General features: G+C 40.9%; 3 protein-coding genes across 6 annotated transcripts in view; 1 reads left to right on the top strand and 2 right to left on the bottom strand.

Moving 5' to 3' along the window:
• LOC141471219 (elastase-1-like) overlaps positions 1–7088 on the bottom strand; it is a 15982-nt gene extending 8894 nt beyond the window's left edge. The window contains exons 1-3 of the mRNA XM_074157639.1: positions 7001–7088; positions 690–793; positions 439–548 (exon numbers count right to left, since the gene is read on the bottom strand). Of these exons, the coding sequence (XP_074013740.1) occupies positions 439–548; positions 690–793; positions 7001–7088 (302 nt within the window). The remainder of the gene's footprint in view (positions 1–438; positions 549–689; positions 794–7000) is intronic.
• Positions 7089–23207: 16119 nt separating this feature from the next.
• On the top strand, positions 23208–34530 carry GORASP1 (golgi reassembly stacking protein 1). The gene is made up of 9 exons (XM_074157312.1): positions 23208–23362; positions 26568–26648; positions 27735–27938; positions 28618–28704; positions 29045–29175; positions 29710–29851; positions 30363–30507; positions 31493–31642; positions 32367–34530. The coding sequence occupies exons 1-9, from the start codon at positions 23300–23302 to the stop codon at positions 32648–32650; spliced, it is 1287 nt and encodes a 428-aa protein (XP_074013413.1). The 5' UTR covers positions 23208–23299; the 3' UTR covers positions 32651–34530.
• A 4947-nt stretch (positions 34531–39477) lies between these two features.
• WDR48 (WD repeat domain 48) lies at positions 39478–68767 on the bottom strand. Of its 4 annotated transcripts, none has more exons than XM_074156933.1 (19): positions 68690–68767; positions 59771–59911; positions 57925–58003; positions 57555–57637; positions 57307–57436; positions 52702–52790; positions 51693–51794; positions 51098–51322; positions 49882–49956; positions 49423–49525; positions 49060–49157; positions 47130–47237; positions 46639–46735; positions 46031–46126; positions 43503–43608; positions 42826–42913; positions 42169–42245; positions 41173–41365; positions 39478–40543 (listed from the first exon to the last, which is right to left on the bottom strand). In XM_074156933.1, the coding sequence occupies exons 1-19, from the start codon at positions 68735–68737 to the stop codon at positions 40448–40450; spliced, it is 2034 nt and encodes a 677-aa protein (XP_074013034.1). In that variant the 5' UTR covers positions 68738–68767; the 3' UTR covers positions 39478–40447. The 4 variants fall into 4 exon arrangements, with proteins under 4 accessions (XP_074013034.1, XP_074013035.1, XP_074013036.1 ...); XM_074156934.1 differs by having other exon boundaries at positions 57555–57612; positions 57927–58003; positions 68690–68737; XM_074156935.1 differs by lacking the exon at positions 68690–68767 and having other exon boundaries at positions 57925–57999; positions 59771–59792.
• Between the last annotated feature and the right edge of the window lie 2796 nt (positions 68768–71563).

Here is a 71563-nt window from a genome sequence, read left to right as displayed (position 1 = left end):
GTAATCAAAGAGGAGTGTTCGCTCCTGGGTGTCACGCTGTATCGTTCAGGCGGTGCGTGTTGGACACACCGCAGAGCAGATGGTACTACACGGCCTGTGAGCTACCAAACACGCCTCTCGTTCCATCTCTCCATCTCTGCGCAGCTTTCCCAGGATGCAAACCCACCCGAAATGCTCACATTCATGCAAATGCACCTCCTCTTATGCAAATCGGCAATCAGCTTGATTTCCATTCCCAGGAAGTCAGCAATTAATGCACAAAATCAAGGCTAAAGCGAACAGAGCTTTCCGGTTCCCCTGACTAAGTGCACCGCGAGATGTCCAGCTGGGCAAGGAAGGGCACCGGTGGGGAGCTCGGAGGGTGAGAAGGGTCCGGCTCCCATCTGCAGCAAGAATGAGGAGCAGAAGAAGAGTTTTAACGCTTTTTATCCTACTCACGTGCTGAGGCAATGGGCTGCAGTCATGACCCATTTGCTGCTGATAAGGGTTCCACCGCAGATGTGGGAGTAGTAGCCCGGGTAGTCAGCGTAGGCAATCTGAAGCGATACCTGCATCAAACGGCAACATATTTTACACCCAAGCCTTGCCGTGCCTCCGCAGAAACGCTGTGTGTGGCTTTGGACAGTGGAAGCTGCCCTCTTCTCACCGTTTTTTCAAGCCTAAGGCTTTTTTCATTACATCAGCATTACCTGCCACTTCCAGCTGTTCGGTTGGGCCTCGTGGCCTCCAATTACTCGCCCTGTCGGGCCATCCGTCTGGAGATCATCCCTGAGGGGACTTCCAGAGATTGCCCCTGACCACACACACAAGAAAAAAATAAAGGAGTGCAATTTGTGATGTGGATTCCTAACGAGCATCACTCATCGCGGGTTACTGCCGGGGACAAACTTGTGCTGCGCAGGGCAGGCAGCCAAGGAAGTCTGAAAGATCAAGGGATTGAGACTTGCACATGGGGACACTGCGATCGTTCTCCATCCTGGAGGCTGTCTTTAAAGCCTCGCTGGTTGAAAAATGCCATAAACAGGTATTCAAGGTGCAAAGCTCTCACATAAATTGATTTCTGTTTCCCTACAGCCCCACCGTAACTGCCAGGTGGTTGTGCACCAACCTAAATCCCCTTTTTTTCAGGGTGTAGGTTTCCCCTCCCCTCCCTCGGAAGCACCACCAGGTCTTTCTCATGGACATCTTGTTCCCTCAATACAGAAAAATCCTCCCAGCCAGAATAGTTGTGTCCACATTAGGCTTTGCCCTAACGCAGTCACTGCAGCAAAAAAAAGTATATCCTCTAATCTGCACCATTTAGAGGTTGAGAAGTTCACCCTTTCCCAGCTCAAATACTTCAGTTGCAACTTACTCAGGCAACTAAGAAGAACCAGATACTGGAGCATCTTTAATGAAGTGGTAGCTTTTTTCCAAGAAAAATTCTTTTTATACTGAAATACCTGATAAGAAGCCGTGTCACAGTTTGTGATTAATACAGTTTATCTCTACTCATAACTCATTAAACTGATGGAAAAAAGATATCAGGGTGGAAAAAAAAAGGGGGAACAGCGGCCTGTTCAAGGTAGAGCCCAAGGTTACACAAACACCTCTGCGCTGCAGAGTTCCCACAGGGCCCTGAAGCAGAAAAAAAACCCCAAAACGATTAATTTGGAGCGCTCTCAGATCAAGTCAAACACAAAACAGCTCAAACCCAGGCTGAAGAAGCCAACACTTCAGAGTAGTAATTGCTGAAGCACACGTTGTATTCCCTTGCAAGGAATTTATCCGTCAGGGCAGCTCTCTGCTACTCCATGTAACGGGAACTGCTTTTTGTCAACTAGATAAAAAGAACAACAGCAAACAGGAAGAAGTGTAACCACTGAGAGTGGTTCAACCTCGGCTGGACATGTCAAACTGACCTTGGTTGGACACACTGGTCCTTTTTTAGGATCATTTTCTATGCCCTCCTCCCTGCTGAGTGAGTTTTCCTCTGCCTGCCCCAAAATGCTGGCTCTCAGCAGCAGGAGAGGAGGAAGGGAGCTGGGCTGTGTCCAAGTGGGATGCTGCAGCTGGAAGAGACCTGGGCTGTCTCTGGGGGATGGAAAAGGTCCCACAGTCACAGAATGGTTGAGGTTGGAGATCTGGAGGTCATCTGGTCCAGCACCCCTGCTCAAGCAGGGCCACTGATAGCTGGTTGCCCAAGACCATTTCCAGACAGCTTTTGAATATCTCCGAGGATGGAGACTCCACAACCTCCCTGGGCAACCTGTGCCACCACTTTGCCACCCCCACAGTGGAAAAGTGTTTCCTGATGTTCAGACGGAACCTCCTGTGTTTCAGTTTGTGCCCATGGCCTCTAGTCCTGTCACTGGGCACCACTGATGAGAAACTGGCTCCATCCTCTGTGCACCCTCCCTTCAGGTATTTATATAGATTGACAAGATCCCCCTGAGCCTTCTCTTCTCCAGACTGAACAGTCCCAGCTCTCTCAGCCTTTCCTCACGGGAGAGGTGCTCCACTTCCTTCATCACCTTTGTGGCCTTTTGCTGGACTCTCTCCAGTATGTCCATGTGTCTCTTGTACTGGTGAGCCCAGAACTGGACCCAGTGTTCCAGATGTGGCCCCACCAGCGCTGAGTAGAGGGGAAGGATCACCTCCCTTGACCTGCTGGTAATACTTTGCCTGATGCAGCCCCGGATACTATTTGCCTTCTTTGCAGCAAGGGCACACTGCTGGCCCATGTTCAACTTGGTGTCCACCAGGACTCCCAGGTCCCAACCACCTCCCATAAGTGCGGTGAAACACTGGCCCAGGTTGCCCAGAGAGCTGGTAGATGCCCCATCCCTGGAAACATTCAAGGTCAAGTTGGACTGGGATCTGAGCAACCTGATCTAGTTGAAGATGTTCCTGCTCATTGCAGGGGAGTTTGGACTAAATGGCCTTTAAAGGTCCCTTCCATCCCAAACCACTCCATGATTCTCTTCTGCCACGTTCTTTCCAGAGGCTTGGGACAGGCAATAGGTAGGGGAGGCACCAGGCAATATTGCCAAGACCCACATCCCATCTTTGACGGTGGCCTTGATATAGCACTTCAGAAGAAAATGTAGAAGCTTTTGTAATGGATAACTTTCTTCGACGGGAAAGAGTATCCCCATCCACCACAGTCCCCTAACTATTTTATGCTTGTGGAGCATGATGATTTATATCCATTTAATGGTTTAAGGCATCTCTCTGGGAGCATAGCAGATGCACAGGTTCTTCAGTTAAATGTAAAATACAGCCCTGCTCTGCATATCTAGTGACAAAGAAAACAAGAAATGCCTATGGCTGGTGGAAACCCAGAGACTTGTTTCCATGATCAGGGGAAATCCCCTTGGGACACACAGGCCATCAACGGGTGGGCAGCAATACTCTCAGCTTCAACTGCAGCCGGAGACCACCTGTCAAGTGAAAAAGGAAGAGTTAAGGAAACATACTGGAGAAGATAGCAAGGCTTATCCACCCAGGTGTGCTAATGGGGTCCACTGTCCATGGCATGGATACAGTAGGACCAGGACCTTTTCCATATCATCCCATTAGTCCTCTTTAACAAATCCTTTCTATTTTACTGGAATCCATAAAAAGTTCAGTGTGATATTTCAGCACTGAGACCTTCTTTAAAGTCATTGAACACTTTTTCCCTCTTACATCATAGATCATTTTTAGCTTCCAGTTAGTTTTGGCTAGGAGGTCAGAAAGTGGCCTCCTGGCCAAACAGTCTCTTCATTCACTTTCACTACATTCATCATCCTTGTTAGACCTGGCAAACTCACTCATTTTTCTATTGCTAATTTATTTTGCCAAAGTCTTTATGTGCTCCTTACATGCAATTCTGTTGAAGAACATTGTTGTTTGTTTACTCTCCTTTTGGACGTCGTGCCATTTAACTTGAGTAATTGTTTGTCCATAATCTGTACTCTACAGCAACGTGCATGGTATCATTCTCGCTTTGCAGCTGAGTGGCTTTGATGTTGGGCTGTGTTGTAATGCCTCAAAGGAGAAATAAGTAACACTGAGGATGATGAATTACAGCTGTTTTCAGAATTCCTCCACTTCAGACATTGTTTAGGCATAAAGCTCCTGAGGGACTGTCTGTGCTTTGCTCTGGGCTCTATGTATGTGGTTTGTGGAAGAGGTGAACCTATGGGACATGAGTGAATGGAGAGAGGGGAGTTCAGCCACTGGGGCTGGGAAGCTGTTCCATGTACCAGCACTTGCCAGGGTGAAAAAAACTTGAATTTATGAATAAGAACTTAAATTGTAAGGAAAGGACATGGAAAACGTGGAGATTGGCATTAATGGCAATAAGAAAGCTGATTAGTTTTTGGTATTGCAGCATTACCACTGAGGTCCCAGTATGAAGCTTGGCTTGAGAAGTCTAGAGCTGCCATCCAAAACACAACAACTCACCCACTGCTAAATGTCAGAGGCCCATAATCCTCCAGGGGCTATGAAAGCTGTTTCAGAACATGCACAGTCCAGGAACTGGAGTCCAGGACTCCTCCTCTCTGAAGGACCATCTCAAGCCAGAGCCATCTCAGCATTTCTCACAAGTGTAGGCAAAAAAGAACTTCTGGGCTCCAAGTCTTTATCAGTAAACAAAACGGGACACCTTTCCCACCACAAAGCCACCTCAAGTGGCCCTGCCTGTGTCCATATGGCAAAACTCATTTATACTCTAAACCAGAGAGGTCTCATCCTCGATGGCTACGGAGCACGGACTCTTGTCCACATTAACTTTCTAGCCTGTGCTATGGGGAGCATGGGCTGGAGCAAACCAGTAATATGCTGGACTGTGCTAACATTTAACTGTACAGAAAAAGAAAGATAATGTCTGAGTTGGTGCTTTAGCACCGTTTAGTTAATTGGTGCTCTAGTATTGTTAATTAGTGATCTAGCACTGTTTAGTTAATTAGTATATAGTCTTTTTGTCCTTGTTCTCAGACCATCAGAATTAAATATTTTGATGACAGCAGCATTTTCTGGGTGAGCAGATTATTTTAGGAGCGATGGAACGATAAAGGAAGGTTGTGAGGGATAGGATGGATGGTGGGGAAAGATTCCAGGACTGCAAAAGCAAGTAAGGAGATTTAGGTGAACTTGATGAGATCCATTAGGAGCTACCGAGCACGAAGTTGAGGATATAGTCATCTTTCAGGGAGGTCCCACAGCACAAAGTCACTTCCACGCACTGGGAGGGTTTACTGTGCATGTTTATTGTGCAGCTCTGTGCCTGCTCTGCTCTCACACGCTTTCCCTAAGCATCTGCTGTCACCCATTGTCACTAGGATATTGGCTAGACAGATTTTGGCATGACACAGTTCAGTCCTACGTATATCTTTACTTATTGACTACATCTCTAGAAACAAAAGCCTCAGATTTATTTTTGCAGTGCAAATGCCAAGGTTTCCTTTCTTCTTTATAGCAGCCATTCAACATAACGTGTCTATTCAGGATAGTATTAAGCACATTGTTAACTTAAGTATGTGCTAATGTAAAGCACATGCTCCTCTTCTCAACAGAGATGGTTCTAAATGTAATAAGTAGAGAAGATTCCTTCCAGTGCACACAGAGTATTCAATTTTTCATTATTTCTTGTCTATATTTCTCCTCTTCCATACCTGAGTTTGAGTTGATCATTACACTAATAAATCCATAAATATTCCCAGCTTATCATCATTTGGCACCAAGTTAGGACAACATGAGCAGAAATTCTTTTGTTACATAAGTAAAAAAGTCTATGGATACACTATCCCGAAAACACTGTCAGAACCTTGATATAATGTACAGTTCTTAATAAATATACTACAATGGCCTTAATCATCAATACATGAGGATAAAGGGGCAAATGACTTTGCTTTTTCTTCTTCTTTCTGTTGTTTCGGGATGAAGCCTCGAGCTGATAAGGAGGGGATCATCGAGCAGGTACGAGGGCCCGGTGAGAATCTCCTGGGCAGGAGAAATCCCAGGTCCCAGAGGCTGCTGGAGACGGCAGGTCTTATAACATCCTTAAGAGAGACTACTGCACATGATGGTCTTACTGGTTTTATTTAAAAACTTTCTGCACCATCCGGGGCAGGTAAAGGATGTTTAAAATTGATAAATCCAATTTACTGCCACATTAGGGTTCTTTCAGTCTGAGGAAATAATATAACTGGCTTCAAGACAGAGGGTCTGATATTTACTGTCTTTTAAATTGAATCATCTTCAGAATACAGCAATGATAAATGCGATGTCCCTTGTTGGTGAATCTAAAGCCCTCCCTTGCTGAACACACACAGACTTTATTGTTCATGCCTGAGGCATCTTATTCTTTTCTGAAACAGTTGTCTTTGCATGCGATTCTTCTAAAAAATTGAAAACCTTAACTTTATGTTAATTAGAAAGTCTAAAATACATATTTATTTGACTTTTTTTTATTTCTAGTGTTTACTGACATCTCTAATAGCTAAACATTTTGTATTAAGACCTTATTTCTAGCGTTTAATTGCTGCTTGTGTCTTTTCTCAAGTCTTTGGGAATCCGTGGATAACTTTTGAGAGAGTGTCAAAATCTGGTTTAAAAAAAACCCAACAGTTAATAAGAAAATTAAAACTCTTTTTGTCATGGTGTAATTCAAAGTTTTGTGAATGAGTTACATCATCAAAAACTTCTATCACCTCCACATATCTCCTACCATTTAGGTAACTGAAAGCAAGTCTGAAACCTTCAAGACATGCAGAAAAAATAGTCGACTGCTGCCAGTATAGCTTCTTGAGGTTAATCTGAGGTTAAAACAGCGCTTCAGAGCTGATATCACAACAGGTATAGAGTTAAAACAGGATATCCTAGAAAACATGAAGATAATGTTCATGTGACCTTTGGTAAAATTTTTTCTATCTGGACATTTTAATTGGATTAATGTGTACGTTGTATTAGGAAACCCCCAAAAAGAGAGCTTCAAGGACAAGAATTTGCTAGGTAATAAGGTCTTACGTACCTTGGATCCTGGTGCAGTTTGCAGGTGACACTTGGTAGGATCCCTCTGGCCAGGGTTGGGAAACAAGGGCTAACAAGTTCGCAGCCATCGCACTCATGGAAAAGGAGTCCTTCACGTCGCCGTGCTTTTCAGAGCCCCGATGCCGGCACGGGTCCTGGGCACTGCAGGGTACGGCTTCAGTACACCTTCTATTTGGAGACTAAACCAGTACATCAGGATCAATGAACTGGGAGATGAGTAACAACAAATAACACCCATAATAAACAAATAAATAAAATAAAGAAATAATAAAATAAATAATTTTTAAAAAAATAACAAATAAATAAAATAAATATTTTTTTTTTTGACTCTTCAGCATCTGACAACGTCCAGTTTACTTTTGCTAATTGTTTTAGTTTAATTCTGGCCTTGGCAGTCTGTTTTAAGTAGCACATGCACTTGGATCACTGTCAAAATAATTTGAACACCTTCCTTCTAGGAAAATATAAATTACATGAATTACAGCAATCTCCCTTCCTATGTTGGTGATCGTATCGTATCCTGCACTGTCGCATTACAAAAGGCTAACGCAAAACCAGACAGGTTCTTAGCAGATTGGGAAATAAACCTCAGCACTTCCATTTATAGTAAACACCCAATACAGCACAAAAAAACCCACTGAACATTTTCCCGCACTTTTATCTTATTTCTTGCGGCTGAATTCCTATAGGCAGATTTTTAGGATTTCATAATTCAGAGGAATTTATATGTGAAATCTTTATATTAGAGCAACACACTATTGACCAACTAGATAGAATGTATGGATCAAAAGTTCTTATAATTAAAACACCTGTAAAAGCTTTTCAGATTGTCTGAACACAGCACAGACGATACAAAAGGAAAACCATCTCCCATGTGACAGGCAAAGATACGACTTCCAGGAATAATCTCGTACAGCTGGATGCTGTCAACGTGACAACATGTTTCCTCAGTGCAGTACGAGGAATTTGGATGATTCAACTCTTAATTATTCAAAACACTGCTAGTCAAATCAAGGTCAAAGGGCTCTTGTAAGTAGCAAAACGAGTTACCCACTGAAATATGTTTGACGATTGATGATTAGTTTTGAGCATTGACACAGCTCTATTAAAATCATTAAGTATACATAATCATGCAAGGAAACATGTAATTAAAGACTTTGCTGGATCAGGACCAGAGCGTTCAGCTAGTTGTAGTTTCACACTGCTTCACACTGCTATTTCATAGAATCATAGAGTCACAGTATCATTTAGGTTGGAAAAGACCCTTAATATCATCAAATCCAACCATTAACCTAACAACGCCAAACCCACCACTAAACCATGTCCCTCAGCACCACATCTACCTGTCTTTTAAATACCTCCAGGGATGGTGACTCCACCACTTCCATGGGCAGCCTGTTCCAATGTTGACAACCCTTTTGGTGAATTTTTTTTTCCTAATATCCAATCTAAACCTCCCCTGGCGCAACTCGAGGCCATTTCCTCTTGTCCTATCACTTGTCACTTAGGAGAAGAGACTGACCCCCACTTCTCTACATGCTCCTTTCAGGTAGTTGTGTAGAGCAATAAGGTCTCCCCTCAGCCTCCTTTTCTCCAGGCTGAACAACCCTAGCTCCCTCAGAAGCTCCTCATCAGGCTTGTTCTCCAGACCCCTCACCAGCTTCTCTGGACACACTCCATAACCTCAATGTCTTTCTTGGAGTGAGGGGCCCAAAACTGGACACAGTACTTGAGGCGCGGTCTCAATATTTCCCAATATTGATTTGACTATATTGAAAGTCTTGGGAAAGGAGCAAAATGTCACTAATTCAAATTCCTTATGCACATCACAGAACTGAAAGAGTAAGTCTTGAGGAATAATGTCCTATTTATTTACTATTAACAGTGTAGTAGCTTGATCTTGCCTCCAAATTTTGCAGAACATTCAGTACATAATTCAATCTCGTTTCAGTTTTTTAAGTAACTGTTGTGCTAGTAAGCAGTTCACTGAAATCCATAGTTTTCGTAACTCTTCAGAGTTATGGGTGTGATTTTCTACGAGCAAATAAACTGTATGCTTTAGAAAAATTAGTCTATGAAGCCTTATAACTACTAGTACTCCTAACTCCACTGAAATCAATGGAAAAGTTTAGTACTAATGACATCAGAAGTTAATCCAGTGTGTTTACTGGAAAAGTTCACTTTGACCTTAAGTAAAGAGGAAAAAGTACAAAATAAATAGCCCATATTCTGTCTCTTTCAGTCCTTACTCAACATGGAAAAAAGTAGTAAATGCATTCACGTATAAGTATTTGAATATGCTTAGTAATTTAATTTCAAAGCTTTTAGTTTAAAGTTAAGAAGAAAATGTTATTCATTGTGGAGAAAAAGCAGGCAAAAAAGCAAATCAAGAGTCTATTAGCAATTTATAACAGAAAGAAATGTGTATGAAAAGATCTTCTTACCTCATTTCTTGCCATCTCTACAAAAACATTGAGAGCTTTTTCTACATTGCATGTGCCTGTGGTAGCCATTAAACAGTAGTTCTGTAACGTCCTTAGCTGATTTTGGCCCTCTTGTGAAGGAAAAAACTCCTTTAATAATTTTTCTGCTGTTCCTACACCATGTTGTGCCACTTCCTTCTTCTCTTCTAAACTACCATAACATTAAATTCTATATGGCATTTCCTCGTTTATCAAATAGTGACTGATATAAAGCAATATGCATTTTTGTCTATAAATTCTAACTACCCCATATGTAAACACAGCGGTTATGTATTTGTTTTTCTAAGTATCTCATAAATCATGCTGTTTCTCAGACTAAAAATGAGTCACTTTAAAGTGCTGTTATTTGCATACCTGCTGTACAGCTAATTTCACCCTGCTCTGGGTCTTCCATGCACAGAAATTTTCAGAAGTGTTACTTTTTTCTTTATTTGTAAAACGAAAAGATATTTTAAAAGAATGGTTAGATATTAATATTCTATTTCTAGGTCTGTTGCCAATATGTACATTTGTGCTTTCACTGTATATAAATTCACACGCTCAAGACTGAAATTTTTTTATCTCAGTAGTATGCACCAGTGATATATATAAGGTACCCTGTTTTCCCTCATGTCTTCTTATGTCATTTAAGCTGGTGTAAAAAGAAAGGCACACGCCCTACAAGATCTGTTTCTCTCGACATCAGTATTTTTGGAAAAATACTTATGGCCTCAAAGCAAGAGATTTAGGGATATACATAGGAAAACATATCTCAAAGAGCAGAATTTCAGCTAATTTCAGGAAACTCAGCATAAAGAGCAGAAAAAGGCTGAGTGCCTCCCCTTGTGGATGGTAAGTATTCATGACTGGTTGGTGGAGATGCCCATCTAGTTTAGCTTCGGTTAACTGTGTTTGCAGTGCAGAGCATTTCAGCCAAAGTGACAAAAGCATCTGAGATGGCAGCAGTTACCAAACATTGTGTATTCAGACGCACGGTAGGGTAATTTTTAACTGAAGATCAGAATTCCCCATGCTAAGAAGGTGTGCTCTCACCCAGAAGGACACCCAACACAAGCACTGTTGAACAGGGACAGCAGAGCCTGAGATGGTGACTCTGGCCTGAAACATCTACACGAAGACATGGAAGGAAGGGCTGAGCTCTTGGACTCACCAGGTACCCTCAAAACAGAAGAAGGTCCTTGGCCAAGAGCAGGATCGGCTGAAACTCTGCTGGCAAACCCCACTTGGCATGGGTCTTGAGTGCACAAGCAGGTGCTGCAACCCTTTCCTACACCCCCTGGGTGCTCAGCTGCCTGCATTCAGGGTCAGCTCTGATATAGTGGAGCTTCAACCTTGGATCAGACTTCTGCGGGAACTGCTACATCGTGAGAAAACGATGAATGAGAAAAAACAATCCTGAGACGGCTCATCTGGGGCCATACCCATTAGGCCTGCTGCTCTGGCCCCTGCTAGTGGCTCGTGCTTGAGCTACGTTGCTTAGGACACAATTGCCCATCCCTTCTTCCCCCACTCCCCAGTTCATGGTCATCAGCTTTAAACAGATTAGCACTTTCACTGGTATGTCTGAAGATCTTGGCAAGTCACTCGCTGATGAACTTGATGCCAAACGCTGCTTGCTGGTAAAGAAGATGGGAACCTTGCAGAACCTTATTTTTGGTATTATAGAAGTGATATTGCCTGTTTCTATGTGTGATTGACGGATCTTCCTCATGTAGGGCTTTGGGATATTCCCAAGATGACAAACTTCGAGCTTTCAGATCACTGGGATGAACCTTCCAACCAGGCAAGGAGGCAACTGTGACTATTAACTAGGGTAGCAAAGATAATTTGAAAGGCTTTCTGGTACATCCCTACTCCATATTTCCATTGATAAAGAAAAACCTGGACTTTCTACAGAAGTGACTTATTCACGCCGATCAACTGATGAAGTGATGAGGAGAGTTGGTGCACTGACCAACTCCGTGCTCTGCATCTTCAGTACCACCCAGCCCAGGTCAAAGCCGGAACTCCAGAGGTTGAGTTGGGTCAAAAGGAACTTTTCTACATTTATCTTGAGACCCAGAGCTCCTCCTACACCAAGAACTAAGCTGCACCAGAGCTAAGGGCTCGGTGTTTCCTCCTGCTCTCTACATTGTGAAACTGGAAGCACAGCTCCTGGGGTGGTTTTGCCCCACATCAGCCACCACAGTCTCAGACAACTCGGGGTCATATTTTAGTCCATAATATGGGCCGTCAGGAACAATCCCAATAGGCAATTGGGATGCACACACCGACTTAGGGATGAAAGAGTTTCATCACAGGGACGTGAGCTGTGTCTTGACAGTAAGACTCAGGAACAAAGAATAGGTCCCACCCATTTGATTTACTAATAGAATGTGGTTTTTTGTCACCTGAAACTCCATCCAGTCGCCTCCTTTTCAAGCCTGCTGCTGAGGCAAAGTAAAGCTATTACTCTTTTCACTTTTCAAGTATGTGACAAGGAGTATCACCTTTTTGAAAAGTCCGGACGCCGCAAAGAAATTGGGCCATAGAGCTCAGTCCTGGCCGTGGTTCTGACCCATGGTAAACAAATATAATTCAACCTGACTGAGACAAGAAGACAGTGAGCGAGTCTTCCTAATGAGGATTAACAATGACACACTCCGATAACAGTTTCTGTAGAACTGTGTACAAGTTCTTTAAATCCTCAGTGGTTTCTCAGCTTCCCCTATTCTTCAATACTAGCAAATAGTTATTAGAAACTGTGGCTTTGAACTATTTTCAGGTGGCTTTTGGTATTTCCAGGGAAGATGTTAACCTGCAGCAGAAGCAAGTTCTAATTGGAATCTCCTTTCTGCCCTGAGAAATTAAAGAAAAAGGACTGCAAGAGAACAGAGGCTCAAACTGAATTTTGCAGCTTCAGGATACGATGCCGAGTATCTACTCGTCTGGAGTAACAGACCTGAGAGCTTTTCACTGAACATGTGCTGATGCAGAGAGATGGGAATGAAAAGGAAAGAGAAGAGGGCTTTCACATCTTCTACAAGAACTCAAAATGCTTGTTTTGGTGCTAAAGGCTGTAACAAGGTCCTCAAGCACAAAGCACGGTGCTGCTGTCAGTACTCCCAGCTTCTAATAGGTTCATGCAGTTCTTGAAGAGCTTGCGGTGACTGAAGGTACGAGCACATCGTGAGCTGTGAAGGAGCTGAGCACACGGAGGTACGTTGTTGTCTCCCTGCGGGATAATGGGATAACTCATTGAAAGTGATGAATCAAATGAGACTTTTGCAGAGTGTGAGAACTTGGATTAGGCATTGAAAAGGTCTCTACAAAAGGTGCTGTACTTGACAATTCAATGAAAAAGCACAGGAAAACCTTAAGACAGCAGCCAACCTACCTTACAGACACTCCTACAGGTAGAAGTCTTGGATTTGATGGAGACAAAGCATTGCTCAGGGATGTGGTCTTAACCCAAACAATGGAAGGAATGGCTAAGTTCACTGGAGCAGAAAAATAATTTCCATAAGTTATAAAAAGTTTGTCAGAAAAGTTGTGGTCATGTGGCACATGGAGAGCCAAAGTCCAAGAGGATTTAGACAAATCTGAATTGTATTGTTGATAGCTCTCTGGCCCCTGTCACTGCTCTTCCCATCTTTGTTAAAGTATCTAAGAGCTTACTTAGATTGTCCCGTTCACCTACCTGAAAAGAATATCTCATTCTCAATATGAAGTTTCTATGTTTATCTATGTAAAACACCATGAAAAAGAAAAGTTACTTTAGAAAAAGAGAATTTTGAAATATTTACAGTAAACATACATCTGCATACAAACTCATAAAAATAAGTGTATGTTTTTTTTTCAGATAGACGTTTTTTATAACATGTTGATGGATGTACAGGTTTTCTCATACATATGCCATCCTTTCATTTATAGCTTCACAGTTCTTACAGTTTTACAGATCATGTGCTTGCCAGTTCTGATGCACAGATTAATGCAAAATCAATCATTTAAAAAAGAGACAAATCAGGCACCAACCATGTAAACTCTGCCAAGGAAGGAGGAAGTCAGCCCTGGAGGAGAATGAGTTTGTTTGCTTTTCCCCAAGTACCACAACTCTTGCGCTGAATCGTGACTGCTTAACTACCAAGTTTCTGTTTCTGTGCTTAGACAAAGAGTCTTCTGCAATTAATGAACTACTTTTGTTTAGGTGCTGAATACATTTTAACTCTGTGAATGGTACGTGTGCCTGAAAACCTGCCAATCCAAATCTCTCTCTGGCACACAGACGCCTACATTTCTCCAAATGTAATGTCAAAGTTGATGCTCTCACTCTCACCCTGAAATCCTAGCAAAACCACGAGCTCTACTAAACACACAATGGTCCCTTTACGAAGCAGGGAGCAAGAGAATAGATGGGTCGTGGCAGGTGTTGACTGTGCTGTTTAACACAATTCACAAAGATACGCCTGCGCGACGGTGACAAATAAAATAGTGAAGAGTAATCTTGGTAAAGAATAGAATTTCCTTTAACAACCGAGATCTAGAAAGAACCTCTTTGAGCAACTGGCAAGGCTGATTTATAATTAGAGTAGCTTATAGCATTAGGGTATTGACTCGTGCTCTCCAGTTACTTACACGGCTCAAAACTGACCTGGGGCAAGCTCCGTCAGCTGTGCCAAGGGTACTGTTACGTATACGGTTGAGCTGCTCTAACAGCTTGTTGCTACAAAAAAACCCGACTTGTTATCACTCCGCTCCTGGCAACGAGGTTCCTCACTTGCCTTGAGTTCTGGAACTTTTCCTCTCACGTGGTAAATTGATTTGATTCACTAAGTCGGGGAAAATACATTTAAGTTTTTGCTGGTTATTTCTCTGTCATTTTAGAAAGCTGAATCAGGCAGGTACAGAATTGGATGATTTTCAGAGCCTGTGCAAAGAATCAGGGGAGACCAAGTAGCAAGAAGCAAGGCAGGAGGAAGAGCAGGACCACTACTTCACTCCTTTTTTATGTCTTTTTCAGAAAAAATTTAGTGATGCCAACCTATCATGTCAGTAATTTTGTTATTAGTACTTTCATGTAAAAATAGCGTGCTGGCGTGTAGGCCGGGAAAACAGTTATTGGATCTTGACAATCAATCATCCAAATTAAACTAAGCCAACTTCAGTATTATCTGAGAAGATGAGAAGTAATTAGAAATGAAGTATTTAGATAAAAATTTTAATAAGTATCAAGAGCCTGTTATTTCCCTCTATTGAGTTCTATCATAGAAGACAGAAACAGAGTAGATCAATTTTTTCCAATGCAATTCAATCTACTTTTGTAATTACACCAAAGATAGATTTCCCCATTAGCACAACTATTGCAGTACCCAAGTAATTATGAATAATCAGCAAAGGATATTCTTTACTGATTTTTCTTGTGCATCATTAATTATCTGAAGTGACGGGGCTAACATTATTTCTATTATGAACAAACAACTAGAGGAAACGTGGAGGAAATCAAATACAAGTAATAATAATAATAAGATGGCCACTCTTTAAAAATCGGTGTAATCCTGGAAAATGTTAAAAGCAGTTCTATTTAAATGAAGCTGCAAGTGTTCGCTAGACATTAAAGCTTGTAATATGTTGCATATCATTAGTTCTCAGTAAAAGCGTAGATGGAATTCATAGCTAATTCAATGCTATTTTCTGCCAGTTAATGGCCCCGAGTATCAAGCATTCACAAATGTAAATGGGAGTTTTTCCAAACCAGTATTTTATGGGCTTTAAGAACTAGCTTTTACTGCGAGTAGAGAACCAAACCTGAGCAATTTTCTTTGTTGTAAGTGTGACCTGATTTTTACATTTGTAATATGATACTCTCTTCTGATAATTTACTATATTACACATGAATTTTTAAATATATTTCAATGTGATACATTTTATTGAATAGATAAATAAGTACAAAAATGGCTAACGTGGCTGAATTGCCTTTTCGTGTTTGTGCTCCTTTTTGGCTCTTATTCCATTCAATGTCAGAAATATGATTTAAGACTTCACCCATGGCAATTCTATGCTTTTGAAAAAATCAATAAATATTTCCTTTTCTGTATTTTTCAAGACACCACACTGACGCAACAATTTCTGTCTCTTTCCTTGCATATACATACTATGAATGAGATGTTGATTGAGATTTTAAAAAATATTTTCTGCACTCTCTGCTGGAGTATATGTTAATGAATTTTTATAGCTCTCAGTAGCTTGTACATAGTCCTTCTGACTCAGGTAGCGCTCAGCAAACTGGGCATTAGTCAGTGGTGCCAGCTTCTTCCCAGAAGAAATTGATCCTGGCTGTTCCAAAGGGACAGGTTTCAGTGTTCTCTGTTGTATTTCAAAAGCCTCCAGCAATGATGAACGATATGAGAGATTCAGGAAAATGAAATAACACTTGCAACAATTTCTGACAATTTTTTAGAGCAGTTTCTTTTGTGTCTCTGTGTTGTTTGGGCATCCACCCGAGGAGCGGGCATCTGATTTTAAAACAGTGTTTCTTGATCTGAAACACTGAACTCAATTAAGTCTCCTACCACCAGATTTGTGTCCTAAAAGCCAGACTGGTATTAAAAGATAAATCTATTCTATTCAGTCACTGCCCACTGAAGCTCTTCCGTTTTGCATAAATAACATATTAACTGGACTTGTGCAACCTCACCTGTGCCTGTGGGGAGAGAATTGGACTACAACGTCAATGCTTTTTTCTTCCAAGCACATTTAATACATAAGTGCAGATGACTGAGAATACGGATAAATAACTAACCATCCATTGAAATACCATGAATTGTCCTCATGGAGAGATGGTTCTCCCCAACTCCTGGCTTGACTCTTGCCTTTCTTACGTTCATGTCAATGAACTCTTTTCTTAAAACGCTTAACTCTTCCAGTGCAGTATGTGAGAGACCGGTTGGGGTAGATGTAGCTATGAATTCCACCCCTGCACTGATTTTTAGCACTGCTTTTTATCAAGGGATAATTCTCAATATATGAAATATACCCCTTTTCAGTATCATAGAATGGCTTGGGTTGGAAGGCACCTTAAAGATCATCGAGTTCCAACCCTTCTGCCATGGACAGGGACACCTCCCACTAGACCAGGTTGCTCAAAGCCCCATCCAGCCTGGCCTTGAACACCTCCAGGGATGGGGCATCCACAGCTTCTCTGGGCAACCTGTTCCAGTGTCTCACCACCCTCACAGTGAAGAATTTCTTCCTGATATCTAATCTAAATGTCCCCTCTTTCAGTTTAAAACTATTACCCGTTGTCCTACCACTACACTCCCTGATAAAAAGTCCCTCCCCAGCTTTCCTGTAGCCCCTTGAGGTACTGGACGGGGCTATAAGGTCTCCCTAGAGCCTTGTCTTCTTCAGACTGAACAACCCCATGTATGTCACAGTAAAGTCAGCATGGACTTCACATGGTGTTTGGGACAGGGCTATCTCTGCAGGCAGGTAACTGCAGTAAAAGAACTATGTTTATATTATAATTCCTGCTCTATTTTTGAGCAGCTTGTCCTATAGTATAAACCTATACTTTATCAGCAGAATACGACTTTAGACCCCCTTGGGAGTGATTCAGTCACTTAAACATAGGGTTATACATCTGTTTTAAGTGCCCCAGAATATCTGACACATCCTCGCTCGGCTGGCAGTCTGACATAGGACCTATGTCTGCACATGATCCTGGGCAACTGGCTCCTGGCAGCCCTGCTAGAGCACTGGGGTTGGACGAGATGACCTCCAGAAGTCCTTTCCAGCCTCGACCATTCTGTGATTCCACGGGAGACCCAGTCACTTCTGAAGCTTTGAGGTAACTTCATCCAAACGCTCTTCAAAGTTACCTCGCTTTGCTGAAGACTGCATTACTGCCCGACTGCTGTCACCACAGTCAGCCTGCTCCTCCATCAGGCTCAAATGCTGGAACGTCTCCAGGAGCTCTGTTTGTTCAGGAAATACCTTCGCCCGCCCACCCGAGCAGTTGTGACAGCAGGGGCACACTGGAACAGGAACAGAGACAGAAGAATAAATTGCTTGGTCTCTGCAAGTCTCACTAATAAGAAAAATAAGACTATGAAACACAAGCCATGCTATACAGCTATACTAAATTTAGTTGCACTCTAGAGCTCTGGAACCACCAAAATTTTCTTTACCAATGAACATCAATAAGTTATTTATATGAAATGAAAATTCTCTCTTGTGAATACAAGAGGGAGCCTGGAACACACTAGTACAACGAAATCCACAAAACTGGATACAACTGAGCCCTTGTCTCTGCCTGACAATTTTTATGTATAGAAATACCTTTCTTTATGCTTCTGCAGGGTTGCAAGATTCAGTTCTTTACAAGTTCTGAAGAGGTGATACTGTTAACAAGGTGATGGTCATTTATATTTTTTATGTTTGATGTACATGTGAAAACACTGTTTTATCATTGTTATGGAGACAACTGCTTTCAGAACTCCTGTTCATGAGCTTCCTGTCCATGTCTGCAAAGAGATATAAACAAATACAACTGAAGATCTTGACAGATTTATTAATAGTTGCCAGTGAAGTGGATAATCTTGTCAGATATATAATCATTCATTCAGGACTGAATTAAATTGCACATACATTGGCATCTAGTGTCCCTGGAGATCTCTCAAAGAATGCGAAGTGAGGACTTGCCTCCCTCTGCCCTCGGGAGCTGCTTTTAAGCTGAGGCTTTATCACCAGCCCCAGCCTGTGCCACACCCCAGCAGCTGTGTCTGCTCCCGGGGTTGGGACCCTGATGGCTGGTCCCAACTCGTTAGCTTGGCCAGTGAGAGGAGGAAAGTGCTCAGGCCCTACCACCCTGCCGATTTCCAACACACCAGGCTGCCCCAAACTGCAGCAGCTGTCCAGTGTAGCGAGGGGAACCAACATCTGGCCAGTATGATCAATGGAGTCTACGATACTGTTGAACTTACATACTGCAGATGCCTGCTACGGTAGGTGTTTGCTTTACAGAATCACAGAATCACAGAATCTTAGTGGTTGGAAGGGACCTTTGAGATCATCGAGTCCAACCACATTAAAAAAAAAAAAACAAAAAAACCCACACAAACAAACAAAAAAAACCACAACACACAAAACCAAACAAACAACAACCCCCCCCCCCAAAAAAGAAAAAAAAAAAAAAGCACCCACCAACTAAACCCCACACCCACAACCTCACACACAACACCCCACCACAAACCAACAATCCCAGGCACTAGAGCATGCCCTGAAGAGCCATGTCTACACGTTTCTTAAATACCTCCAGGGATGGTGACTCCACCACCTCCCTGGGCAGGCTGTTCCAGTGCTTGACCACTCTTTCAGTAAAGTAATTCTTCCTAATATCTAATCTAAACCTCCCTTGCCGCAGCTTCATACCATTTCCTCTGGTCCTGTCGTTATTCCCTTGGGAGAAGAGGCCAATCCCCGCCTCTCTACAGTTTCCTTTCAGGTAGTTGTAGAGGGCAATGAGGTCTCCCCTCAGCCTCCTCTTCTCCAAACTAAACATGCCCAGTTCCCTCAGCCTCTCCTCATAGGACTTGTTCTCCAGACCCCTCACCAGCTTGGTGGCTCTCCTCTGGACACGCTCCAGCACTTCAATGTCTTTCCTGTAGTGAGGGGCCCAAAACTGAACACAGCACTCGAGGTGAGGCCTCACCAGTGCCAAGTACAGAGGCACGATGACTTCCCTGCTCCTGCTGGCCACGCTATTCCTGATACAAGCCAGGATGCCGTTGGCCTTCTTGGCTGCCTGGGCACACTGCTGGCTCATGTTAAGCCGGCTGTCCACTAACACTCCCAGGTCCTTTTCTGCTGGGCAGCTTTCCAGCCACTCTTCCCCAAGCCTGTAGCATTGCTTGGGGTAGCAATTTAGTGAGCTGGATTTGATCATCTTAAAATTTATTATACACATATTATTATACAAATATTTTGTATTTATAACGAGCAAAGAACTAATCTTCCATTAATATTTTTCGGTTTTTTTAACAAATTAAACTCATTCACAGAATTTCCTCTGAACTGCAAGCTCACTTCTGAAGCTTACTGAGTTCAGATGTTAATATTTGAAAACATTCACTCCTTTGAAATTTTGAATTTTAATGTTTACTCCTTTATAATTTCTGATGAGTTCAATAGAAAACAGTTCTGAAAGAGGCCAAAGAGATCTTTATTCACATTACGCAATCCTTCTGCCATACCGAACAATTACTTGTACAATGGGGATGAGAAATCCTTAATTATAAGAGCTACAGCCAGGAAGTGCCTGTTTTTCTCCACTGATTGAAAAAAAGGAACCTATGACTAACTCAGCTGCAGCTTTTTATACTACATCTACACATCTAAATGTATTTTAGAAGGGTCAGCACACCTTTCACATACCAGCTTTCATTTACATATGAATCTTTAGAAAAGACTGATACTGCATGCAAGCTGTAATTGCTAAGCACACAAAGAGCTTTAAAAAATAAGCATTTAAATTTTACAGTACTCTGCAGAATCTGTCACTTCCATATTACGTTTAGTTCCATTACCATGAATGATAAATGATATTTCTTTCAAAATTCAGTATCTGCAAAAGCAAAGACCTCATATAGATATCATTGTGCGAAAATGCCATAACACTGCATTATTTCTAGTGGCTTAAAGCCTCATAACAATCAGAATATATTTCTAATGACCTGCCAATTGCCATGTTTTTAACCCTGCATTACTAATTAGCTGGTTTTTATTATGTACTGACTTCTTTATTATAAAAGGAAAATCCTCTGTTAACAACGTATTTTGGAGAATGCCTAAAATCTACTCCTTAGCCATTTACTAACAATAAAACAATCCTCTTCTTACTATCTAATGCACAATTAACAGAATAAAATTTAAAAAATAAAATTTCAAAAATGTTTACTAAGAAACTTGACAACAATTTTCATCCATCAGTTAAGGACTGGCCAGTTTTAACACCACCAATATGCAGGTAGGTAACCTTTGCACGGTGTCACAGATGGGACTGGACAATCCTCTTTGCATATTTTGAGAAACTCTTTTAAATGCAGAGTGTTTCCTGTATAACAGAATTCACGAGGGAAGAATAATCACAGAAAGAAATACAGGAAGAAGCAGCTTGAAACTCTTCTTAAACTCCTTGTACCTCTTTCTCAGTAGGTCAGGATTTGCCTTTTAGTGGAGCAGTCTGTAAGACCTGTTCAGAAAGCCTTTAAATTCCAGACTCCCTGCCTCTGGCATATAATTACCTCAAAGTAATTCCAAAGTTGCAACCAAATGTACATAGGCCTGATGAAACAGTTTTACCCCCAACCATCATTTTATTTTCGCACTGCAGAAAAAAAAAAAAATCTTCCTCATCAGAAGAGTTTTGGATTAATGTAGGAAAATCCACTAAAAAAAATAATCAATTAATTTTCCCAGATTTTATAGTAAACAAAAAATGTAATCTAGATAATTACAATCCTAGGTAAAGTACACATTAGGTTTTGCATATTTATATTTTCTTGTATTTGGCTAAATGTCTGATGATCTCATTTTACTTTTTAAGTAGTGAGTACTTCTGTCTTGTTACGGATGAAATACCACTTACACCCTACCTCTCTAGATCCAGGCAACACTTTAAGCATTCTGTCAAGTCCTTAATCTTTTTTATCCATTAGCCATAAAAACATTCCTGCACAATATAATTCATTAGTTCCTGTATTTTTCCAGTTTATTTTGTTTTCCAGTTCTAAATAAGCTTCATTATCTAAAAACAAAAATGTGCGAAATGTGTTAAATTTTGAAAAGTCATGTAATGACAAAACCAGTCAAATCAAACAAGCCTCCTAACAAACAGGTCAGTAGCTTATCAGATTGTGTTACTGAAATCAAAATTGTTCAGCATTTGCCGGATCGGAAAGTAAATTAGTAAGCTTTTCTCCTTTAGAAATTATATCTTAAAAAAATTAATTAATTTTGCACAAAGACACATGGAAAAATTCTCCACTGATATCAAATGTAAATGTCCTATTACCTTGTACAGGATTTCAGCTCAGTCCCAACTGCTGCTGAACCTTGTATCACTCCTGTGTGAGCTGGAAGTGTTCTGTGTCTTTCGGGACCTAAAATTTATTACCTTGATAGAAGAAATAGCTACTAGTTACTGTTCTTCTCTAGTGTCTGAAATACTCTTGTGCCAATGTTCTAGAAACACTCATGCAACTAGTCGAAACGAATCTTTAGTGCAGCAGAGAATCGTCTCCAAGGTGAGATGAAAATAAAACTTGATTTCTCTTCCTGAGAATACCATAATGTGATCGCTACGAATTCTGCTATGCAATGGTGTTTAATAATTTATTGTCATCTCTGAGCTTCGTGTAAGTTGACAAATTGAATATGCGAGCACTGAGCACCCAGATTAGGTTCAGGGTTGACTTGCTGGAAAGCAGCTCTGCAGGGAGAGACCTGGGAGTCCTGGTGGACCACAAGTTGACCAGCAGCCAGCAATGTGCCCTTGTGGCCAATGATCTCCTGAGGTCCTTTAAAAAGAGCGTGGCCAGCAGGTGGAGGGAGGTCATCCTTCCCCTCTACTTTGCCCTGGTGAGGCCACATCCGGGGCACTGTGTCCGGTTCTGGGCTCCCTGGTTCAAGGACAGGGAACTACTGGAGAGAGTCCAGTGGATGCTACAAAGATGATGAAGGGAATGGAGCATCTCTCTGATGAGGAAAGGCTGAGAGACCTGGGTCTGTTTAGTCTGGAGAAGACTGAGAGGGGACCTCATCAACGCTTATCAATATCTAAAGGGCAGGTATCAAGAGGATGGGGCCAAACTCTTCTCAGTGGTGCCCAGTGACAGGACAAGGGGCAATGGACACAAACTGGAACACGGGAAATTCTCTGAACGTGAGGAAAAACTTCTTTACTTTGAGGGTGCCAGAGCACTGAAACATGCTGCCCAGAGAGGGTGTGGAGTCCTCTAGAGATATTCAAAACCTGCCTGAATGCATTCCTGTCCAACCTGCTCTGGGTGACCCTGCTTTGGCAGGGGGGTTGGACTTGGATGATCTCTGAAGGCGCCTTCCAACCCCTACCATTCTGTGATTTGTGATCACTCCTTTCTGTGTGTTTGTTAATGCCTTTAGGAACTCCCAAAAGACGTGTGAGACAGGACACCCCGTTATCACAGCCACGCTGACTCTTCCCAAGAATATAACGCTCAGGTACAAACCCCTCAGCCCTTCGTCAGCCGTTCGGCCGTTTCTCCTCAGGGCTCCCCCTCGGTCCCTCTCCCGCTCCCCCTCAGGCGTTTCTCCTCAGGGCTCCCCCTCGTCCCCTCGCTCGCTCCCCCTCAGGCGTTTCTCCTCAGGGCTCCCCCTCGGCCATTTCACCTCAGGGCTTCCCCTCGGCCGCTCCCCCTCGGCCGTTTCTCCTCATGGCTTCCCCTCGGACCCTCGCCCGCCCCCCCCCTCAGGCGTTTCTCCTCAGGACTCCCCCTCAGCCGCTCCCCGCCCAGCGCCTCGCGCGCCCCGCCCTCCCCTAGCAACGCCTCGCTTCCCCCGCCCCCTCCGCGGTCGCTAAGGGCGTCGCCGCGTCACGCCAGGGCGTGGGATAGATCTCATCTCTCATTTTCCTCTGCCCAGCTTGGGCGCTGTGCTCGGCGCTCGTTTGCTCAGGCCTGCGACGCCCTCCTCTGAGGGAGCGGCGGGAGGGCGATGCTTGCTGCTGCCGCCGCCGCCGCCGCCTGAGCGTCCCGTCCGGTCGGGTTCCCGCGGTGGTGGGCATGGGGCTGGGCTCGAGCTCCGAGGTCCCCGACGGCGGTGCCGAGGGATTCCACGTACACGGGGTGAGGTGGACGGTGAGGGCGGGAGGGCCTTTAGGCGGCGACCGGCGCTGAGGCGGCGGCCGGCGGGGCGTGCGGTCCCGCTTTCCCGCTCCAGCCTCAGGGAGGCTGAGTCCGGCACCGGAGAGGGGGCTGGGCTGGGGGCGGCGGGCCCGCGGTCTGCCCGGCTCCCCCCGCGCCCGCACCTGTCGGCTCCGTCCAGGGAGCTGCCACGACGGCAGGGGAGGAGCGGCCGCGCCGCTGCCGGTGGCAGCGAGGGTGAACCCGCCCAGCGCGGCCTCACGGCCCCCCCGACGGCTTCGGAGCCATGACCTGCCGTGTCTCGGCTGCCGGACAGCCCAGGGGAGCTTTTTGTGTTTCTTTCGAAGAATTTGAAATAGTTTAACCTCATAAAGTTCAGTAAGGCCAAGTGCAAGGTCCTGCACGTGGGTCGAGGCAATCCCAAGCACAAATACAGGCTAGGCGGAGAATGGATTGAGAGTAGCCCAGAGGAGGAGGACTTGGGGATGTTGGTCGATGAGAAGCTCAACATGAGATGGCAATGTGTGCTGGCAGCCCAGAAAGCCAACTGCATCCTGGGATGCTTCAAAAGCAGTGTGGCCAGCAGGGCTAGGGGGGGGGGATTCTGCCCTTCTGCTCTGCTCTGGTGAGATCCCACCTGGAGTGCTGTGTCCAGCTCTGGAGCCCCCAGCATAAGAAGGACGTGGACCTGTTGGAGTGAGTCCAGAGGAGCGGCACAAAGATGGTCAGAGCACCTCTTCTATGAAGACAGGCTGAGAGAGTTGGGGTTGTTCAGCCTGGAGAAGAGAAGGCTCTGGGGAGACCTTATAACGGCCTTCTGGTACCTGAAGAGGGCCTACAGGAGAGATGGGGAGGGACTCTATCAGGGAATGTAGCGATGGGACAAGGGGTAATGGTTTTAAACTGAAAGAGAGAAGATTTAGGTTAGGTATTGGGAAGAAATTTTTCACTATGAGGGTGGTGTGATGCTGGCCCAGGTTGCCCAGAGAAGTTGTGGATGCCCCATCCCTGGAGGTGTTCAAGACCAGGCTGGATGGGGTTTTGAGCAACCTGGTCTAGTGGGAGGTGTCCCTGCCCATGGCAGAGGGGTTGGAACTCGTTGACTTTTAAGGTCCATTCCAACCTAAACCATTCTATGAATATAGCCCTTCCTCCCCGCACCCCTCCAAATTCCCTTGACTTGGAGATGTGACTAATTTCTCTTTGGATCTGTACAGCATCTGGGGAGTTAATTCCTGCACGAGCCAGTGTTTTCCTGAGGGGCTGCTTCTCACAGGTGCTATACATATGTACATGCAAGTTTGTTCCAAGTCCTCTATCTGGCATATTGTTTGTGCACACCTTTGTTTAAGTGCGTATCTTGGAGCTTAAAGATAGGCAGAGGTATTGCTGATAAGTTAACAGTTGTTGGGGAAGTTATCTGTTCATTTAGTTGGTGGTCTTCCTCCCTGAAATGAGTGGAACTGTTGTCGCCATGTGCTGCTTTTCACTTCATCAGCAGTTTGTGTTTCTCAGCATCTCAAGATGTATGTGTTTAGGGTACCAGGGTTGTAATTTGCTTTTGTCAGTCTCCTTACCTGAGTCAATGCCATTGGAAATGACTATTGGTCATGAAAAGCCTCCTTCTTTTACATTCAGTGCGGGATACTGCTCAGCTGTCTGTACTGGAGGATGATTTTGGTGACCTACAGTATGCAGGAGACAAACTCCTTTTTTCCTTTTTTTTTTTTTTTTTTTTTCCCCTCCAGGGAATTCATACAACACTTGATATGGTATTGTTTTGAAAAACAAAATACTGCAGGCTTTTTTATAACTTACAGCTTCATGTGGGAATCTGTAAAGCTTTTAGACATCTGAACAACAATGTCATGAGCTCCGTAATAACTTCTGTGTACTACTTTTTGTGTATGTTTTCATCCTTGACATTGTGTTACGTGACAGTTTGATTGTAAAGCTTCTTGCACATTATTTAGAATTGGGATGTAAACTTTTTTTTAACCTTCAGCTTGGTTCAGTATAAGCTGGCTGTTTGCTTCCGATGCAGTTTAGGCTTGTGATAAAAGTTTATACTTCCTACTACAATTGTGCTTACAGTGGTCAGTCTCGACTGTTTAATAATAAAGCATTTTTTATTTTTTTTTGCTTTAAAAGCTTTTGCTGAAGTAACTATGCTATTACTTATGTATATTTTATAACTTGCATAGAGAGTTATGCCAGCAAAAGCCCTAATACTGATACAACTTCATTTAAAAAAACTTAATAAAATATATCAGTTTGGTAACACAAGACCAAATGAAAGATGGAGCAGTTTTAACCTTGCTAGAAATGAACTTTTTAGTTTAGATGATGCGTGGGTTGTAATTTAGCACTTAAATCATGAGGTGGCTTTCAGGAGTCTATATTGCGGGTTGAGGGCTGTACTGCTGAGTTCACAAAAAGTAAAGTTAAAAACAGTGCAAACTTTTAGCAGGTTTGCAATGGTTCCCTTGAGACTGTGTTGCTTTGTTAGTATACTTTGAAGTGTGTATACTCTCATATACTCTGCATATATCAAGTTCTGTGTAACTTCTGGTGGGTTTTATCCTGGTGTGAATGCATTTTAATAGGTATTCTCTATATTTCTGTATTACATCAGTGTTATGATAACTTGGTTATAATGAAATTGAGATGTTGCAACTCATTTCTAATCAATCTATTGTAAGTGATGGCAATCTTCTTGACCAGTGTTTGTGGTTAGCCATTGTTTTTAGTATACTCTTTTAAGTGTTCCTACTCTAACGCACTATAAACTGTGGGAATGTAACTGTAAATTGTGTTTATGTAAAAATGGCTGTGATGTATTGGGGATGCTCAATATGCTCAGGCTATTAGTAGCATGCAATAAAATCCTGAAGCAGTGCTCTGAAAACCAAGCCCTTCTCCAAAGTCTTCAGTATTTAATAATCCCATGCTCTATACTCTGAATCACAATACTCGTGTCTTGTATGGGATTCAAAACCTGTTTTTTACAGCTTAATTTCAACACCTGTTGTTGATAGTTTCATAAAAGCAAGTTCCTGAGGTCTGTCATTTGGTATCTTATCTCTGCTTCAACTCAGAAGTAAATATTTATTAAGTGTAAAGATTAACACTGTTGCTTACTGTAACTAGAGATCAATGTGTAATAAAAAAAATGTATGTTTTGCAGGTTCAAGAAAACTCCCCAGCTCAACAAGGAGGACTGGAACCTTTCTTTGATTTCATCATTGCCATAGGACACACCAGGCTTGTAAGCCTCAAATGCTTTTATTTTACCTTTTTTTTTTTTTTTTTTTTTTTTTTTTCCCCTTGCATGAAATATGGGTGTTGTAATGATGAAAGGCAGAAGCCAAAGCTGTCGCAGTAAAGAAAGTTTTTCACATTGGGCATTGTATGTGGCATTAGAAGGGTAAAATAAAACTTGGCGGTGTTCAAAGTCTCCTCTCTAGCTGGATCCAAATTTGAGGAGTCTTATTTATGCCTTTAGTCACCTTAACTTCTTAACAGTTTAACACAATGTTTATGACATTACTCATTCATGCATATTTTCTGCCACAAAGTGAATATTGAACTGGTGAGTCAATGGTAAGAGCTCAACATTTGTTTAAGCAAGCACGTTTCAACATTTGATAAAACATGAAAAAGAATTATAGCCCATCTCACTTATACTTTAAGACTGGGAACAGTTTCTGTATGTTGAGTTATGACAGAAGAGTTTTGGTTTGTTTTGTTGGTTTGTTTCTGGCTTAAAGAGCTCACAGCTTTGTATGCTTCACCTTAATGCTGAATTCATTAAGTTGGCCGTGGTTTGATTAGTAGAAGTGTCTTTCTGGAAGTGATGGTTATAAAGGAAGATCATGGATCTCAGATGAATGGAAGATCATGGTGGAAGATCATGTGATCTTCTAGCATGACAGAAATAATGATAGTTCTCTAAGCTGCTGCCAAATAGTCTGTGCTTTCACAGTCAATCTGCAATGACTTCGAAAGGTTATTGAACAAGGACTGGGTTCAGAGCCACGAAGTAAAATGTTGCTGCTTCCTGTTATGACTACATTGTTGAGATTTAATATCGCTGATATTATTTAATCGCAGTTAAAAGGAACAGGAATGTGTGTGATGAAACAAAAGAATAGTAAGTACTTATGTAAAGGCACATGAGCTGATAGTACTGACTTCTTTCTAATACAAGCAAATTGAACTGCTGGGACTGATCGTGAAACGCAGAGCCTAAACTTTGATGGTTTTGATTCTTTGTGTTGAAATTCTGCCACAGGTGTGTTACAGGTGCAAATAGAAAAAATGTTAATCTTACATCTCTTTCTGTGCTTTACAGAATAAAGAAAACAATATGTTGAAAGATCTGCTGAAGGCAAATGCAGAAAAAGCAGTGAAGCTGGAGGTGTATAATATCAAAACAATGAAAATAAGAGAGGTGGAGGTGATCCCCAGTAACATGTGGGGAGGACAAGGTCTTCTTGGAGCCAGCGTGAGGTTCTGCAGCTTCCAGGGAGCCAATGAACACGTGTGGCACGTTTTGGTGAGATGGAATTCTTCATTGGCTTGTTTGCGTTCATACAACCTTGTTTTGAAGTGCAATGTATAGAAGTAACTTGTATGTAGAAGTACAACACTGAAATCGCACGGAAGAAGGGAACAGAGTCTTGAAAGTTTGTCTGAGCTATTTGAATAGGGACAAGTAGTGGGTGACTGTTGCTATGAAGAAAATTATCTCCATCCCTCTCAACCCCGATCACTGTGTCATGGGGAGAAGGTTTTATCATCTTATTTTAAAGAATCAATGGCAAAAGCAAAAAAGACTCTGACTCGATAGGTGTCTCTGTGTTGGCTGTGCTTCATCTAAGTAATATTAATGTTACAAAAAGCACCAGAACATTATTTTAAAATTAAGAGGGAGAGCTGAAAGAGTAGAAGAGCTCAGGAAAGACTGACATGATCTTTTTTTTTTAATGTTTCTTGTTTAATTAAATAAATGCGGCTTAAGAGTGTCTTCAGAGTATCTCATTTTGAATTGGTGGTATCTTTTTCCTTATTCAGCATGTTTTACAAGATGTCACACCTAGATGTGGACTGTTCAAGGACTTCTGTCTTGTCTCATAAACAAAATGTTCTCTCCTTCTGTTTTTGGAGTTAGTTTTCGTTTTAGATAGTAGCTTATGCTGCTGCAAGCGCAGGTGACGTATGTTGTTCCTTCACAGGACGTTGAACCTGCATCTCCTGCAGCTCTAGCTGGTCTCCAGCCCTACACTGACTACATCGTTGGATCTGATCAGATCCTTCAGGAGGTAGGTTGCCTGTTCCTTCAAGTAGTGGTTGTCTTTGTGCCTGCTGTGTTGTTGTAGGGTATGCTTTTTTATAAATCTAATCGTGTACATCAAATGTATGGGGGTAGTCTTTGGGGAGGTTGATGTTTATGACAGGTATTTTATGGTTGAGGTAAACATTATCTCTTTTTAATCTGTCAGTAAAAGAAAGTTGCCGCTAAAGATCAAACTACACTAGTGAATTTTAATCTGTCTTTGGTTTTTTAATATCTCGTGTTGAATTAAATAACTGCATAAAATGCTAACTTGCTTCCAGCCCCTTAGACATTTGAGTAATACTACTACTTTCTCTTTTTCTTAGTCAGAGGATTTCTTTTCACTGATTGAATCCCACGAGGGGAAGCCGCTGAAGCTGATGGTTTATAACACTGAAGCAGATTCCATTCGAGAGGTAGTTGTGACTCCCAATGGAGCTTGGGGTGGAGAAGGAAGGTACTGATCTCCGGACAGTCACTGGCTGATGACAGGTTATATACTCGCTGTAAATGAGCTCCCGTTAAGAGTGTTGTTATTGATTACAGCTTGTTGTTTTCAAGTTAAGCCTTGTTTCTTTATACAAAATTGTTTGTTTTTCCATTAAAAAAATAGTTTGGAACTAGGAATTAGGTGTGTTCTGGATCTAATCCTGTTTGAGCTGAAATCAAAGGCAAAACCTGTGTTAACTTACCCAGTAGCCATTTCACTAATTCAGTTAAAGCAAGAATAAAATCCAAATTGGGTCAGATTATTTTTATATCTTTACAAAATATATAATCAGCTGAAAGCTAAGCTATGCATAGCTGGATGTCAGTTGCAGAGTGCTCCTTGAGTGCTATAAGTAAGTGAAATGATTCCTGCAGGTAGGTATTTCTTGCTATAGATTAAAGACTCAAACTCTTTCTGTTTTAAAGAGTCAAAATTTAAAACGCTTACCAGCTTTGTTAAGAACACCATTTTTTCATGTCTTGTTTTATTTTTCTTGTACAGTTTAGGATGTGGTATTGGATACGGCTATTTGCATAGAATTCCAACGCAGTCCTTAGTATCAAAGAAAAAGCCAGAAAGCAAACCACCTTCACCCTCACCGGAAGCTGGAGCTCCTGTACCACCTACTAATGGTTACACAGAGGTATGTAAGAAATCAGTTCATATCTCCGTCACATTCTCTGGGGTTTCCAGATTTTCTACTTGTTGGAACATTCATGATACGGTATATTTGAGTACAGCATACAATTGTGCTTGAATGAAAAGGTGTTAGGTGAAGGGGAAGTGAGAGCTGATGACGCTGAGCAGATAACAGATCACTGGTGTTGGCCGATAATAATTTTTGCCAGATCTTTTCTTCCTGTTTTAAAGATTTGCATGTTACAGAGACTCAGATTAGAAGAATACCCTCCTCACTAGGAAATAAAATACACTGACAAGAATTAATATGGACTGCTCTTCTAAGAACATACTAGCTTTAAAAGGCCACACTGGAACATGTCCTAATTGGTGGCTTGTCTGTCAGTTTTGGCATTGTAGGTTCTCTCTGAACTGGTGTACTTGGAGACTGGGGCAGAATGCTTTCATAGGAAGACCATCTTCAGTGAAGCTTTCAATATAAAAAGATGCTTTTTCTTCTTACTGTGTTATTCCAGACTCCATTATTGGCACCTGCTTCTCAGAGTGACAACTCTGAAATAGTTACGAACTTGGATCATTCCACAGATCAAGAAATGGGTGGTTATTCGCCAGAAAGCTCACTTTCTCCTCCTCCCCCTCTCCGGAGAGTTATGGATCCAGGTATATTTTCTTAAGTGCTCTTTTTCAGCAATTCTTTAGAGGACATCTAAGTAAACTAAGGTGGTCTTAAACAAGTTTAGAGACTTAAATGCAGAACTACAAGCATTGGTGGTTGTTTTCCTTAAAGTTTTTGACTTCACTGGATTTCAGAGCTGTAGAATTTGGGTACTGTGAACCTGACTGAGGTTAACATTCTGCAGAAGTCTTTCCACTGATGTCAGCTAAGAGGTTAAATTTGCATTTAGCAGGGAGGGGACTTCAGTCTGGATAGAACAAGTCTTTTTGAATCAAGAATTTTGTGTTCTATCTAAAACAGTACTGTAATATTTCTGTATATCCTTAATACAGGATATTGGCCAAGAAAGCCAATGGCATCCTGGCTTGTATTAGAAATAGTGTGACCAGCAGAAGTAGGGAGGTGATTGTCCCCCTGTACTCAGCAGTGGTGAGGCCACACCTGGAGTATTGTGTCCAGTTTTGGGCACCTCAATACAAGAGAGATATCGAGGTGCTGGAGCAGGTACAGAGGAGGGCAACGAAGCTGGTGAAGGGCCTGGAGCATAAGTCGTATGAAGAACGATTGAGGGAGCTGGGACTGTTTAGTTTGAGGAAGAGGAGACTGAGGGGAGACCTCATCACTCCCTATAACTACTTGAAAGGACATTGTAGAGAGGTTGGTGCTAGTCTCACAAGCAAACAGCAATAGAACAAGAAGGAATGGCTTCAAGTTGCAACAGAGTAGGTTTAGACTAGACATTAGGAAGAAGTTCTTCACAGTAAGAGTGGTCAGACACTGGAACAGGCTGCCCAGGGAGGTGGTTGAGTCACCATCTCTGAATGTGTTTAAGAGCCGTTTAGATGTGGTGTTGGGGGATATGGTGTAGGGAAGAACTTTGTAGAGTAGGGAAGATGGTTGGACTCAATGATCCCAAGGGTCTCCTTCCAACCTGAATGATTCTATGATTCTATTTGCTTTGTCCTTCAGGATTTCTAGACATGTCTGGTATTTCACTTCCTGAACTCACTGACTTAACAAAAATGGCCAATGTGTCTTCGTCTGCCTCTTTCAACATGCCAGCAGCAGATGCTTTAGTCGGCACTGAGAAGTTGAGCAGTGAAGCTTCTGCTTATTTTGGTAAGTGTTTTCAGGGTTCCCTTTAGGCCTCTGACCTAATTTCTGGAATGGCACCAACTCATTCCTGCTTAACAGTATCATGCCTGTTGGAAATAAGCCAATTTTAAGAAGAATTGGAACGGGGGTTTGGCTAAAATGAGATGGCAAAAGTAGCAGAAGTCAGGTGTAGAAGTAGACAAAAATTAATAATTAATTAATAAGCTGTTTTATAAGATTTTAGAACGTGTATCTCTTTAAATGAAAACATTGATGATCCAAATGAAACTGACCTTAAAAGTAGGTATTTCTAAAATCACTGTAAATGAATTTTTGCACCATAAGATTGTATTCACAGTTGTAAAGCGAAAACAAAATTGCAGTCATCTTAATAGTGACTTTTCTGTTTTAAAAAAAAAAAAATAATCCTCACATTATGGATGCCTTTCCCTTATAAGAGGTGGGGTGGGTAAGAGTTGTAACACGTCATAAAACATCTCTAGCATAAGAATTCAGCAGAGAAAATGGTTCGTGGTCTCTTAAAAACCTACTTGCACCATCAGATTTTTTAGATTTGGGGACAACTGCGTAAACGCAGCCCATGTATTTGAGAGCTGTGAATCTGGTTACGGGCCTGTTTGAGGTATCTCATTCAGGCCGATTTTTCTAGACGCGTGGTGTCTAACCAGAGAAATCAACTGTTAGCCTGATAGTTTATGTTTTTTAACAAACTGTTTCCATTTCCCAGAAAATGCCACAGCTTTGGACCCCCAAGATGTCGCCATGTATTCTGAAGGTGCAGTCAAGCAGCCCCAGTTGGAGGACATACTGCCTTCAGTTCCATCTTTACCTTCTTTTACTCTTCCTAATGAAATTTCTTTAAAAACAACGCTAGGACCTGATCCCAATAACCAAGAAACAAAGCTGCTGTTAAACAGTACTGAGAGCTCGTTAACCACTACTCAGGTGATACTAGATGATGAAGCAGCATGTGAACAGAAAGAGGAAGAAGCTGCACAAGATGATGAGTGAAATGGATGCTGCTGCTTTTGTTTAAAGACTGTAATACTACAGCTGGGAATATTTTTCTGATCTTGAAAGAATTACAGCTATTTTTGTTAGTGTAGACAATATTATAAAAGAAATCATACAAAATACATACCCTATTGTCTTTTCCAATCATTTTTTAATGGATTGATCTGTGTTCAAACTTTGAATGCTGTCCAAAATCACCAAATAAATGGAGAAATTAATGCAGGAACAAGTTGGACATGGGCAAAATCTTAATTTCCTGAATTTGCCTTTGCCTACAAATGCTCCTGAATGTATTTATGAAGGCGCTCTGCCTGAACAGTGACACTTAGTGATGATTTTCTCAATGTGATTGGTTTTGACTTGCTGGAAACCTTTTCTAATGGTACACCTCAGTTGGATGGTTTTGGTTGTTTTCATTTCCTACCCCAAGATATCTTTATTCCTACTTACTACTCTGCAAACTGTTACTTTTCTTGTTTTAGAGTCCCTTAACTGTTACGGTTATTCATGTACCTTCTCTACGCCGCCTCCTGCAGGAAAGGAAGTACCATATGAAGTTGCAGCATAGAGATAGGACAGAATGGTGTTGGTGGGTCCTGTCATTCACCTTGGCGGATCGTGTGGTGGTCGCACAATTTATTAAAAAAAAAAAAAAAAGGTGTGGGGTAGAATTATGATGGTTATGTGAAACAAACTGAAGTCAAAGATGGATTTTAAGTCGGGGCCATTGGTTTTCAGGCTGATTTAACCTTTTTGGTGGAATTAAATACGTCCTGGTTTCTGTAGTGACAGAGAGCTTTTCTTTCAGTTGTGCTTTTCTGTTTACCCAATTCTATTTTTAGAGAAGTCATTGTAAGTTTAAGACAGGGGGATGGAAGGTGTTAGTGCAGCAACAGTTACTGCTTGTTTTGTTTGCATTTGTCTTCAAATAGCTTCTGAATGTAATAGCAAACATGAACAATGAAAGAAACGTGGGTGTCTGTACACCCTCAGGGCAGTGATTTATCATGGAATTTTAAAGCTGCTGACTGGGAATAACTTCACTACAGCTGGTACAGTCACTGTGGGGAAAATCTTACGTAAATTAAGAGAACGGGGTACAAGGATAGGTAGGTGTGTGTATACTTGAGTATGCTTATTTAGCACAATATTGCCTAATTTCCTGTTCTCTGCCCTGTCTCCTGAGCTGTTTCTGCGGAGGTCAGTAAGAGAAACGAGTGACTCGGCTGAAATCTCGTAACGATGCAGGACGGGGAGTCTGGGTGACGCACATTTGCCCACGAGAGCTCAGCTTCAGTGAGAGGGAGCAGGGGAAGCTGCAACACGAGAGGGCTGCAGATGAGTACACCCCTACATGAAATCTGTCCTTTATGTTTCTCCATCTCGGTTGTTACTCTTAAATCCTGCTTTCACATAAGATAGAGTAGCTCTGAACAGGATGGTCAAAGTATCTTTTGCTTGCAAAAATGCATTAAGCCCTCACTGCAGGTAGTAAAATTAAGAGACTTGAAATGGTCTGTTAATAGCAAGCAGATTTTTTTTTTTTCCTATACTGCTAATTTCCTCTTTTCTTACCCCAACTGACTGATATAAGGGCGAACAGCCACACACTAAAAATAAATGTAACTTAATCTCTGGGTATGTTTCTTTGGTCTCAGAGCCTGATGACATTTAGATGATGGATTTGTTTGTTTTATGTTGTTTATTTAGGACTGTTTCTAGTCTTACACCTTTGTCAAAACTGTTTTTAAGCTGGTAGTCGCTCGTTCAAGTGATGCTGTACCGTAAGCACCCTTTAGAAGTACAAGGGCAGGAGATGTCAAAACTCAATACGAAATTTCAAATGTGACATTAATAAATGGCTAAATGCTTATGGCAGTCTGTGTCCAGCCTACTTTACGTTAGGGAAGAACTTGGAAGTTCCTCCAACTATGCTCTTGGAAGGGGTGGGGGGGGAGTTGGTTTAAATTTATGAAGACTTTATTCTTAATTTGGGTGTTAACAGTGGTGTAACATACCCTTCAAAAAACCAAATAAGAGTTAAACCTCTAGCAGCAGTATGTTGTATTCTCCTAACCTATAACTTTATAATTATAGTGCTAAATGAGGTGAAGAGTTTAACCTCCTCATCAAATTCCTTTTCTCTTGACAGTTTGGGGACTACCTTTTGAGGTTCCTGAAGCTGCCTCCCTACTGAAACAGAGAGAGAATATGGTCTTTTACTCATGGGTGTAGAGGTCAGAAAGCTGATTAGAATTTCCTAGTTTGAAAATAAAACCTAAAAAGAGTGGTAGAAGCTCCTGAGAGGGGCTGGATCCAGAATTAAGGCATTTAGTGTCTTTAAGGTGAACAACTACTGGCAAGAACTGTTGAAATATGCAAATTCAGGCAGTGATGACTTTGTTTTCCCTCTCAAACTTTCACAGTAGGCTTGACAATGTACTGAGTCTTCTGCTGTCCTATTCCAGGCTGTGTCCAGAAGCTGTTCCTCCAGGTTTCCACACTTGGCTGAATTCCTCTTAGCTGCAGCTGAGAAATGCCACAGGAAGAGAGACTGGGAACAGTGAGTAGAGATCACACCACTTGTGCTGATGGGCTTGAATGATGCCTTTCCACCTGCTGGGGGGTCTCAGAATTTAATCTCACCAAGCACTAGGGATTACAGCAGTAACAGAGGAAGAGGGAGACTTCAGCTGTTCCAGCAGCCCTGGGCTCCTGCACCGTGAATCTCCCAGAAGTGGAAAGCAGCAGAGGGAGGCTCCCGGGGAGAAGCCTTTAATTCAACATTGCCCTCACCCTTCTCCACCTTCCCCCAGAACCAGGCAATTATTTTTTGCAGCCAAGCAGTTAGGGAAGCACCAGGCACCGCTGCCTCTGGCTGTTCAGAGAACGCAGCTACAGGTTACTCCCTGCGTTAGCTTTAACTGCGCTAATCTCTTATTTCCTGGGCATTGCCACATTGTCCGCCCTCTTTGCTTTTGCCTTAAGCAAACACTAATCTGCACTGGTCCTGCTGTAACGCAATTTCAAAGCAACTGTTTGGTTTAAACTACATTTCTAAGCTACGGAAAGTGATTAAGCATTCACAGTCCCATGAAAAATGGCTTGAAAAGTGTCACAACATCCTCAGAGAGGGGATGGGCATGGGGCACCCAGTCTCTAATCAGTACCCTCTGCTCTGCACGGTGTTTGTACAGCTGCTTGCAAGAAAAAAAAACACAGCACATATAGTACAGGGAACTATTTAATCAATCACTTTCTTGATATTTAAGCGTGCATGTGCTTTGAACAGCTCTGTTATCCAGCTGGGGGGGCAGCTCTACCTGACCTATTCGGGAGCCATCAGCACATCTCCAAGTGTAAGATAATAGGCTTAAAGACTGATGCTAAATTAACAAGTTCAAGAAATTTCTAGGGATAAAGTCTGAATCAAGTGGGACCTCTGTGAAGGAAAAAAGTAGTACCTCGGTGCAACAGACTGCCAAAATTTGAAGAACTGTAACTGGATTAATGTCCTTAACAGTCGCTCTATGCCTTCACCTTGAGCAAACGCATTCTTTCTCCTTCCCTGGCAGCTCCACACTAATTCCCCTCAGCAAACTGACCTCTGCAACTTCCTCCTCTCCCTCGAGTCTCAGATCTACACATCAAACAGATGCCCACGCTGCAGCTGGGGTGAGCTGAGCTGTAGGACAGCAGCTCTGCACCCTGCTCTGCTCAAGGCTGGCTGAGGAACACCCTGCCAGTCCCCAGGTCACCCCTTGCCCACAGAACATGAACAACCCAACTAAAAGGGACTTGAGTTTAAATTTTCCCCCACAGTTTGGCAATGAGGTAGAACTACATTAGTATCTCCCACCTAGGGCTTATTTTGCATATTTTTTGGGGGGTTTCTAAAAGTTAATGCTAAATCCTTCAAGTAGTTCTTTTCTTCCTAAAATGATCCTTGCACTTCAGCTGCAATTCCTGAGCTGCCTCGCTCTCCTGTGCTCAGCACTACCCCCCCTGAAGGGGAAAAAATAACTTGCCCGACATAGATAAATTAAATGTTTTTCTGGGAGATGGGTTACACTCTAATAAATACCAGATTTACAACTCCTTTCCATCATGAACTTGGAAACTAAAAAAAAAACTTCTACACAGCAGCAGCCTGTCATAGGATCATAGAATGGTTTGGGTTGGAAGGGACCTTAAAGACCATTGAGTTCCAACGCCCCTGCCATGGGCAGGGACACCTCCCACTAGACCAGGTTGCTCAAAGCCCCATCCAGCCTGGCCTTGAACACCTCCAGGGATGGGGCAGCCACAGCTTCTCCGGGCAACCTGTTCCAGTGTCTCGCCACCCTTATAGTGAAAAATTTCCTCCTAATATCTAATCTAAATCTCTCCTCTCTCAGTTTAAAACCGTTACCCCCTCATCCTATCACTACTGAATTTCACTGAATTTTTTTTAGAGTTGGAAGGGACCGTATAGATCATCTAGTCCAACTCCCCTGCTGAAGCAGGATTGCTTAGAGAATGCTACCCAGGACTGCATCCAGGCGGGTCTTGAAAATCTCCAAAGAAGGGGACTCCACAACCTCCCTGGGCAGCCTGTTCCAGGGCTCTGTCACCCTCACCGTGAAGAAATTCTCTCTCATATTTGAGTGGAACCTCCTATGTTTCAACTTGTGCCCGTTGCCCCTCGTCCTGTCACTGGGAACCACTGAAAAGAGTCTGGCTCCCTCCTCCTTCAACCCACCCTTGAGATACTTATAGGCATTGATAAGGTCTCCCCTCAGCCTTCTCTTCTCCAGACTAAAGAGTCCCAGCTCTCTCAGCCTTTCTTCATAAGGGAGATGCTCCAATCCCTTAATCATCTTTGTTGCCCTCCGCTGGACTCTTTCCAGTAGTTCCCTATCCCTCTTGAATTGGGGAGCCCAGAACTGGATGCAATACTCCAGTTGTGGCCTCACCAGTGCAGAGCAGAGGGGGAGAATGACTTCCCTCGACCTACTGGCCACACTCTTCCCTATGCAGCCCAGAATACTACTACATGCCCTTGTAAGAAGTCCCTATGATTCTGGCACACTGGAGCTCTGTCTGTCCGTAACACCCCAATGAGCTGTGACTCTCATTGCAATTTAACACTGTGCAGGCACCTCTCCTGCTCTTGCCTTCAGGACTCTTACAAACAGCACAACTCTAGGAAAAAGTGACAGAAATTAAAAGAAAGTAGCAAAAAAACCCACCCCTACCACTTGACATTCCACCCCTGATGGATACTGGGAGTCTCTCGGAACAAATTCAGCAAATTCAGTCACTGAATTACTGCGTCCTCTCCGAGAGCAGCCCAGTTTGCAGTCCCGACAGCAAATGCTTTGAGTATTCTGTACTGGCGTTTTCAGCATCAGGAAACCCAGCCTTGGTTTCCCACGTGTCTCCTACAGTGCTATAAACCTTTCCACATCCAGAAAATGCAGCGCCAAACCCACACGAGTCCCTCTTAGCAGCGCTGTCTTGTCTTAGGCACTACGTCGGTGTTGGTACAAAACACTTCCATCGTACAAAAGCCGGCAGTGCCCGTGCAAACAGGGCTCTTCCAGCACATCCTTCACCTCCACTGTACCTCAGAGCTTGTATTTGAAGGCTTGCACACTTGCTAAATTCTTAAATCCAAACCAAATTACAAGATCATCGTTAAGGGATTTCGTTAAGGCGCTGTCATTTCTTCAGCCATTCCATGACTTGAGGCTTCAAAGGACTCCCAAGTCCTTTTAGTGCCACCGTTAAGTGGCAAGGGTCCCAGCTCTAAAATTGCATAATTGATCCAACACACAAAACAACTGGAAAATATTTTAACTAAAGCCTTTTATTCTATACAACTGTGAAACATCATTAACCCTTCTGGCATTGCAGACTCTTCTGTCAATCTTTCTTGAAACTGTGTTTTGGGATGGTTAGAAAGGGGGGAAAAAAAAAAAAAAAAAAAAAGAGGAAAAATTACAACCTTGGCTGATTTCAAACAAAATCACTGGGAGCAATTCCAATGTATCCAACGGGACAGCAAGACAACCAGAAAAAAAACCAACCCCAAACCCAAACAGTGCCTATCGGAACAAGCGTAGACCCTTGCTGTTAATAAATACAAGTCAGGACAATTTATCAATAAAAGTTACACTTCTGTTTAAGCATTAAATTCACAAATATCACTAAAAAAAAAATGTGCAGTTATAGCACACTTGTGTCAAACTGAGCATACACAGAAATGGGGATTAGAAACTGAAACTGACTCTCAAAAGACAGGGAAAAAAAGACATGCTAAGCTTAGTTCTCACCCATATCTTCTGTTTAAGCGATGAGTTGGTTTAGCTCGGTTAAAAGTGCAGAAGGTAATGATTTGATTATTTTTGCAAATAAGATACGATGAAAAATATTTCACTTTTTGTTTTGACCAATAGAATCCCAGTAATATAATTTATTGGGACTTTCTTTAGGCCTCAACCTAAATCTTGATAGCAAGATACAGGAAGGGCAAGAGCATCTGTCTCCTGAAGAAACTCCAATAACGTACTGCCCTTTGTGCTTCTGCTTCAGACAAGAGTCATTTTTACACAATTTCTTTACGAGGATTTGTAATTTGTTCTGGCTACAAATGGTTTTTCTGGGACAGCCCCACATTTTCCTCATGAAAAGCTGAAATGCCCTTTACCCCCTCCCCCCAATAAGTTAAACTCTACAAAAGACTACTGTGAGTCTATGACAGACACAGATTTTTAGAAATAACAGTGAAAAGAAGATCCGCGTAAATCTCTAACAAAAGAACAACTGCATATAAAACGTCAGAAAAGAATAAGTATTTTTATATCATCATGAATATGAAATCTGCTGAGAAGTTTCTAAAGTTTAACATTAAACATATGAAGTTATTTTCAGAATGGTCTGAAGTTTTAACAAAATGTCACATAGATTTGGAGCACAGTTACCAAAAATTAGACTCGTGTGTCTTTAGAACACCTAGGACACAGTGCAGGAAGTAGTTATATATATTTTAAAAAAAAAACCAAAAAAAAAAATGTCTTTAAGTTGCTGCGAAGCACGTTCACTCTGTGATGATGCACAGCATCACTGGACTGACTGCTACAATATTTATCTAGTGTTCTTATTCTGCGTGTCAACAGCTCTCTAAAGCAACAATTGTATTAAAACAATTCTAACGTTAACCCTTCATTTGCAATTAAACGGGCCAATTCTTTCAAGTATACAATACCTATTTGCTGTTGGTTTTCTTTTCCGAATTTCTTTAAGTGGAAGAAACGTAACCCGTGAGAGATCGTTATAGGAGCTTTATGAATGGAATGTACTAAAAAAAAAAAAATACCTTGTGTGCAGTTCTGAATTATATTGTGAACACAGCGACTAATATGGCCGAAAGGATTTCATATCAAGCATGAGCAGATGAGGATATTATGGTCTGGAAAAAAAACGAAAGCAAAAAGGAGGAAGCAAAAGTCTGCACTGGATTATCATCCGTTCTCTGTACACCTCACACAACACGAACCACTCGGGGACTTCCCATCTCATTGGCTGAGATGAGGACAGACTTTAGTTTAAGTCATATAGATTTTTTTTTTTTTTTTTTCCTCTATATTACAGATCTATTAGTCACTTCAATTAAATGTATACTTTCCGTCCATACTGAGTCATTAGAAGTCTCATCTACCTTAGGGGTTCAGTGGGCTTCTATAGTACTATTCTTGGAACCAGTACAGTATGGTCAAGTAAATAAGTAACCATTTGGGTCCACCATGCCCTTCACGTTGACTTCTGGCGATAATGAAGCGTCAGATCACCACCACTCTTCCAAATGAAGTGCTTTACAGTTCGAAGGTCCATATTCGGATCCAAAACCTAAATAAGTAAAAATTCATCTTTTATTCCACAAATCTGCTGGAAATTCAAAGCTAAAAAACGGCCCTGGTTGGGTTAAACAATCCCATGGGAGAACTGGCATCAAAAAGGAACCATGCCAAGGCTCAGATTTTTCAACTAGCAAGTACAACTGTTGCATTGCAGAAAGCTTTTACCAGTGTATCATATAGCTTCATGTTACAACCATCTCCTCAGTATTTAATCTTCATGCACTTATTACACTTACTAGAGAGTTCATGATTTTGGACAAATTTGGGAAAATTTAGGGCATTTTCTGCTAGAAATGTAGAATTAAAACCATTCAAAAATGTTAGATATGGAACTCCATGGCATTGTATTAAGTCCATTTGTTGGGTGTAAGTAATCCTACAGAGACTACCGGTCAGAGCCAAGTTAAACAGGGATATTATATAAATTCTTTGATCCAGCTGCCTGCAACTGCCCGAACTCGTGCCAGCAGTCAGTTCACATGACGTCAAAACATTTACTTAGTTTTAAAGGTAACAAATAATCTACAGCATATTTCAAGCTCAGCATTCAGATATTCACAACTGATTCAGTGCTAGACATGGGTTTTGTCCGCAGGCTGAAACACCCAAGTAACTTACCTGGTCCTGGCACAGAAGCTCAATCTTCTCCTCTGCCAGCACAGCGATGTCCTCCTCTTTCTCTTGTTCTCCTGCCTTTTCATTATTGGAAGAGCTGGTTGTCTGAGACTCATTATCCAAGTTGATGATTTTCTCATACACGTGTTCCATGACTTTTCTCACCTGAAGCATATCACTTGCTGACAGTCGGTCTCTATATAAGGTAAGCAAAATTTGGCAGGAAAAAACTTGAGAAACTGTTTCTTATCTTCACAATACCCTACTTATAGCAAACTATGCAAGCACACAGATAAACTTATTATAATGTCAAGAGCTTAACAGTAAATTTTCATGATCATCCAGAACACCATGACCATAACAGCTATTTATTCGAAGATTTACCCAGCAAAAGGGACTCAGAAAAGTGGTAAGATATTCAAAAGACTGAATTGAAATCAAACCTTAGATGAAAAGTATTGTACACGACCCTCATTCTTTCCATTGAAAAAGGATTAGTTATAGAAGGACAGAAGATATGGAATAATAAAAAAGGTAAGCCAGAATATGCTTTTCACCCTACTACATTAACAGAGAGGCATTCTAAAGTAATAAGCAGCAGCAGTTTTTCCACAAAGTACACAAAAGTCTATGAAGCTCCTCTTTCACAAATTGTCTCTCACGTAAAGAACTCAACAAGACTTAAAGAGGAACTGGGCATTTGTGGAAAATACCCCAAACTGTTGTATATAAACAGTAAGGACACTCTCTGTGACACTGACCTCGTATCCGAGGACCTGCATTGATTTCTAACCTACACAGCTCCCAGTTACAGCTAATGTGATGGGCAGACTACCTCGTATTCCCTGCTGTCAGGTTTTGTACCTTTTCCTTTTAAAAAGCTGTTACTCATCGCAGTTAGAAATAGCATAAAATAAATATATCTCAATAGTGTATTTAAGTAATAAAAATTATAATAAAAAATAAATAGCAATGAAAATGCAAATATGCATTACTTACTTCTTTAGAGTTTTTGCCCCTGATGATGAATGCGGTTGGAGGTAGAAGGGAATCTTATTGAATTTGGGCATATTTTTCTAGAACGAAACGAATTTGAAAAGTGTTAATTTAGGATGAACTGTTACCAGCTCCTATTTCCACCAGCTGGTATGTGAAGTGTATTCAGCTCCTAATTATCAAAACCCAAGAGAGATTCTTAATCAACATAAGCCAACCGCAGCCAACTTCCAAATTACTCATACTCCTGAGATGCTTCAATTTAGATGATGCACATATTGTATCTAGCTTTTCAACATAAATGATCATTTATTTCAAAGGAAATTAGATAGTATCAGAAGACTGCAGCAATACGAAGAGTATTCTTTGTTCCCGAGCTCCACACTTGAAAAGGATACTAATTACACACAGTGCTTTGAATTCTTTTTCTAAGACTTTCGGTCAAAAGAAAAGTGAGCAGGAATACCTTAACTGGACACATTAAAAAATAATGAATCTCAAAGTGTCTTGAATATAGACCTTGAGAACGCTTATTTTAAATACAAACAGAGCAAAAATTTAGTTTGTCATTTCAGCTCCTGTATAGTTGAAAAAGCCTGTAGTTCACCTTAAAAAAAAAAAATCCAACAAAACAGGAAAATCTATACATGTGATACTTACATCCACAGTGATGTCAATTACCCATTGTGGCACAGTTTCATTAAGAAGCATAGATTCAGTTTCACCACCCGAATCCCGACATAATAACCTAAGAGATAGAGAAATAACTTTTGTGAATTAAAACAATTATTGTAATGCGCATTAAAAAGCTCTCAGGAGACGACCTGCCCTTTTAACGGGCCAGGAGCTGGAACCTGGTTAGCTGGCCCTTCACATCATCAAACTTATTGGGGAAGTGATCGCTTATTTTCCAAAAAGACCAGAAAAAGTAGCTGCAGGAAGAGGACAGATCCCTAGAGCAGAAACAGGGAGAAGCATCTCAGGAGACTACAGGGTACGGCACAAAGAAATTTTAAAAACTACTTAGCTCGTGGATTGTGTATGTTTGTGTGTTGAGGTACAAAACTGTCAAGAGAAGGGGAAAGGTGTCTGGCATAAAGCAGTTATTTTCTGCTTGGGAAAATGAGCTTGGCACGTAAAGCATCTGCTAAGCTCTCACCAAATGGAAAGAATAAAACCCATTTTAAGAAACGTGCACATAAATTGTGAAACAAAGCCACATACAATTCTACACACAGCACAGAACGGATGCAAGTGTTACATTTTGATAACGTTTCTGCTTGCACAAAGGAAGTGATTGTTTAAGCCACTGAATGTACACTCTTGAATTTTTATACCTGAACAAAGTGCGTCCTCCAGCCTCACCAAAAATAACTGGTGTATGTGGTGGCACTTGAAAATACCCATTTCCTTTCTGGACTCTGTTCTCCTGTTCACCATTCACTGTTGGAAAACAATATACACAACAGTGAGACTTCACTAGACCTTAAAATCGGGTATACACAGACCAAAAAGTGTATTTTACACCTGCAGCTAATTTATTTCAGAAATTAACAAAATCATAAGCTTCATAAAAAACAAGAAGATCCCCATTTCCAACACATATCAAGTATATAAAAAAGAACACTAGAGATTAACTAGATCAACAGAGGTGTGACAGGGCAAGAGGAAACGGGCACAAACTTTAACATAAGAAGTTCCATCTAAACATGAGGAGGAACTTCTTTACTTTGAGGGTGGCAGAGCCCTGGAACAGGCTGCCCAGAGAGGTGGTGGAGTCTCCATCTCTGGAGACATTCAAAATCCGCCTGGACATGTTCCTGTGCAACCTGCTCTGGCAGGGAGCTTGGACTAGATGATCTCCAGAGGTCCCTTCCAACCCCGTATCATCCTGTGATCTTGCAAGGCCTATCCCAAAAGCCTTTCAGAAAAGGGAAACAGAGCTCATGAGCCAAAATCTGATAACTACTTTTCTCCAGTTCCGTAACAGAACTCCGGGGATTTGTGAAACTGAACAATACTAATATTAAAAACCAACTAAAGAGATTCTGCTGAGACAAGACTGTTTCTTCCCCTCCCCCCCCACTGACAGTACAGAATTCCAAAGGATGTTAAATTTGCTTTTCTACCTGGACTTGCCAGATGCCACATTAGTAGACTAGTAAAGCTCAGACCCACATTTCCTTGAAGTTACTGCATACTAAATTCAATTTATTTTTAGCTAGTTATAGCAGCGTGGTCTTCAAACACTGAAGAACCTGATTCCACATCAGATGGATAGGATAAGATTAAAGAAAATTTCGCATTATTTATGTGCCTCTTGAACAGTGCAGCTTCTAGTCACAGGTATCTTGAAATACAATATAGAAGTATTTAGATGCCTTCTTTTCACTTGAGAAAGATCATCTCGATTACATTGTGTCATCTAATTACTATATTTGAAAATGACGTTGAATTCAAGCAACATAAGAAATTAAAAAGGCATCATCTCCTGAGATTAATAATTCCTTACCTCTCTGACCAGTAACACGTGTAGTGAATGAAAGGTAAAAGTCATATGAACCAAAGAAACCAAACCAGAAAACTCATTCTTTATTAGAAGAGATGAATGTGATACTGAAGTTAGAGCAAGTGAAAAATCCTACAGTTTGGAAGATTTCTTCATTACAGATCTGTTAACAACTGAAAGGAACAATACTGCACACATATAAATATATATGTACACTTAAGTTCTTTCTTTACACAAATTTCAGTGTCCAACAGTTATACCTTATCTTCTTAAACGACTGGTCAGTGTCAATTTCTTAATTGATACCTTTGAAAGGGAAAACAAAGACTGATTCTATAGTGAATATTCTAAACGTTCCACTAATCCACAACTATTCACAGAAATAAGTAGTGCAGCGTCACTCTTCCAACAAGACAAAAGCCTCAGTTATGCTTCTCCTACATTGTCTGGCTCTCAAGCTGTGGACTGACAATACACAAAAGTATGAGAATCAGCACTTTATCCAGAGCCGCCTGCCAAGTGCCGTAACCCTCCCTGGAGGTCATTTTTGAAAGAAGAAAGTAGCTAACTCTTGGTACAATCTTTGTCACAAAATGGCAAGATATTGCTGAACTTACAGTTTTCTTAATTGCATTAGCTGTAGAAAGTAATTTCTTATTCACCAAAGACAAGACTATTCAGTGAACTCTGATCTGGGTTGAATTAATTTCAATATAATTCACAAGTTTAGGAGTTACATAGACTCCTCTATTCCGCCAAATTCAGCGGTTATCTTACATTTTACATAGCTGTGCTTTTTACCTCATGCCCAATTAGACTTAGAATTATTACCTTAAAAAAATACTCTTAAGATGGTTCTGTATAGACTTACCCCATCTGTTATTTTAACAGCCATTGAATATTTTTTTCCAATAAATCTTTCTTTTATTTTATGTTGTTCATAATATTTAGAAACAAATTGGAATTATGTCAAGAGAATACCGGCTAATGTTGAATAACTGAACTATTGCTCTTTGCTCCCATTATCTAGACTGTTTCTTTTCCAAGTCAAGCGTTAGTTTTGCCAGTAATTGTTTTTCCATCAAGGCATCATGTTTCTGTAACTTCAGAATCATCTATTCACCTACTTTTTTACAAATTAGAATTCTTCAGATTTTTGGTGACACTTTCAGAAGAAAGCTACTCAGCAAATTCTGGTGTAAAGCAAATTTAAAAGCATTAAAAAACATTAGTCTATAATGCATAGAGGCAAGTATAAGACAGCAAGTCAAGTTATATCTGTTAAAGAAAGAAATATAAACAAACAGAATCTATCAAAAAATCCTAAAAAAAAAAGGAAGATATTAAAATACTAACCATGATTTATTTCGTTTTCTTCTTCATCCATTGGATTGATATGTGTTCTAGGCCAATACTCCAGAAGTGCCTGTAGCAGAAGCCCTCCAAGGTTTACTGTCAAGACACAGTGAGATAGAACTTCAGTTACGTAAAAACCATTGGCATCATAATATTCTACATTTAATCCACAGCTGAAAACTTTCCCAAAAGTGTGAGTAGTTCTATTCCCAAATTAATCTATTTATGGGCACAGAAATCTGCTCATCACCAAGCTACAAGTTACAATCTCTCCGAAAAAGCTGATCAGCACTGTTGGATCACTCCCCTGCTGTAAGATTCTCTAGATTAGGTAATAATTCCAAGTTTAGGAATATTACTTTTTTTCCTTTTGCTTCTTGAAGGTTTTAAAGCAAGTTAAACAGAAAAGCTGAACATAACTGAAATGTTTCAGAAAAAAGTAAACATTCTTATTGGAGAATTCCCTGCAGAATTTAGTTTCAAGAAACTAAGCCCTAAAATCCAACCAGCTACTTGTGTATGTGGCACTGGAATACTTTAAAACATAAATACTGGAATTTATTCTGCTTTTTTGTCTCAATAAACCACTAATATTAGTTAAAACTTACATTTTGGATCAGAACCATCTGGACTGCTAAATCCAGCATCCTTTGCTGAAACCCAGGCTGCAAAGCAGTCACTTTCATCCAAAGTAATTGTCAACATCTGTTGGAAAAAGACCACCAGGAAGAGGAATGGAATAGTTGTTTTGTATTAAACAAGTCTATAAATTTATTTTGTTCATACTTAACTGGGAATATAAACCAAAGAATTTCTAAACGCATGATAGCACACTTTGTTTGCCAAACTGTATTAATTCATATTTGGTATTGGTGGGTTTAAACTGACCATACCATGAGGAAAAAAAAATTAATCTATTTTTCAGATTATTGAGAACTGAGGTAAAATTCGCTGATTTGCTTCAAATAAATCTAACCCATCAGATAAACGATGATCATTCTTCAAAACTTATAACACAATAAAACCTTTGTGAACAAACAGTGTATGAAAATATATGAGATATGACATTAGAACAACAGATTTAGGAGTTGTATCTCACCCCAGTTTTCAAGTCTACTGAGAACCAGTTTGGCACATACACCATTTTAAATCTCTTCTTAATTTCTTCTTCAAAGTCTACTTTCCCAAGGTCTTCAACTTTACATGCCTGTACGCCAAAAGAAAGACATAAGTTTTTAATTCCGAGTACTGAGTCAAATTAACACCTCAAATCTTTTACTTGACTTTCATATACACTTGGAATAATTAAAACTTTTTCTCCATGAGTACTGTTGACCAGAAACACACAAGTTAAAGGTTCTAATTTTTCTCAAAAAACCAAACAATGGTTTAGGTGGTAAGTAAATTTTATTTATTATTTATTTCTGAGGTAATGGCATCAAGCATGTAGAGAGGTATGGAAGTATTACTTCACATTAATATAAAACATTTTCCCTATCGCTGAGCAGATAGTTGTCTTCTAGTGCCCTCTGCCACTCTTCTCCTCATCAAGAGCAGTATTTCAGTACAATTCTGCAACACCAATATTTATTGCAAGTCTAGCAGCTCAGCTGCTGCAACGGGAACAGCAGTGAGTGAATTTGTGTGCAGATTCTTTTTTCCTGTTAAAGTTTATCTATCTGTTTTATTTTATGCCTTTATTTTTAAAGTTCCTCGAGTAATTCTGTTAACATCCCAACTCTTGTAATCCACTTGCAGAGTCATCCTGAAACCTGGAATACATGCTTTGAGCAAACTAAGGATTGTAACTTTGCAAGACTTATTTCCTCAAAACGCAGGAAAAGTTACAAGAAGCAAAGACTGAAGGGTGTAACTACAAGCAAGAAAATCTCCCTCTCTTCTTCCAGCATCCTCAATAAAGCATCTCAGCTTTAGAGGACCGTGATCCTACATATAAGATGACACTTTGACCTGTCAAGTAACCCCATCTCTACAGTGAATATGTATTTAAATTTATCTAAGAGATGCTTCTGAAACCCCTACCAACAAAAGAGAAGAAGAATTGAATGAAGGTACAAACTAACACTAACATTTGTCTTTGGTCCCGAGATCTAATACTGTACTTAAATATACATCAACTGTAAACAAAAGAAAGAAAAGCTATTCACTTTTCCACAGAAAATTTTTAGTACAAATTTACATTCTCTAACTTAACTCCCTTCTTTCTTACTTTAATCAGCAACTCAGTAAGTCAGCTGGGCGTGCTTTACTTCATTACTGAATCTTGGCTGGAGCACTGCATAGTTCAAGATGAAGAAAAGATTTTGAATTTCAAAATGGATTTTGCAAGAGAAGAAATTGCTGACCATCTCGCTGATCTGGGATTCCAGTCCTTTCTCTCTGCACTCTTCTCCCTCTCCTCTGACCAATCATTGGGTAAAGCAAGATAAAGAAATGCCAAGCCAAGTCTCTCTCTTCTCACAGGAGCAAGTAACATGAGGTGGGATCCGTGCCTCCTCCTGCTAACTTTCCTTCCAGTCCTGCCTCCCTTTGCTTTTTTTGCCAGCAATGAGTTCGCACTCCCAGATGGCTCCGCAGACTCCCAGTCAGCACACACGTGTGGGATCCGTGGGTTTGCAGCAGGACCTGAAGCACAGGTTTCCCTTTTGCAGCCTAAGCTTTCTTACGCTATTCCATACCGCACTGGGCAGACAGGCCCAGGGGCCTCCAAAAGCCCTCTTCAAAAAAAAAAAAAAAACCCAATCCAAACCAACATTACTATTTCCAGGAGAGAATTCAAGGGTCTGAATTTCAGATGAGAGAAAATGTCACTACCCAACCTCACGTCAGGCAAAGGTGCAGAAAAGCTCAGAGATGCCCCTCCCCTTTCAAAACCAATTTTTGTATTATGTTTTGGGACAGAAAGATGACTTACTTTCTGCCATAGGACTAAAAAAATACATGTAAAGAAAGGTACAAAATAATTAATCATCCAATAGTAAATGTTTAATCCAAAATTATATACTTACCTTCAAGACATCCCAGTATGCCACATTATTATTTGTGTCTTTGGTTAATATGTGCCTCTTGTCGTTAAGAATGTGGCACTGAATAATACTAGCACCCCCTAGCAAATAAACAAGAATTAAAGTCACTACAGTGATTTTTCTAATATTACATTAAATTAAAACTGTATAACACGTGTGTGATTGTTCTTTGGTTTCACTTTTTGATGTTAAGACTTGGATATCACTAACACTAGATAGATGATAACCACACTGTCTTTGTTTTGGTTGAAATCACAGTATCAAGTACCTAAAAACTTGAGCCAGTCTTAAAGATGTACCATTTCTGCTAATGATAACAGATTTTATAAGGTATATAAAGGTTACCTTTTATAACTTGGTCAGGCTGTGTACACAGGGGTGGTATAGGGTTGGTACAATCATTATCATAATCTCCAGATGCTCTAAAATTATGAATTCCCTTCAAGGTCTACAGAAAGAAACAAAATAATGACACACTCATAACAATCTATAAACTTTGCTTTTTATCTGCGAGCAGCAACTGCCAGTTCATGCTGTTATTTTGATGTTGACCATCCAGTTCTGAGTAAGATAATCTATTTCTAAAAGCAGCATAAAGAGATAGCAAAGGAAGTAATTAAAAGCTTAATGTCTTTTGATCAATTTCAATATCAGTATTTTATGATTTTTTCTTTTGAAAGAAAGCTTACAGATCATAGCAAGTCACAGTCAAATTGCAAGCAACAGCCCAACAGTTCCCACATTAAGGCTGCAGATCCCATGGCTACTTAATTGAATTCAGAGAGTGTAAAATATATCACTTACCCACTTATTGACAGAGGATTTAGTTGTTGCAACCCAAAGTGCTGGAGGAGGATCAGCTGATCTATCAAGTTCCATCTAAATAATGAAACCACAGATATTTTCAGGCACGCTTAACTTAATTTTTCTTTATTTAATTAATTTTTTTTCTGTATAGACCTGCTCCCTTACATGGATGTATGTCAGAAGCAGCACTACTTTCAGTTTACTAAAGAAATATGAAGTTAAGTAAAAGATAACTAAGTTACGATTTTTGAAACTCCAGAGAATTTGTTTCAAATATTTAACAAATAAATTCTGGACATGGACAATAGTAGATGCAATGCGTCTAAAGAGCCAGTATTTAAAGCTGCAAATACTTCACATGGCTAAAATGAGAATACAAGAAGTTCTGTACTAATTAAAAAGCAGAACGTTGTATGTTTCACTCTGCTGGTACATTCCTTGGACAATAACGAATCATCGTAGCAAAGATACTAGAGACCTCTTCTGATCTTTGTACAGCTGACCGTGGCTTTCATTTTCCAGTTTGAACAGAAATTTCTCAGATTCTGACTTTTTCAAAACTAAATCAATATATCCATGGATTTATCTGAACATATTAAATCAAAAGAGTTCACTCACAATGAAAGCCAGACTGCTTATATACTGGTATCTGTTTCATTTGCACACTCCTTATACACCTACGCGTTCCAAGAGCATAAATATTGCTGCTAAGAAACACCTAATTTTGTCTAAAGCCTTGGTAATGCCAGCTTAGTTTCTTAAAACGGTACTAGAGTCTGGTAAAAAAATTTTAATGTCTGAAGCATTTTCAATCTCAGTTATATTCAAATTTGCACATTTTAAGTAGCTGCCAGGCATTTATCTTCTTCAGACGATTGAGTTTATTTAGGAGACAAACCCAATATACTGAAGATGTGGTGTAGTAAATACTTGTTACCCAATACGCGTTCTTCTATGACCTTATACCTCAAATCACTATTTCAGTAGACAACATGCAATACAATTACACTTCTATACTGTGAGGGTGACAAAGCACCAGTACAGGTTGACCAGAGAGGCTGCAAAGCCTCCATCCTTGGAGATATTCAAAAGCTGTCCGGACATGGTCCTGAGCAACCAGCTCTAGGTGGTCCTGCTTGAGCAGGTGAGTTGGACCAGATGACCTCCAGAGACTATTTCCAACCTCAACTATTCCATGATTCAACTCAATTACCTTAAGAACGGGTGCCTTTTCTTCACAGATAAGCACACGGATATCAGGATTTCGTAAATCTGTACAATAAATCTTCCTGTCTCTTCCTCCTGAATAAACATGAGTGAAGGCTTCATTGACCTGCAGAGCCCAAACACCTTCATCGTGGACCCGATATGTGGCTATACATCTCTGCTGCCCAAGGGACCACAGGCGGATAGTCCCATCAGAGCTGCCTGAAAGACACTGAGCAACAACCACCATACTTAAATCAAGCAGGTATTTAAGTCTTTCAAAATAATTTTTTCCATAAAGAGCTTTCATAATTCTTATGGTTATATTTTTCCATTAAGACAGTGTTAAACGAAGACTGGCAGTTAACAACTCTACTCATAATTTCCAGACCTTTCATGTAAACCACCCCCTCCATACCTTGATGGACCTATAATAAAACAGAGCTTTCACCCACCAGCCTCCCTCCCTGAATCATTTACTATCTATGAAATACTTGTTAAGCTACCTTCTGTAATCTATAATATAAAATAATTGTATTTAAAAAGACTAATGACACTTCTGCTTTCTGTAAAACAGCTTTGTCTCACGTTAAAGCACATACCTGGGTGCCATCTCTGTTCAACAACAAAGCTTTTACATTGTCCGTGTGCCCTTTGAGTTTCATTAGTTTTGCACAAGTTCTCGGATCCCACACCCTCAGAACCTACAAAAGCAGACATCGGATAACTGACATTAACATCATTCTTCCCACCAATGCATTTACTTTACAGGAAATTAAAGTCTTTCCAAATAAACCGACCCTTATTCCAAACACAGAGATATCCATCATCAAAAACATTCATTAGAACAAGATAGACTTAACTAGATCTTATGCACCTCAAATAATCAGATGTGATTTTCTTCATTTAATTTTAATTTTATTTGTTCAGGCTCTTTCTGTTTTCTTAAGAAATTCAAGAATGGAAGTGACTGGAAACAAGATAGTGTGATGTGGGTTAGAGAAAAAAAAGAAGATTCTGTGAGTCTTCTCAGATGCTTCATTGATGTATCCTATTTTCATCTTTATATTGACTTGGAAATAAAATTCTCTCAAGATTAGATTAGGCAAAAAAAAAATCCCAACAACTCACAGCGGACTTTAGGGTGTTTCACCTTCCTTTACAAGAAAGAGCATGGGCTATGTCTTGGGAAGACTTGAACTTCATTAGCTCACCTCCTTTTCCAGCTCCTGCAGGGGTCTTACAAATTGCTGGCACCACTTCTTTCTTACCTGTGGCAACTATTTCATTTTTTATAATCATCTGAGTAATGTGCCCCCAAAATCAGAGCTCTTGTGGTGAAATGTAGTGATCTCTGACAGAGAGAGGGTTACACAAGATGATCTGATTGTCTCTCCTGTGTATTAAAGCTATATGGATATACACACATCTTCAGACTGAGGCAGGTATTTGTATCCTACTCTTAAACTCCCTGCTTCAAAAAAACAAGTGTTTACCCTCGCTATTAAAAACAAAAGCTGCTACAGAAATGCCACTGAAAATTAATAATATTGTCTCTTTATACTAAACTCTAAACTGAAGTGGGATGAGCCTTACCAGATTTTCGCTTACCTTTTCAGTGGACCCTGACACAATAACTGTTCCCATCTGATTCATTGCGAGGCTGTAGATGGAGTCTTTGTTCCCACTCAGGGAAGAAGCTATTTTGAAATAAAATTTACATTTTCATTTTAATGCTGTCATTTGAAAAACATATTCACTCAAAAACGGTATTTTAGGGTATTTTAATACCTTTGGTCCATGAAAATAGTGCCAGTCTACTCTGTATATAGAATGACTTTTAAAAATAAGAAACACAATAGATAGCATAGCGCTAGGAAAACTCCATCCCAATTCTTAATCTACTACTGCATAAAAACAAAATACCCCTCAGGCTTATGGTCATTACAATCCTGGTGCCCCTTTGGCACTGCAGTTCAGTGCCAGGGCCATCAAGGTACTCATGCTCTTCTCAACTGCTTTATTAGAGAATGGTACTTCCGTTTGATCTGATAATACATAGCATGGCTTAGATGGGTATACTCTCCACTGGGTTAAAAACTGGCTGGAGGGCCGGGCCCAGAGAGTTGTGGTGAATGGGGTGAAGTCCAGTTGGTGACCGGTCACGAGTGGTGTCCCACAGGGCTCGGTACTGGGGCCGGTTCTCTTCAACATCTTTATCAATGATCTGGACGAGGGGATTGAATGCATCCTCAGCAAATTTGCAGATGACACTAAGTTGGGTGGCAGTGTTGATCTGCTGGAGGGTAGAGAGGCTTTGCAGAGGGATCTGGGCAGGCTGGATGGATGGGCTGAGACCAATGGGATGAGGTTCAACAAGGCCAAGTGCCGGGTCCTGCACTTGGGTCACAACAACCCCAGGCAGCGCTACAGGCTTGGGGCAGAGTGGCTGGAGAGCTGCCTGGCAGAAAAGGACCTGGGGGTGTTGGTCGACTGTCGGCTGAACATGAGCCAGCAGTGTGCCCAGGTGGCCAAAAAGGCCAACAGCATCCTGGCCTGTATCAGGAATAGCGTGGTGAGTAGGACCCGAGAAGTGATCATCCCCCTGTACTCGGCACTGGTGAGACCCCACCTCGAGTACTGTGTCCAGTTTTGGGCCCCCTACCACAAGAAGGACATTGAGGTGCTGGAGCAGGTCCAGAGAAGGGCAACGAAGCTGGTGAGGGGTCTGGAGAATAAGTCTTACGAGGAGAGGCTGAGGGAGCTGGGGTTGTTCAGTCTGGGGAAGAGGAGACTGAGGGGAGACCTTATCGCTCTCTACAACTCCCTGAAAGGAGGCTGTAGAGAGGCGGGGGTCGGTCTCTTCTCCCAAGTTACAGATGATAGGACAAGGGGCAATGGCTTCAAGTTACGCCAGGGGAGGTTCAGGTTAGATATTAGGAAATATTTCTTTACTGAAAGGGTTGTCAGGCATTGGAATGGGCTGCCCAGGAAAGTGGTTGAGGCACCATCCCTGGAGGTATTCAAGAGAGGAGTTGACATGGTGCTCAGGGATATGGATTAGTGTTGGGTGGTGTTTTGTGTGTGTTTTTTTGTTTGGTTTTTTTGTTGGGTTTGGTGGTTGGTGTTTTTTTTTTTTGTTTTGTTTTGGTTTTGTGTTTGGTTTTTTTTTTGTTTGTTTGTTTGTTTAATCGGTTGGACTAGATGATCTTAAAAGGTCCCTTCCAACCTAGGTGATTCTGTGATTCTGTGATTTGGATTTAAGCACAGGGAGTTTATTCCAAGCCAAGTAGCAGCAAAATTCTACATTATATATTAAAGGCTCTTCTCATAGCTCAGCGGAGATGCATTACTGAAGTTACACTGCAGTGCTGAAATGTGTTACTTGAGCACGGATGCTATCTCCGTGTTTGGGAAAACCATATGGCAACTCCCCAGCATCACACCTACCATCGGAGTTGAGGAATTCTGTACCACCCAGCCTAACCTACTTTTGGACAAATTAAAGTACCAATCGCTCAACTGGGAAAAGCACAGACACAGCAAATTAAAATCATCTATTCAGAGAGCACCATTAGGCACTTCATCAAGCCTCAAAACCATACGATCAGTAAGCCAAAAAGGCTGAGAATAGCAACAAACCACGCTGCCAGCAAAAATGTGACACTTTATATAATGATTTATGTATATTATGGAAATAAGGTTCGAACACACTATTTGTGACCCAATATCATAAACGTTTTGTCACAGTGGAACAATTACACAGCTTTACTTCAGGGTCATCTTAACCACTACCTATAGCTATCCAAATGTAAAGTTTCAAATGAAATCTATTATTTGTAACCGTAATAAAGTGACAGTTTTCCACTGTCCCCACAGAACAGTTGAAGGCAAAAAGCAGAACTGAAGGCTCTTGAAGGTTAGCACACTGCTCAGCAGTCATCATCATTTATAAAAGGATAACGTAGAGAGTTACCACATGCTGGACATCAGAAATGGAAGAGAGAATCTTAAGTCTACAGAAGCAAAATTTATGCCAGAACAAAAGCAAAGCTCAATTCCACTCTCTTCTGGAAGGGACTACCTCTCAAAAGCAAAATCTCTCCACTTAATTTAAATTACGGCTATGCTGACTGAGAGACTTTTTTAAAAACAGGCTCCTTTTTAATGTTGGCTTGTGCACATTGCTTCCCTGTAATCAGACAGGAAATTAATGCACAACAACCACCTTCGTTTGCACTCTGAAAAAATCCAATACTGTTTGAAAGGACTGAGGAAAAACAGCTTCTTTAAGGACATATACTGTGTTTTTTCCAACAGAAACGCTGTTAGGTGGGAGCACTAGAAACAAAAACAACTCCCCTGCTTCGCTTCCTCCCCCTTATGAAGCATTACTGTTCTAACTCTAGAAATGCAAATTTATTTCTGTCATCTTAGAGGTAATGCCTCCGCTTCTGTTTGATCTTGGGCTTAAAACAAGTATCAGCTCCTCAGTACACCCCATCTCCCAGTTATAATTCACTCGAACCATTTAGGTTCTGTATCACTGTCGCGGTGTTCAAGAAATCCTTCCCCCGCCTCCTAACAGAGTTTTCCTGTGAGCCAGTGAATAAATTCTTCCTTCAAAAAAATCCCCATTCAACAAGAAGATAGCATAACTTACAGTTATCAGCAAAGTTTAGTGATAAAATGATTCTATTTTCAGTGAAAGAAAACTTCTGGGAAACGTAAGGTAAACCTATTTAGTTATGTGCAGTCATTGCCATCCCAATGCTAGCCTGCAGTCCAACACAGCTCACTAGAGGCCATCCCTCTTCCGAAGGCTACACAGACCTGTCAGCATAAGGCTGTATGTGAATTAAAAGGTCCTGCAGACAGAACAAATACAAAACTGACAGCTCTGCCCACCAGATGCACCTTTAGTTTGAGAAGATCCCAAACCCACAAAATTAACAAACCTTTCAGAATTAGCCAAAACAGTAAGTCAAAAAAACCACACCAAAACAACTTTATGCCTGCCTCTTATTTACAGAATCACGTATTCCTGAAATTTCTTAGAAGTCTGTTGTGCCAATTCAAATTTTAGTTTTGCAGATTTTTCCTCAGTCATTCCCAACCTAGGAACGAGGAAGCAAGTAGTCTTATTTAGAAAATTGAGGTGTGGCAGCGTACCAAGATGGTATGTTCTCTCCTAGTGCATCTGAGACTCTGCTACTGTTTAAACATATATCAAACACTCAGGATAAAATGAAAGAGATCAGTCACTTTGTAGGTGGGCTGGAAAAATACTGTCCAAGCAGCAAAACACTCTGTGGTCAAACTAAACCTCTTTCTGAAAAAAATATATTGTAAAATAGCCAATACAAACCAGGATGCTGATGATCCAGATTTACATTATTCACTCGAGCAATTAAATCTAACTGAACTCGAAGGCTGGTGTCGTACTTCCCAGAAAAGAAACTTAACTAGTTCTCTCCTGACTATTCAGAGAAAGCCGTGTTGGAATTGCTCTGTGGGGAAAGATGTCACTGTTTAATTCAATGTCTTTATTGCGATAGAGAACTGCGACACACAGGATGATGACACTAAGGATTAACTCTGATAAGTAGAATCTACAGACAGTTTCCCCTTGTGTTCTAGCAGCTAACTAGTGAGTCAGATCTCACCAATATGCTATCCTTACGTGTAACTAGTGCTTAGTATTACTTCACATTTTTTAAACCTAAGTTTATCTAGCAACTTTATTCTTCTGACAGATTTGATAAGTGTACCTAGTTCTGCTTTAGGAGCTGTACCACACTTTTTGCAGCGTCTATATGAACAACACAACCCTCAAAAAACAACCAGATTATAATACACAGAAAACGCACTAACAAATAACCTAAGGGAAAATTTCTGTAACGGGTTAGCTGAGGAGCACAAAGCTTCTGAAACTAAAGCTCTATCAAGCTGCAGAGAATACCAGCACATTACGTTTCAGGAGAAAGCCTTCAAAAGAGACCTGTCCTCTATTCTAAACGCCGTGACTGTTGGCTGCTCTAGACTTTCAGCTATTACATAATTCAACAAATGGACCAAGTACAGACTAAAACCACTTTAAAATTTCCTGCACATTTGTTATTTACACAGAAACCAGTACCCATCCTCTTCAATGGGTCTCAGATTATGCTATTCAATAAAATGCATAGTATTTGCCTCCCCTCCCTGGGTACCTACTTGTTACGGTGTTATTTGAGGCAGTCAGTGCTGTTAAAGTATTTACATCCCAGAGGAATATCTGTCTGTCCAGCCCGGCAGATGCTACCAGTTCTTTATCTTTTGCATATGCTAAGGCTTTCACATAATCCTACAATAAAGTAAATATAACAACATGAATCAGCAACATTATGCATTTGAAGTCTAGATCTTAATATTTAAGCGATCGTCAGTGATAACATACAGTATTTACAGATAATGTTTTTCACCTTATGTGTCCTTAGTGTTGACATGCAAAATCCCTTATGTGCATTCCACACTTTAACAGTAGTATCTGAAGAAGCAGATATCACTAAAGTAGAAAGAATAAAGAGAAAACTTTAATAGCTTATATTTTACTTTAGAGCATATTCATACTACTCTTTCATTTTCTTTTCAAAAAGATTAAAAGAATCACATCTAAACACATTTAAATTTTTCGCTAAAACACCTGCTTATGTTATTTACCAAATTTACAATACACATCACAGAAATTCATTTTACTTGCTAAGAAAAGATAGAAAATAATTAAAGGGGTAGATAATATACTTTTATATACAATTTCTGAACACTATAGTTTCCAAACATTTCAGTACTTACATGTTTTACCATTACAGCAGAGCACAATATCATTTACCCAATCTGTGTGGTGTTCCATAGATGCTATATAAGGGTCTTGCTGCAAATAAAGAAAAAAGTTTATAAGATCTCTTCACAAATGGAAAAGATTGTGACTATCAGATGCTGTTGTAACATTTTCTTCAACCTTCAAACGGACCAAAAGTTGCCTAAGGTAGAGTTGCTTGAAATCACTATTCCAGAACTTTTTTGTGAAAGAGCTATACAGCTATGTAAGGTACCACAGATCAGTTTTCAGTGGAATTCCTGTACATTTTAAACTCACAGTCTCATTTTGTATGTAATTTCACCGTAAAGTGTGTGGTTTTGCATCACAGAAAAACTTATAACCAAACCAAGAGGGACCACCAAGCTAATGTTATTTCTGCATATATGGAATTGGACTTGTTCTGCTGTGGAGAACAGAACAATCAAAGCACAACACAAGAATCTCTCAGGATCTCTCCAAGTCATGAACTTCATGAAGTTTTATACTCTGCACCTTTCACATGGAAGCCCTGGTTTCCAGTAATCTGCTTGTGTTCTTAACACTGGTCTTTTTTTTCAGTGGGATCCATACACCAATATACTCTGGGGGTCACCCACCTGGAAAGTAGCTTGTTGGAAAAGGACTTGGGGCTTCTGGTGGACACCAAGATGAACATGAGCCAGTAATGTTCCCTTGCGACAAAAAGTCAATGGTATCCTGCGCAGCATCAGGCAAAGCATGGCCACCAGCTTGAGGTAGGTGACCATTCACCTCTGCTTAGCACTGGTGAGGACACATGTGGAACACGAGGTCCAGTTCTGGTCTCCCCAGTACAAGGGACACATGGACATACCGGAGAGAGTCCAGTAAAGGGCCGTGAAAATTATTAAGGGACTGGAGCACCTCTCCTTAAAGAAAGGCTGAGAGGGCTGTTGGAGAAGACGTGGTTTGTGGGGGCTGCTCATCAATGTCTATACATACCTGAAGGGAGAGTGTGAGAAAGGGAGAGCCAGGCTCTTTCTAGGGGTGCCAGTGGCTGGAACAGAGTCCATGGGCACAAACTGAAACATGGGAGGATCCCTCTGAACATCAGGAAACAACTTTTCTACTCTGAGGGTGACAAAGCACCGGCACAGGTTACCCAGGAAGGTTGTGGAGTCTCCATCCCTGGAAATATTCAAAAGCTGCCTGGACATAGTCCCGAGTAAACAGCTCTAGGTGACCCTGCTTGAGCAGGGGGGCTAGACCAAATGACCTCCAGAGGTCCCTTCGAACCTCAACTATCCTGTGATTCTGTGATTACTAATTTAGTTGTCTCTCCTCCACACAACATAGTCTTTTAATAAACTTTTAGTTATTAGATTAAACACAATGGTGAAAGTAAGCGAACTAACAGAGTCTGATCAATGCTTCCTTTTTTCTTCAAAGATAAGTCATCATCTCCCCTTTGTTGTTAAGAGTCTCCCAAAATGTCATAATATACAAAATACTCATTGAACAAAGTAAAAAATCCATCAAAATGTACATTCATAACCAACAGAAGATACACAATTCCAGTGACTGTATTTATGTCTCCTTTATCACTGAAAATGGCATAATTCTATATTTAACTATTTTCTCTCAGCTGTGACTAGTTCTTTGGAGAATAAGCCCAAACATAGGTTTGTAAAATCCCACATATTTTGTTACAATACGAGCAACATCAAAATGCTTTTCCTATCATAATAATCGGCAGCTGTTAAAAAAAAAAAAGCATCAGATGTATACTTGTAGGCAGCTTACTAGCATGATAACTTGGAAAAATGAAGGTTGAGACACAGGAATCCTCTCTCGACTTACCTTGTGCTGATTGACGCTCCATATCCTTATAATAGAGTCTCGGCCTGCTGTGAAGAGTCTATTTAATGCTGGATCCAGCTGAAGTGCATTTACCCCATTTCGGTTATACTTCTCCACTTCATCTCTAATCACATAGGAGACCTGAAATACATTTGCACAAATCCAATTATGGTATTAAGATATTGGCTTGGCCATAAAATGCTACCATCTAATTTCATTTTTGTGAGATTCTCAGGTAGAAAATATTAAGAGCTTTACAAGCATTAAATAAGCCTGTCAGTTTGAGAGTTATCAACACCACCTCAGTAACTCCCCCCTCCAGCCTCGAAAAGGGGAAGAATCATACAGAGGATGTCAGCAGCACTAGAACTGGAGCCCAAAGGATTATTTAATCATTCAACTCAAGCGTAGATCCAGAGGATCCTTAGTTCAATTCCCTGCTCTGCACAGATATTCTGGGTGATCCCAGGCAACACACTGAATTTGTGTCTCAGTTCTAAGTAGGTTTCATTGTTTCTGTCTGGGATGACAGCATTTCCCAGCCTCACAAGGGAGAGGATATGGTCACTATGGATTACAAAGCACTGAAGGACTGCAGATACAAATTCTAGCTATTTCAGGTGTCGCTATTATTTTGAAACCGATTTTTTAAAAAACTACCTACTTTCTAACATAATAAGCAGTACAAATATTTACTGCTCTTTGAGATAAATTATTCCTTTAGTTTCTCTCCTGTATTTGACAGTACTATGTGTATAGGTTATTTCATTGTTTTGTTCAGAAACACTAAAAGGAGATTTAAGGAGACATACTGCAAAGGCTAGAGCACTCTCCATTATTATGTTCAATAAAGATGATTATAAGGCACTGCAGTTTCTTCAGTTACCCCATTCACACTGTACTGCATCTCTCCTGATCACAGGGTTTACACGGGGCTTATGCATTACTATGAGGAAAGCCCTCACGATGCTGACAGCTACGTTCCTTCCCAGATTGTGTAAAATATAATCAGAACAACAAGGTAAAATTTTGGCTTGGTATAATCCAATCCGCCCACAGCAGGAATCATTTGTGTACATAAGTACCAGTGTTTTGAAAATGCTTTCAAGGAGTAGTCTTAGGCTAGAGATCTGAAAGTAATTTTTCACTCCAATAACTCCATTATGGCAGTATAAAGAAAATGTTTTCCAGATCAGATCTCACTTACACAAAATAAAACCAACACATTAAACAAAATGTTCACTGGTCTTTATCACTGAAGAAATATTTTCCGGCATCTCAGATTGTATACCACAAAAAGTCCATTTGGTGAATGTGGGCAACACCTCAGCTGAATTATCTTGTCCCAGTGTAGCATCGTAAGAAAACTGATGCTTCTAGAAAGCACACATCCAGTCCCATTCTCCGTTTTAGAAATGGCTGCAACAGCTCTATAGACCAACACCAGACGATCAAAATTAAGAGCCCTCTGAATCCTTCTGCCCTAATACTCTCCGTTACCATCCCACAAGTCCACTTACTACATTGATTACGTTATGCCCCAATGCTCCTAAAGCACTTCTTGCTCACAGCCTTTGATAGCCACTCACAGTCCTTGCAGAGTCACAGCTTTACCTCCCAATTTCAGACTGTGTCCTAATTTCCAACACTCTCTGCTTCTCTCACCCATTCCAGACTCACCCATAATATTCTTGCTATCCATGCTCAAGTCTCCACCTACACACAGCTTCAGAGTCGTTACTGGGAAAAGACACCATCAATCACGCAGAGTAGTGTTATGTTAAAACACTTCAAATACTTCAAGTATTTCTTTTTTTTTTTAAATACAGAGAGCAAGATGTATGTGCAACTCCTCACCTGGGCTTAATCACCTACATCGCTAGAAGACCCACACAGACTATTTGAGTAAAAGAATGATACAAACAAAGTCAAGGTCTAATGTGATACAAAACATAAAGCAAAGGGATTGACATTAAATTCACACTGCCTTCAAACACTTTGAATAAAGCCAATGAAAATATTCAGTTAAAAATACTAACTGTGAACAGGTAAGACACAAATTAAAGGATTTCAAAACCTGCAGGTCAGTAGACCGAATATGATGTTAGTTACTATGGAGAACAATCTCTTCCTGAAATAGTGTCAGACACAAGATCAGCAGGGGCCCTGCTCTTGCTTCTCCAAACCGATACCACGATATTTTTTGACAAACCCTCAATTTTTGGATTTGTTCTTCTTCTGTCAGTCACCTCGCATATTTGTTATATTTTCAGGTATAATATAGAGTTCTTTATTCCATTAATAAATAAGACAGTCAAACTCTGTTAGCCACCCAGTCATTTTAAGGAGCTTTTTGCTCATACTAGTGTTACTTTTTTAATTTACATGAGTTCAAGAAAAGAGCAGCCATAAATAACTGTCTTGAAAATGAAAAAAAGCAAATAGTGGTTTAGTCTAGTAAATAAGGTACTTTTCATATATGATCAATACTTTCACAGGACTGTGGAAATCGAGACTTGTATTTCTATGTTAATCTTGACAGAATTAAAGTAGTTTCATAATTTCTTAAAATGCAATGGATAAAATATTTTTGTGCTAAAACAAAGAACAAAATGTTGTTCTTAACACAGAATCTAGCAGTGAAAAAAGCTCAAAGAGATTAGATGTAGTAAAATAATTTTAACTTCTTTCTATAATGGAATTTGCGTAACTTAAATTTCCCTCTAGAAGACCTTGAAACTGTGGCTGTCAACTCAGCTGGGCGCTGTTTTTCCCCATCGTTCAAAGACACGACCAGGGAAGTCGGGCAACCATTTCCCACTATCGCCAGTACTGAAATATTCAAATGAAGGTCAAATTTAATTTGCCCTTTATTCCTTTTAATAACTTCCACACATGAATTTAATCAAACATTTCTAGGCAAGTATTGTTTACATTTTAAGAGAACCGAGACAAAGAGAGGAATTCTACTGTTTCAGGGTTAATGAGTCTGTGGTAGATCTAAGAGCGAATGCTAGATCTTGGTACCAGTTCAGCGTTAAGTAAAACATCATCCTTCTTTCTTCCTGTGGGAAACTTGACAAAGTAACCCTGCTGAACCAACTGAACTAAAAAAAAAAAAGAAAGATTAGAATCTTACGTCTTACTGTTTAATTTTTCTTGGTGTAAATACATGACAGTTTCAATGGAAAAAAAAGATGGCAAAACAACAAAAATTTAACACAAAGTTACCCAGCAGTGATTGTTGCTGTTCATAGAATTCAGTTACTCTTGTCTCTCAGACCCACAATTCTACAAAGTTTTATTTTCCATCCACAAAAGGAATAGTATACTTATCCTGAGAAACCGTCTTAAAAATATAAGAGCAAGAAGAAGAAATCCGCATTGTATAAAGAATAGGTAATTGCAGTTTTCTGCATGTGATGGGAAGAAACTGTGACAACCATTTTTCAATGATAAAAGTGATTCTAATCCAAATTAAGCACGTGGTCCTTAAATATATACTTTTTTTTTTTAAATTTCTAATACTAAAAGCACACGGGTGAGAAAATTAAGATGAACAAAAATGATTTTGTGGTCAGCAAGTTTACTGGATACCACACCAACATTTCAAATGATTACTGCTATTTACGCCCTTAGCTAAGGACACGATAAACCACTTCTCGTGAACAGAATAGGAACGGAAAATGACGACTACAAAAATGATGACAAAAAACAGACTCTCCAACTTTCACTGGAGGCCTAATAACATCCTAGTAACTGTCAGTTGCTTACACTGGAATTACTTTATAAATCTCTTTCCTCATCCAAAACAAACAAACAAAAAAGCTAAATGGTCAACTCTTGCAAACCAGTCTTTGAGACCGAAATAAACATTTTATATATTAAAAAAGCTAGAACAAGACACACAGAGTATGTCGCTGAACTAAAAGTAACCTCACAAGATATCTGCTGTATGCCACATGGAGCAACTTACAAAGAGAAAAGTAACATCAGAAGCATCCAGGCTTGTATTAAAATACATTAATTATATATTAACACAGAGGGACAAATTAAGGGTTCCACAAAATCAGTTGGAAGGGTGTCGAAATGCCTCTCAACAGAAGGAATTTAAAATGGATCAATAACAGCAACAGCAACTTGATTTAAAAGACCTGACACCGGTGTAAGCATGGTGGGCAGCAGGCAAGTTCACTAAACTCAAACATTCTCTAAGGCGAACAGAGGAAGACTGCTGGTAACCCGCGTGTGGTCCTCCATTATATTCTTATTTTTGGGAAAAAAGGTCAGAAAGTTCTTTGTTTGTTTTTTAAATTTGAGTGCCACTGAGTACAGAAATATAAGAACTCTTGAGTAAATATAGTAATTATACAAACAAATACAAAAATATAAAGTATGTGTATACAGACAAACATATCTAAACAATGTAAAAGCATCAGGCTTTTGGCTGAGAAGAAATTGCTGTGATAAAATTCAACTCTGACCCACAGCCTACACATCTTTATCGCTGCAGATAAGGTATGGCGTTCTGCCTGGAGAGGACCGTGGAGGCCACCAGGAAGTTACGACTCTTGAGGACCAAGTGGCTTTCGCTTCAACCAGGCAGGTTGAGAGCAAGTTACTACTTCATTCATTGGGTCGATTCACAAAGTCAGCTGCAAACCACAAAGCAAATGACAACTATGATATAGATCATAGTCATTTTATTGCCATGATGATCTGGGAGGGGCAAGATTTGTGGGATATAAAGTATTTTAATAACATCCAAGGCCTTTTACATTTATGCTGCTGTAGCTTTTATAAACTCCCATAACAAATAAGAACCTTTCACTGCAGCAGTGCACAAACATTACAAGGTGATGGACCTTCATTATAAAGAATTTATGGGATTCAGTACCCTAAGTGGATCAAGACTAATCATTTTAATGACTACCTAAGAGCTTTAGAAATAAAGCTACTGTCAACAGATACGTTTCAGCACACAAAGCCAAGTGAATTTCTTACATGATGTGCCTCCTTCGTGGATGAGTGCATCATCTGAACTGAAATCTTGTTGCACTACATATCTTATAACAGATTTTGTCTTAATAGATGGGTAGAATCTGCTTTAAAAAATACCCCCATGCCAACATAGTGGAGGAAACAGTGAACAGCCGAGCTCTGATGGCACTCATTCCTTCTTTGTAAGTAGAGAAAAAATTCTAAGACACAAATGCTATTGTGAATAATTCAAAACCTGGTATTTTTCAAAATCACTGAAAGGATTCCATGACATTGGACATAAATTGCACCCAAAAAATGGAAGGAGCAGCAGTCAACCTCCAAGAAAAAATAAAAATCTTAATATCTCGGCAGGGCAGATGTATCCCTTAAAATAAGTTTATAAATTACAAATTCAAATATCAGTATGCTTTTATTAGGCGCTTCAGGCCCTAGAATAAAAGTAATGGAAGGCATTAAGAAGTTCATTTTAACCTTTTACAATGGTAAATCAACTTACTGGCTATTTGTATGCTTAAGTATTATATGTATAACAACTGTATAAAAGTATTTAGAAATTATATTTATTATATATAAAATATAAGAGTATATATGATATCTAATAAGTTACAGCATACAAAATCTAGTGCTCTTTTAATAAATGGTACAATGAAAAAAATCAGAAGCTGAAATATTTTCTAAATGTAAAGGTTTGTTTCTACTTGCTATCATAATGCAGTATTAGCGCGTAAATATGACAACATCAATGCAAAAAGATCTTCTGGTTCTGCACAAGACTTAAAGACAAAAAGGACTTAAAATTCATTCAATAATTTTATGAGAAAGATGCTGATCCAAAACACTTATGGCAAAATTCCCATGTTCTGTCAATAGGTTTTGAGCGCGGGGGTGAATTTATTCTTGCCAGGTAGCAAGTTTGCGACAGCAGTTCCAGTGCAGCCCCTCCCTCAAGGGCAGCTACTTTAAGCCACCTGCTGAAAAGTGGCTTTATCGTGGCTTAATTCACAGGAACATATCTGAAAGCTACAGCATATGGCCAACTGTTTCTCATCACCCAGCAGGGTGTGACACACCTCTGCGTCCCCTTTCCCTTCCCCAAGCAGACAACCTCACTACTGCAGCCTTCAGACACGCACAGCTGAGCTTAAGAAACCCCGATAGTCTGCCACTGGACATTTCAAACACCTGACTTACATTTAAATAATTAAACTTACCTTTTTTTTAATGCGTGGAATTTGAGGCCTAAAAAAATCTATTCTGATTTAACCCTTAGAAACATACAATTATATGCAGAAGCACCCTAAACCGACTTTTTTGGATGGTTCTGCTTACCAGTAAAACAGGTGCATCCAAGATAATAATAGCTCCAATTTCCATAAACTTCAACCAGCTCTCCTGCCGTGTAAGGAATCAAGTTCCTCCGTGCCCGAGAGGTATTTTTTTTCAAAAAGCTTCTTCCCTTAGCCTCAGAGGTTTGGGAGAAATTTCTTCCTTCCCCCTCCCCCTCCCCCCAAAAAAAAAAAAAAAAGGTTGATGTAGCAGCACCCTAAATGCTCAGCCATTGGGAAGCAAAACAAATTATTAGTGGTTTTAACTTTCCATCAGTGGCCAATGGATACAACGGCCCCTTAGAATTCCATTACATGAACAAAATACTGTTTCTAACCAAGCAGGTGAAATAATAAAAGTGCAAGAAAATACCTAGCTTCTACTTGAGGCTTTATATGTGCTTACGATATAACAAAAGTTATTCTCTGCAGAACTTGACTTAAAATGTACTGGCTGAGACGCAGATCAGTGTAGCAGTACATGAAGTGGGGGAAAAAAATAATCATGTAACACAGTGAAAGCAGAAAAGACGACATCATAAACCAGCACAAACCCACCTGTAAATACAAGCTTTTGAGCTAAGTAACATTTGGACAAAGAATGTAATAGTAAAAAAGGAAACAATGTACTCTTTGATGTATGTTGCTGTCAGGGAAATAATACTTCAGAAAGAAATAGGACTACATCAAAGAAATATCTAGTTACCATAAAATCCCTCTCCTTAGAGAACAACCTGCAACAACTTGTTTATGGCACAGGCACTGAAGTCAATAAAGGAATATTGTATTTTGGGTTCTTTGTATTTTAACGAATGTCTGAGGGTTTTTTGGTAGGGCAAAGGAATTCTTTATACAGTACTGACTGAGTGCATACTTTAACCATGAAAAACACTAAAGGCTATAAAGAAGTACACGTTTCCTCTGTGTGATAAAATGCAAAAGATGTGTTCAAAAACCAAACCCACCACTGTTTGGAAGGATCCTAATGTTATTTCAGGTTTAATCAATATTCCATAGAACAGTTTGGGTTGGAAGGGTCCTTTAAAGTCACTTAGTCCAACTCCCCTGCAACGAGCAGGAACATCTTCAACTAGATCAGGTTGCTCAGAGCCCTGTCCAACCTGACCTTGAGTTTTTCCAGGGATGGAGCACCTACCAGCTCTCTGGGCAACCTGGGCCAGTGTTTCACCACCCTCAGCGTAAAAAATTTCTTCCTTAAATCTAGTCTGAATCTTATCTCTTGTAGTTTAAAACCATTACCCCTCATCCTATCACTACACTCTCTGATAAAGAGTCCTTCCTCATCTCTCCTGTAGGCCCCCTTTAGGTACTGGAAGGCCATTATAAAGTCTCCCCAGAGCCTTCTCTTCTCCAGGCTGAACAACTCCAACTTGCTCAGCTTGTTCTCACAAGAGAGGTGCTCAAGACCTCAGATCATTTCGTTTGATCGCAGTGGACAGATACAGCTGAAACCTTCGCTAGCCACTAGAGGTAGGCAGCTTTACACATTGATAAAGCATTAAATCTTTTCCACAGTGAAAGCTGTAAAAAAAGTGCTGCTAGTATCACAAGCAAGAACATTAGAAGTTGAGAACCATAATAAAACCTTTTTAATGACTTTTAATGACTTTTTACACACATTTCAGTAATTCCCGTCGCCTGCCAAGGCTACAGCAATGTACTCATAGCTACATACGAGCCCACACCACCAGGTCTGATTGTCTCGCAGGTGAATTGAGAAAGTTTACACCCACCAGACTGCGCAGACCATGGTCCTCCTTTAAGGAACACTGACCTGAGCTGGAAAGGGCCGATGGGCAGGGTGGTTGAACTCTGCCTCCTCCGGGCTGGGGAACCTGATGGTTTGGGAGCGAGCAGCACCTCTTCCCCCTTGGCCAGCTGAGGCCAGCCACTAGCCCCCTCCCGGATGTTAGTGGAGATGGGGGAGCACCATTAGGGGGTAAGAGAGTTCTCCCCTTCATAGAATCGTCTAGGTTGGAAGGGATCTTTCAGATCATCGCTAAACCATGTCCCTCAGCACCACATCTACCCATCTTTTAAACACCTCCAGGGATGGCGATTCCACCGCTTCCCTCGGTGGCCTGTTCCAATGCTCGATAACCCTTTCGGTGAAGAAATTTCTCCTAATATCCACTCTAAACTCCCCGTGGCGCAACATGAGACCGTTTCATCTTGTCCTACCGCCTGTCACTTGGGAGCAGAGCCCGACCCCTTCACCTCAGTGTCGTTGGGAAAGGGAAGGAGGCGACCGCGTTGCCATAGAGACCCCCAGTCACTGTCCCTCCCCCAGCTGAGCGCCGCTGCTGCCACAGCACCTCAGAGCCGGGCGGCAGCGTCCCGGTGGGGAGCCCTACCTGCCCCGGCACCCTCCCGCCGCTCCCCTCCACCTGCCCGCCGCCCGCTGACCTCACCCCCGCCACCGCCCCTCTCCTGGGCCGCGCTCGGCCGCGCTCCGCCTCGCTGCCGCGACCCGTCCCCGTCCTCCTCGTCGTCGCCCTCCTCCTTCTGCCGGGCCAGGCCGCACCACAGCCCGGCCACCCCCCTCACCGGGCCCGGCCTCGCCCCTCACCTGCACTTTCCGCCGCCCCGCCGTGTTCTGCCGATGATGCGCCGCCATCTTGCATGTTGACACTCTGATGTCATTTCCGAGGAGGGCGAGCCGGGGCCCCGGAAGTCCCGCCCCCCTCCCTTTCCTCCTCTCCCAGCCCGTGCAGCCGGGCGGGGTGGGGGCGGTCGCCGCACGAGGCGTTGCGATGGGAACGGCCGGGGGCGGGGCCGGATGAGAGGCGGGGCGGGGCCAGGCCAGCGTTCCCGCACTGCCCCCGCCTTCCGCCATTTTCTCCTCAGGGAGGGTTCTGGCTTTGTTACAGCCCCTTCCGCGTTAAGGGCAGGGGGTATCTCCTTGCCTGTGCTGCTGCTCACAGGATGTCTTTTTCTTTCCTTGTGGTGCCCCAGGGGCCATGTTTTTCAGTGGGGGGCTGGCAAGACGAGGTCACTTGTCCCCTCTGGAGAGCTCAGCTCAGAGCTGAGGTGTTTCAGTCAAGGCTGGTGCTGGCTGCTAGCTCTGAGGTGAGACAGCTCGAAGCGTGAGGCAGGGTGAGGTGCTTCTGAGGTGTTGGAGGGTCTACAAATGCCCTGTTAGTGCCTAGCTTCACTCCCTTCTTTTTAAGGGTCTGTGGAGGTGGAGAAATGCATAAACGCGAGATCCTGCCTTTCCCTTTGAGGCTGCCCCAGGGGGTGAATTAGCAAAGAAATCCGTCCCCAGAGAAGCAGGGAAAATTGTATTATTTTGTCTAATTGAAAAAAGAATTCCTGAAAACTACTGTATGATGGTATAAAATTTAACACTGTTTTCCAGAGAAGGTGTGTCCCCCTGCCCCCAACTCCCAGATATCTCTTTGTCACTTTCACCATTAATACAGAAAGTGTTCAGCTGCAGCAGGAGCTGTGTTCTGGGTGAGGATCCATGTGAAGTTGTGTACAGGACTGTCTTCTCTGCACACCCTTTTGTTATACCGGTTACTTCATAACGGTAGAACAGTAAAGATGCCAATACTTAATTACTGAAAAAAAACTACTATCAGAAGAAAAAGATGTGTAAAGGGATAAGGAAAAAAACAAGATGCATTCTTGTTCGATGCTGGTTGCAACCATAAGTAGAAGACATAATGGCCAATTACTTCTGCTAATTTAAACTTTGCTTATTTTGATACAGATTGCGTTTTCTAGCATTGATGGATGCACAGCATCCTCATCACAATTGCAAGTGGAGGGTATGATTCTTAAATGAGATCTGCCTTGACCAAAGACCTTCCTGAACTGCAGTATTTCTACTATTTTATCTTGTTACAGCAGCGGGGAGCACATGGTTTAAGGCATCTCCTAAGACAAATGTGAAATGCGTTTATTTAATAAATTTCTTTTTTCTCTCAAAGATAAAATTAAGGCCTTTTTTTTTTTTGTTCAGAGTTTAGTTGTGTCAGGCTAATGGTAATTGACAAAGCGTTTCAGATGCTGTCATGCATAAAGTATGTAATTTTATTGGATTCTGTACTGGAGAAGAATGAGGCAGTATGAAGTTTTCTCTCTAAGTAAATATTGAGCAAAGTGCCTTACTACATTTCAGTATGCATTAGTCCATTAAGCGGTTGACGACTTCTTTTCATAACAGTAATTTTCATGCATACTTTAAAGTAATTTCTTGCTTTCTCTTAAAGGTACTGAAATTCTTATATTATTTTTGTGTTATTCTTTGATAAAATGAAATACTAATTTCATTCATAAACCCTAATCATCATTTCATTATCCATAGTCACCAACAGATTATTCATTTGGTAAAGTTAATATTGTGTCTTCAAGGGCAGTCATTATCTTTTGTACATTTGATTTAAAATTGAATTTGTTTATGGACAGAGAACCTTTGTTTTTTACATTATTATGCAATTTAAAATTGCTTTTTCTCTTTTTTTGTGCATCAAAACTTTCTGTGAATAGTCACTGCTATTAATATGTATAATACAGTGTTTCTTCAGCCTTTCAGATCAGCAATTCCTTACGTGGAAATCCTACAGTGATCCCTTTGTATCACAGAATCATTGTGGTTGGAAGGGATCTCTGGAGATCGCCTTGTGTAACAAAGATCATATTTACTGAGGGCTGCTAAAAGTCTGACTATTATAATAGCAATCGTTTTCTGTGTGTACATTTATCACGCCTGGACTAAAGACAGTATTACACAAAAAATATTGGCGGCAAGATGTTCTTTGTTATGCAGTAAATCTTTCAGCCTTTCATCATGTTTGTGTCATTTTAGCAAAGTGGTAAGTTGATCTAGTTTATGATGTTAGTTGCTTGTTTTTTGAACAGAAGGAACATGATGTCAATATGAGTCCAGGGATTCTTTTTCAATTTCCATGAAAATCTGATCATCTTTGGCGAAATTGTTAATTTCTGAGAACACTAGAGTGAGCAAAGAGCTGTTGAGCCAGAAGGAAGTGGTGGAGAACCGAGCAGGTCTCAGGAGCGAAGCCAGGATGTTGAGATAAGGGGAGAGGTAAGGATGGAAATGCACAGAATGTTAAGTGTTTGCTGGGTGAATAATCATTGTAATAAGTAAGAGTTTAAAGATGATATTTCCTTCATAATAGTAGGTTCAAGAATGCTGTGGAATTTCCCAGCTTCTGTCTGCTGCTCCATTCCCTCTTTGTGAGGTTTGACAGTCACTTCATTCAAAGCAAATGTTAAAAAGGATTTAGAAATATGCTGTAAGAATGATTTGGAGCCTGAGAAGTATGATTTACAATGTAAAGTTCAGATGGATTTTGTCTACAGAAGAGAAGATGAAAGGAAACAATAGCAATTTTCAAATAATTAAGAAGAAATGTAAAATAAACTAATCTTTGTGTCTGTGATGAGTGAAACAAGAAGTAACAGGCTGAGATTG

Source organism: Numenius arquata, chromosome 12 (assembly GCF_964106895.1).
Source record: "Numenius arquata chromosome 12, bNumArq3.hap1.1, whole genome shotgun sequence".
Taxonomy (NCBI): domain Eukaryota; kingdom Metazoa; phylum Chordata; class Aves; order Charadriiformes; family Scolopacidae; genus Numenius; species Numenius arquata.
Note: the sequence above shows the minus strand (reverse complement) of the source record. Positions and strands in the feature narration are given on the sequence as shown.

Bases quoted from the DNA above. Each gene is read 5' to 3' on its own strand.
- GORASP1 (XM_074157312.1), top strand. From the start codon at position 23,300: ATGGGGCTGGGCTCGAGCTCCGAGGTCCCCGACGGCGGTGCCGAGGGA. The intron at 28,705-29,044 runs GTAGGTTGCCTG...TCTTTTTCTTAG, and splicing joins CTGATCAGATCCTTCAGGAG to TCAGAGGATTTCTTTTCACT. The intron at 30,508-31,492 runs GTATATTTTCTT...TTTGTCCTTCAG, and splicing joins CCGGAGAGTTATGGATCCAG to GATTTCTAGACATGTCTGGT.
- WDR48 (XM_074156933.1), bottom strand. From the start codon at position 68,737: ATGGCGGCGCATCATCGGCAGAACACGGCGGGGCGGCGGAAAGTGCAG. The intron at 46,127-46,638 runs GTAAGTTTTAAC...GTGTCTTGACAG, and splicing joins AGATGGTTCTGATCCAAAAT to TAAACCTTGGAGGGCTTCTG. The intron at 40,544-41,172 runs GTAAGTTACTTG...TTACTTATTTAG, and splicing joins AGCTTCTGTGCCAGGACCAG to GTTTTGGATCCGAATATGGA.